This window comes from Dipodomys spectabilis, unplaced genomic scaffold, assembly GCF_019054845.1.
Source record: "Dipodomys spectabilis isolate Male_0828 unplaced genomic scaffold, ASM1905484v1 ptg000095l, whole genome shotgun sequence".
In the NCBI taxonomy this organism is placed as follows: Eukaryota; Metazoa; Chordata; class Mammalia; order Rodentia; family Heteromyidae; genus Dipodomys; species Dipodomys spectabilis.
Window position 1 is genome coordinate 857,116 of NW_024870772.1, and position 72,089 is coordinate 929,204.

At 40.0% G+C, this 72,089-nt stretch overlaps 1 protein-coding gene across 1 annotated transcript; it reads left to right on the top strand.

Moving 5' to 3' along the window:
- The first annotated feature begins 24,095 nt into the window (after positions 1 to 24,095).
- Positions 24,096 to 30,000, top strand: Kctd12 (potassium channel tetramerization domain containing 12). Its single transcript, XM_042685358.1, has one exon. It carries the CDS (start codon positions 24,267 to 24,269, stop codon positions 25,248 to 25,250), a length of 984 nt encoding a protein of 327 aa, XP_042541292.1. The 5' UTR covers positions 24,096 to 24,266; the 3' UTR covers positions 25,251 to 30,000.
- Positions 30,001 to 72,089: the final 42,089 nt, after the last annotated feature.

Genomic DNA, 72,089 nt, shown 5'->3' on the forward strand with positions numbered 1-72,089 from the left:
GATAAAGTTAATTGGAACTCAGCTTTCTTAATAACTTGTTTTTTCAGTAAGCCTCAGTTCACATGGTTCCCTTGTTTTAATAGTTGGCACAGTTATGAGCTCTTAGGAGGTGCTCAATACACTGGTGTGGAGAAGGAAAGTATTGCATCCCATCCATTCGATGTTGTGATCTATGAGCATCCGAAAGGCTTACTTTCCATCAAAACCTCAGTTGGGTCCTAAGACTTTTCGGAGGTAAGAAGAGGCAGCCCAACTTACTGTCCAGATGTTTTCACCGAATCTAAAGTGCTTGACCGCTCGCCTTCTCATCAACTATTATCACGTGTTACAACGCCTACAGTGGCTACAGCACTTCAGAGGCATCTTAAGGTTGTTGAGCTCCAGGTCCACTGTCAGTTGCAGTTTAGTTGACAGTGGCAGTTTAGTTGCAGGTTAGCAGCCACAAAACGCTGTGTTGATGCAAAGAAGACAGCAGGAAACATCTCATGAGGGTCAAGCATTGCTTCTCAGAAAAGATTATGAGCTTGAACCATTATAAATTGTTGAATGGTGTTGTCACTAGTAAAGGATGGAGCTAGGACAACATTTAATGACGTTAGTTATGCAAAGACCACAGGGATTTTGTATGACTTCTTAGAGAATTTGTACTTTATCATAAGCAATAGGCTGGCCTGCTTTCCTTCTTTCCTCCCTCCCTCTCTCCCTCTCTCTTTTCTCTTGAAATAGGATCTTTCTTTCCATTAGAGGTGGGATCTCTCTATATTACTTAGGCTGTTCTCAAACTCCTGGGCTCAAGTGCTCCTCCTATTTCAATCTACTGAGTGAGTGGCTGGGACTACAGGTATACACCACTGTGCCTGGAAGCCAAGGGGCTTTCAATGGGAGAGTAGTAAGGGCAGGTTAACTTTTAGAAAGATTATTTAGGTCACAATGTAGACATTTGGGTGGGATAGGTGAGTGGGTGGACTGTGTAATATTTGTGAGAACTTTTGTCAGAGATGCTAATTAAAAAAGAAAACCAAAAACTATTGAAGCAATCTAACTCTGAAATAATGATAGAATGGTATTCAACATGAGCAGATCTATGGTCTTCACTTTGGGGTTGGTAGAGATTTTGCTCCTCAAGGGTGATTTTGGCAATGCTGGTGGCAGTTTTGGTTGTCCCAAGTGGGAAGTAACAGCAGTGGGTCACAGAGGGGGGCGGTACTGCTGAGCATCCCACAATGCCCAGAACAGAGCTGGCAGTGAAGAACTTTGTGATCCAAAATATCTGCAGTGCTAAGGTTAAGAAACTCAGATGTTGATGGAGAGCAGAAAGAGGGGTAAGAGAATAAGGAGATGGGATAGAGCAGCTGTGGTGGCTGATGGAATGGCACAGGGGTAGCTGAGGCCCACTGGGGTGGCTAGAGGTGGACACAGGAGGTACCAGAGTAAATTGATACCCATTCAAGTTTAATACCTGGGCATCATGACAGGGGAAATATCTAGGAGAGAGGTAGGCATATGGTCAGGAATTTAGAAGAGATCTTTGATGGAGATGAAGACTTTGGAGCTTTGAGCAGATAGTTAGCTATAAATCTGGGTGTGTAAAAAGACAATCTCCATCTTCTTTATGATAGTAAATACTTTCTAAGTATCTAAGGGCTCCTGTGTACCTTTGACCTTTGTTGTAGTGGGTTTGGGCTGGGGGACTAGGCCTGCCTAATGGCCTAGGGGAAGTGTCACTTACAGGCCAATATATGCCCCTTGCTATTTTTTTTTTTTTTTGGGGTCCGGTCCTGGGGCCTGAACTCTGGGCCTGGGCGCTGTCCCTCAGCTCTTCAGCTCAAGGCTAGCACTCTACCGCTAGAGCCACAGCGCCACTTCCGGCTTTTTTCTTTTTGCTCATGTGGTGCTGAGGAATTGAACCCAGGGGCTCAGGCATGCAAGGCAAGCGCTCTACCACTGAGCCACCTTCCCAGCCCCGCCCCTTCCTATTTTTAAAGCTCTGATTTAGCATGCGTTCTATACAAAGCGGCAGGCTTTGGGAGGGAAGGCCGCTAAACTTGGTGGGAGCACGTAACAAACGTGTTTTCACCCCTTAGACAGTGCTGTAGCTGCTGTCCTGCAAGATACATGTCTTTTCTTTTCTTTCTTTTCAATCTTATTAGCCTGGTGTGGTAGTGCAGGCTTGTTATCCATGCCCTCAGGAAACAGAGAGGAAAATTATAAAGTCAAGGTCAGCTTGAATTAGATAGACTGTCAAAAGAGAAAGGAAAAACAAGAAGGAAGGATGGAAGGATGGAAAGAAGGGAGGAAGGGAGGAAGGAAGGAAAGGAGAAAGAAATAAAGAGGAAGAAAGAAACAAGGAAACCAAATTGAAGAGCTAAAAGAGAGGAGAACAAGGAGGAAGAAGATTAGAGCGAATTTTTTCAGGGGTCCCAAACAGGAAAGAATGATATAAACATGATTAATAGCGTGTTTCTCATTTGGACCTCATCAAATTTTTGTTTCAAAGGAAACAGATTTTTTTTTTCATGTACAAATTCATGCAGTGGTGCTGGAGAAAAAAACATATGGCATGTGCAATAAATTGTATTAGGGGAATTCTGTCCTGGCTTTGTTAGAATAATTGGTAATAGAAACTAGTCCTGCAGCTGGAAACAGCTATGAGACTGTGGAAAGGAAATGGCTTAGGAGTGTGGGCTGTCACGTAGGAATACGGACAGCAACTCCAAAGGAACTCAGCAAGGCCAAGTTCACTTCTACAGAAGGGTGTGCCATCACCCAAAAATCTGTCAGTCCAAGCACCTGAAATATAAATCCTGTAGTGGATTGAACTTCCTGTGCCACAGGAACCAACCTAGCCTTCCCAGGTTAGCACAGTCAGGTCAGTGCATTTTTCATAGACTCCTCCTCTAAGTTGTGCAGCTCTTGAGAACCACAAAGTAGTGAGACTGGGCCCTTGCCGGCAGGCTTTTTTTTTTTTTTAAATTTAAACTTTATCGTAAAGGCTATGTACAGAGGGGTTACAGTTACATAAGTCAGGTAATGAGTACATCTCTTTTGGAACAGTGTTAGCCACTCCCTCAATCTTTTCTCCTGATCTCCCTCCCCCCCCTACCAAGTTGTAAGGTTCATTTCCAACATAGCATCTGGTGAGTCTGCTGAGGTGTGGTCATTTCAGATCCTGGCGATGGCTGCCGGTTCAGCCTACCCTGCCGAGGGTCTATAACCTCCCCAGTATTGTTAGGTAGGCACACTGCTGTCCACTACTTCTCTCAGGCCCTTCTACACTGCTTTCCTTTCAGGTGTATGAGGACTGTGAGGTGTTCTGTCCCACCTGCTTTGGCTTCCTACAATTCCAGCTGTGGATTCCCCACTGGCTCCTCTTCTCTCAGATGCCCAGACTTCAGCCATCTTCCGCAGAGGCTGAGGCAGAGCCGGGTGGGCCCAGGAGGCCTGTTTCCACTGTTTCCCCTTGGCTTCCTATCAGAAGGAAGCTTGTTTAAGGCAGGGCAAGGGGGGACATGGAAAACGGATTCTGTTACTCTGTCATTCTCCAGTTCCTTCTGTTTTACTGCTGGTCATGTAGGTCAGTTATTTTATAGTGTTGATCATCTTACTTATTTTGCACATGGGGCTGGGTCACACGGTTCAAAACCACTCAGGAGACCCCAAAGTACTTAGCAGTTCAGACAGGAACATTCCCTCCTCTGGTGAGTGCTGTCTCGGGAGCAGCAGAGGAAGGGATGTAGAACAGAGCTCCTTGAATGTGGGAGAAGAGAATTCCATGCAGGGTTTGTTGAAGCAAAGACTCTAGGGGCACAAACCAGAATGTCTGATTTGTAGTCTGAGACAGACACGGGTAATTGGCATTTAGGTTTGCCAAGTATAGCAAATGAAAATAAAAGATGCACAAGTCAATATAAATTTCAGATACACAATAATATTGTTAGGATAAGTATGTCCCAATCCCAAATCTTGGATGCAACATACCTGTCCTATTTTTCTTTCTTGTCAGCCATGGGACTTGAATTTGGGCCACGGGCACTCTCCCTGAGCTCTTTGTGCTCAAGGCTAGTGCGCTACCATTTTGAGCCCCAGTTCCACTTCTGGTTTTCTCGTGGTTAATTAGAGATAAGAGTCTTCTGGACTTTGCTGCCCAGGCTGGCTTCAAGCTGCAACCCTCAGATCTCAGCTTCCCGAGTAGCTAGGATTACGAGCATAAGCTACCAGTGCCTGGCTTCCTTTTCTTTTTCTTAAGCCATGGAACATCACACTCGAGGGCTGCAGCCTGGGTTTGCTTTGGCCTCCATACACTTCCTCCTGAGGTTTGTACCTCACCGCCTGTTTTCACCTAAGCTCCACTCAAAGGCAAAAAAAGCTTTTTGTTCTCGTATTTCCATCTTGATTTCTGTGCTAAGAAAAAAAAAGAAAGAAAAAAAACCCACCTAGCTTTATATATTAAGTGTTTTAGTAGCCGTCTCCCCTCAAAAGCATTATCCCGGTGTGTAAGTTGAAGCCACCACAGACTGAGATGAGTAGGAGGTCAGACCTTCTCAAACTGAGGTCTTGGCAGCACCTGCTTCAGACATTCTTCCCACAGTCATCTTATTCGAACATCTGAACTGGAGAATTAACTGTGCAAAGGTTGGGTTTCACCATGATGTTTTCCTGCATATGTGCAATGTGCTTGGTCATATTCTTGCCTCTCCCCACTTGTCTTCTTCTCAAATACTCCTTGCCTCACTTTCAGGACTTAAATTTTGTTTTTGAAAAATCTAGATTCCACACACAGGAGAAAACATATGATATTTGCCCTTTTGAATCTGGCTTGTTTTGTTTTGTGTCAGTCCTGGGGCTTGAACTCAAGGCCTGGGCACTGTTCCTGAGCTTCTTTGGATCAAAGCTAGCTCTCTCCTACTTGAGCCACAGAACCACTTTCTGCCTTTTCTGAGTAGTTTTATTGGAGATGAGAGTCGTGACATACTTTCCTGCCCAGGCTGCCTTTGAACTGCAATCCTCAGATCTCAGCCTCCTGAGTAGGATTATAGGCGTGAGCCACCAGTGCCCGGCTGGCTTATTTTTAAAATGATCTCCAGTTCTATTCTTGCAGTTGATATATTTTGTTCTTTATGGAACCATAAATGTGTGTGTATAGATATAGATTTATATCATATTTTCTTTGTCCATTTATGTGTAGATGGGCACCCAGGCAAATTCCATGTCTTGGCTATTAGGAGTAGTGCCCAGAATTTCTCTGACTATCCTGAGTCTTGTGTTTCCATTTGGAATTTAGGACTTTAAAAAAAAACCTAAGTACTGTGAATAATATCATTGAAATTTTGATTAAAAGTTCATTGAAGCTGCAGGTCGCTTTCAGTAATATGGCCGTTACTTCTGCCAGACTATGAACATGAAAGATCATTCCATCTGAAGTGCTTCCTTCAACTTCTTTTTTTTCGGTCCAGCCATGGGGCCTGAACTCTGGGCCTAGGCGCTGTCCCTCAGCTCTTCAGCTCAAGGCTAGCGCTCTACCACTTGAGCCACAGCACCACTTCCAGCTTTTTCCTTTTTGCTTATGTGGTGCTAAGGAATCGAACCCAGGGCCTTATGCATGCAAGGCAAGCGCTCTACCACTGAGCCACCTTCCCAGCCCACTTCCTTCAACTTCTTTCTTCGGTGTTTTCTCTTTCACCTGCTTGGTAAAGTTTGTCTGACGGTCATCTGTTTTTGAGGTTATTATGAATGCAATCGTCTTTCTGGTCTCTTTCCTAGCACGTTTGCAATTAGCATATGGAAAAGCTACTGGTATTTACATGTGATTCAATATGCTAACATTTTGCTGGAAGTATCTATCAGAATTAAGAGTTTTCTGGTGATGTCTTTGAGTCTTTTAATTATAGTATCGTATCACCTGCAAGGCAGTATAATTAAAATTTTCCTTTTCTATCTGTATACATTTTATTCCTATATCTTGCCTTATTTTTCTAGCTAAAAATTCAAACCTTCTATGTATTAGACATGGAGTGCATGTGCTGTCTTATTTCTAATGATAGAGGAAATGCTTTTGGTTGTTCTCCATTTATTATGTTGGCTGCTAGTTTGTCATACATAGTCTTTATGATGTTAAAATATGATCCTTTTATCCCAATCTTCAAAGTTTCTGTCATGCAGGGATGTTAAATTCTGTCAAATACCTTTTCTACAGCCATTGAAATGATAGTAATTTTTATCCTCCATTCTTTGTGATATATTCTATTTGTTCTTTTATAAAGGTTAAACTATGCTTGCCTCACTAAAAATGAAAACAATTTGATCCACTTTGGGCATTTTAGTGGTTTACTGGAGAAAAGTCTCACGGCCTTTCCTGCCGAAGCTGGCTTCAAACTTCCATCCTCAGATCTCACGACAGTGACAGGACGAGATCACCGAGTGTGAGCACCCTTACACACCATGCTTGGTAATTTCATGGTAGGAGAAGCAGGTGTGAGCCACTGTGTCTGACTAAATAAGGTTTTAAAATACTGAAACTAATTTGCAATCATTATCCCTGTTCCTCCCACCATGAAATGACCAAGCATCGTATGTAAGGAAGCGCACACGGCCATCTCCTCCTGTCACTGCCAGTGGATCTTCCTTGCTAGTTTCTGGAACCAGTAAATGATTTGTTTCTGATCCCTCACCAACTTAACCGAGGGGCACTTGGACAAAATAGAATTTCATACAATTATAGACTGATTCTACTACTTTTAACACTCTGCCCTCTCCTGGACGTTCCTAGCAATGTTGACTTTGAAAAGAGTAGAGGGCAGCAGAACAAGCAGAAGAATGAGATGCATGGCCACGTGTCAGTGCATCAGATAACAATTTCATGCCTCTCTTCTATAGGCAGGCAATCTAGTGCATGAAATAAGCATGATGATTTGAGGGTGTGTGTTTTGGTATCTTACTGACTAATTGTTAGTTACTAATGGTTCTGCTGGGAATCATTTTGAGAAGAGGAGGGAAACTTCCACTGGTGTGTGTGTGTGTGTGTGTGTGTGTGTGTGTGTGTGTGTGTGTGTGCTTGTGTAACTAAACAAAAGGAGAAACCTGGGAAATAAGAACACAACCCTTATAGGTGCAATTTGCATTTCACTATTCTGCCTTTTATTATGAGGGCATAAAGAACAGATTATATCTACGTACTTGTACTTCTGCTGATGGTGTCAAGTTTCTGTTGGATTTGCATTTAACTTAGGAATTGAAGTGCCGTGTGTGTGTGTGTGTGTGTGTGTGTGTGTGTGTGTGTGTGTGTTGGTCATGGGACTTGAACTCTGGTCCTGGGTGCTGTCTGTCAGCACTTCAGCTCAAGGGTAGCACTCTACCACTTGAGCCACAGGGCCACTTCCGGCTTTTTCTGCTTACGTGGTGTTGCGGAATCGAACCCAGAGCCTCATGCACGCAAGGTAAGCACTCTACCACTGAACCGCCTTCGAAAGATTATTCATAATTTTCATAACTTAATTTCTACTCACCACTATCAAGGCCAACCAAATGATAAGCTATCTAATTTAAGCTAGTTTTTATTACAAAAAGTTTTAAATGCTCAGTGATTAACTTACTGCTTACCCAGCATGTGTTAGATACTTTGCCAAGCTCATGGCATCTGCCTCTGGGGGAAAAGGGGATTTCAGAGCAGATGTTTGTAGAAAGCTCCTGAAATAATCTTAATAAAATAAAGACTTGTTGTTTATGAAAGAAACATGCATTTGCTTAAATAAACTGGTTCTCTTAGATGCATAATTGTTCAATTAATTTCTAGGTCATCTGAGAAACAGACCTTCCAATTTTAACAAGCATAGGTCCTTGTAAAATGTCTGGTAAGTTAATGTATTGAGCTACTATATTTTAGTTTTTGGCCCATCCTGGGGCTTGAACTCAGGGTCTAAATACTGTCCCGGAACTTCTTTTGCTCAACACTTGTGCTCTACCACTTGAGCCACACAGTGCCACTGCTAACTTTTATTGAATAGTTTACTGGAAATAAGGAACTTTCCTACCCTAGACTGGCTGCAAACCTCAATTCTCAGATCTCAGCCTTCTGAGTAGCTAGGATTATAGGCATGAGCCACCAGTGCCCGGCCTCTATACATTTTATACTTGGAGACAATCAAACACAAAGTAGATTCAAGAATCTGTAACTGACACTGTTGACACTCATCTCAGGAATGGAAAATACTAGCGTTTTAAATACAGGAACTTTGTTTCAATAAATATGGCTGTCTTAGGTGCAGTTAAAGCTCTGAACACCAGGTGCCACTCTTTCTCCATCATGTATGGATCTGTGGCTCCAAAGCAAAAGCAACCTAGTCCATTAACTCTTGGCTTCTATTTAAACTACAATAAAATTGTAGACATCCAGTATTTTGAAAATGGCTGGCTCAGCACTCAGTACTTTATAGAAAGTAAAATTTATTTACATGATTATTTGTATTATATTTTTATTATCTTTAAGTAGTTGCACCAAGGGGTTACCATCCAACAAAGCAGTTTGCAGGTACAATGCATCTTGATCGATAGCACCCCTTAAAAAGTGGAATTTATAACTGCCTTCAATGGCACTACATTTTAGAAAACTAAAGATGATCAATACTTGCTTTTATTTCTTATTGATCTAAGAAAGCTAAGGGCTTCCAGTCTCATTCAAGTGATAATTAACACACCCATGATTTCTCCTTGAAAAGATGGAAATTGTAGTATCCAAATAATTTTATATGTGATAATAATATATACCATGTTCGAAGTGATTAGTTATTGCTTATGGCCCAAAGAATATGGTTATGGAGAAGGAATGTATAAGATGTATTTGCCGTCCCATGTTCAGGGCTTGGGAGGTGGTTGGAGGAGGGATTCCTGATAACCTGTCTGCAAGAATTTCAGCAGCATTGTGTTTATGGACACATAGGGAACATTTTCAAAGATGAGGAGCACAGAAACCACCTTCCTATTTATGTCCACTGGGACTTGGTGGGAATTTACTAAGCCGTCTGACTTTAAATCCAGCAACTGTAAATATGGAAACTCCCCAACGGGTTTAAAAAAATACAAGGCTAAAAATAATTAAAGGTTGAATATATTATGATTAAAAAATTGGAAGCAGTCAACAGAGCAAGTATACAAACTTAGGTATTGAGCAAAGTCTTGCATTTTCAGATCCGACAATCCAATGATGCGACTTCTGTTTGTGGAGGCTTGAAGTTTAGGGTGAAGTGGATGCTATAGTTTGTCTACCCTAGGGGCCCGTGTACTGGGGGCTTGGACTTCAATGCAACAATATTAAAAGGCAGTAGACCTTTAAATGATGGGTACAATGGGAAGCACTTTGGTTATTGGTGTAGCAGACTTGGAAGAAATGACTGTAGTTCTCCTGGGACCCCAATTATTTATCTAGAGAGTCATTGTATAGTAGGCAAAAGCTGTGGGTTCAATCACCATTACTACAACAAAACAAACAAAAAACAAGCAAGCAAACAAACACACAAACCAAAAACACACAGAGAAAGAGAGAGAAAGTGAATGAGAAGAGAGAGAGTGGCTATAATGCAAGTCTACCTGACAAGTTTACCCTTTGCTGCATGCACCTCATTTCCCTGGCCATGTTCTGAAGCAGTCCAGGCTGCCAGACCAGAGACAGAATGTGGGTCTGCATGATTTTGGACTTTCACTTTCCAAAACTAGGATCTCAATGAGCATCTTTGCTTTTAAAATAACTTTTTGTTGTTGTTATAGCAGTAGAAAACAAATGCAGTGGGTCTAGTGAGGAAGAGAGTAGCTTAGACATGTAAACAGAATGTGAACATGGAATTGCTTGTGGAATTATCATGTGAACATGACTCTGGCCTTGAAATTAAAGAGACACAATGGCTCTACTATCTGAATAGATGTGTAGCCGTAACTGACAATGACTTCACCTTCCTTCACCCCGTCTCCCACTCCTGTTATGCCAGAGCAACTGGCCACCCAGGACAGAGTTTTGTGACTATATGACAGTGTTTGGGGACAGGTGGATTGCCAGGTGCTGTCTGCCCTTCTCTTGGGCATCATGTGCGGCGAGATTGAATCCTACTCATTTCAGTTGGGTCAAGAAAAGGGCCTGAACAAAGCCAACACTTGGTCTTTTTTTTTTTACTATTGAATCTACTTTGGCCAGTTCAAGGCAAACTCTGATAACAGGAACAAATTCTGCTTTTTATTCTGTTTGGAAGTAGGAAATTAGTCTTAAGGCAGACAGAAATGGAAAGAATGGAAATGATCAAATTTAGCAATGGAACCTTTTTTACAAGAGGTACCTTTGAAGGTCGAAAGGGAATTTAAGTGAAAAGTGTATTCATTAACCCAGGGGAGCTGAAAAGTCTCTGCTTTCATGGTGGACTCGTACAGAGCTGTAGGATTCGGACATGTATTATTGTTACTAAAGGAGGCCAAAGGGCTACTTACATAGACAGAAAATGACCCTTCCATTTTCCCCTCTTGGATAGAAACCCCATTGTATACCCTGAAATCGTCTTGGAGGACAAAAGAATACTGCAGATGAATCTGATATATATTAAAGTGCTATTTTGAGAAAGTCTCACAGTGTCCTTATTTCCCTCCTTGTACAGCTTGGATTCATCCATTGTTTGTTTTTGGAGTTTTTTTGTGTGTTTTAAAATTTTTTATTTTATGCTTAAGATGCTGTACAGAGGGGTTACAGTTACATGAGTAAGGCAATGAGTACATTTCTTTTTTTTTTTTTTGGGTCCGGTCATGGGGCCTGAACTCTGGGCCTGGGCGCTGTCCCTCAGCTCTTCAGCTCAAGGCTAGCGCTCTACCACTTGAGCCACAGCGCCACTTCCGGCTTTTTTCTTTTTGCTTATGTGGTGCTGAGGAATCGAACCCAGGGCCTCAGGCTTGCAAGGCAAGCACTCTACCACTGAGCCACCTTCCCAGCTCATGAGTACATTTCTTGTTGAGCATTGTTACCCCCTCCTTTGTTTTTCTCCTACTATCTTTCCCTCTTCCCCCTCCCCCTGTCTTTCCCCCCAACTTGTAATGTTTATTTCTTGTATAGTGTCTTGTGAGCATCATTGTTGCAATGGGTCATCCTGTGTCCTTGTTTCAGTATTTTGTTATTCCCCTTCCCCTCCCCAATTAGATAAATGTATATATAAATTCAGGGTATCAAAATGAAGTACAGTGACAAGAGGAGATATACCATAGGAGGAAGAACATACAAAAGAAACAAAAAAAATTCATAGTGCATTAAAAACAACAACAAAGAAAAACCTCTTGTGTCTGTATCTTGGGGTTCATTTCACTTAGCATCATCTTATATGGTCATATGTACATAGCTTTTGAGCTTTTCTGCTCATCTGACAAGATTATCCTAGATGTATGCTAACTATTGCAAATAAGGGAAACCATGGGACCTATATTTCTTTGGGTCTGGCTTGGTTCACGCAATGATTTTTTCAAGTCTTTCCATTTCCTAACAAATGGGGCAGTGTCATTCTTTTTGATGGTAGCATAGAATTCATATATATATATATATATATATATATATATATGAATATCACATTTTCTTGATCCATTCATCTACTGAGGGGAATCTGGGTTGGTTCCATATCTTAGCTATGGGCTGCGATAAACATAGTTGTGCTGGTAGCTTTAGTATAGCTTTATTTGTGATGGGTTGGGTAAATGCCCAGAAGTGGGATTGCTGGGTCATAGGGGAGCTCTATGTGGAGGCTTTTGAGGAACCTTCATACTGCTTTCCAGAGTGGTTGAACAAGTTTACACTTCCACCAACAGTGCAGTATTTCTTGATTATAGCCATTCTAACTGGGGTGAGGTGGAATCTCAGTGTTGTTTTGATTTGTATTTCTTTTATGGCCAGAGAAGTTGAGCATTTCTTCATGTGTCTATTGGTCATCCTTATTTCATCCATTGTTTTAGTCACTGTTTGGTCTGTACCTCAACTCCGTCCATGGGCAAATCAAATGCTTTTCACCTGGCCATCTGAGCATAGCTGGAAGGAAGAGCAAGGACCTTGCCTGCTGGCAGCCCAGGAGGAAAGCAGTGCTGACTGCTTCCCTTGATTCACAGAACACTTAAAGACCTAACGTACTCCCGCATGTTTTCTTTCAGTGCTCTGATCAAGCATTCAAGGAACATTATTCAATCAGTGAAACTGCTGTCTAACTATAGAAGAAAAATTTATTGCTGAATAATTATTTAGCAGAACTAACTTAAAACTTTTAATAACAAGTAAGTGATTAAATCAACATCTTAAAGTTATACAACTAAAGCTGGTTTGAACATCGTCATTCATTATTTTGTCTATGGTGTTTTTTCCTTTATATGTGCTATAAAGGAATGATGTAACTGAGACCAGGTTTTATTTTTGTTGTTGTTTGGAGATAAAGATCTCACTAGGTAACCCTGTGGCCAAACTACCCTGGAACTTGCTATGTAGCCTAGCTTGACCTTAACTTGCAATCCTCCTCTCTTAGCCTCCAATGTGTTAGGATACAGGCATGAACCATCACATCTAGCTCCAGGTTATTTTCTTAATCAGACAAGCATGTTTTTTTCATTCGGTCAACATGAGTGCATATTATAGACAGATAAAAAATAGGGTTATTTATTATCATAAAGCTTTTCAATGTCTTCTTTCTCTGCTAAGGATTCAAATCCTGTTTACCTTAGAACCATCTGTATCTCCCATACCCAACACAGTGCTTTGCATGTGACATGCATTCGAATCATGGAGACAGCTACCTCAATGGACCAAAAGAGGTATCACTGAATACTTAGAGCAGTTAGTATCCACTTAGGGATTTTGAATAGTAAGAAAGGCAATGTTTTGGAAAAGAAAATCAGATTATTCAAATATGTACAAAGTTTGTGTGTGTGTGTGTGTGTGTGTGTGTGTGTGTGTGTGTGTGTGTGAGAGAGAGAGAGAGAGAGAGAGAGAGAGAGAGAGAGAGAGAGAGAGAGAGAGAGAGAGGTGAGACTTGGGGCTTGGGCACTGTCCCTGAGCTTTGGTTGCTCAAGTCTAGGGCTCTACCACTTTGAGTCACAGCACCATTTCCGGTTTTCTGCTAGTTAAATGGAGATAAGTTTCAGAAACTTTCCTTCTCTAGGCTAGCTTTGAACCCCAGTTCTCATTTCTCAGCCTCCTGAGCAGCTAGGATTACAGGTGTGAGCCACCAACACCTGTATAAAATTCTTTTTTTTTTTTTTTAATTTAATTTTATTTGTGAACATACTGTACAGAGGAGTTACAGTTACATGGGCAGGATAATGCGTACATTTCTTACCAAGCATTGCAGCCTCCTCCTTTGTTTATCCTTCACATCCCTTCCCAGCCTCCCCCCTCCCCCCCTAATCCCAATCCTTCTCCCCCCCGCCCCCCCCCCCCCCCCCGCATGTATAAAATTCTTAACCACGGGAAACTACTACATTGTCATTGAGAACTTTAAGGGCATCTGGTCTTATATTAAATAGGGAAAGATAAACATCTAGATGGTGGTAATATGACATACTGTCATCATGACCATTTCTGAGCTAAGGTTTTTATCTGTCTGTGGTATCTTTATACCTCTATGAATGAAATATTTGTAAACACATATGAACACAACATTGTAGTTTCTAAGGCTCAAGGGCTGGTGATTAGAAGGCTGGTGAAAATCTGAGTCCTTTTTAACCCTTAGCTTTTTTTTCCTCTTTCAATTAATAGACTTGATTTCTTAGAGCATTTTTAGATTTACAGGAAAACTGAGCAAAGAGCAAGGACTTCCTGTGTACTATCCTCTTCTTCCTTCCATTGCTCTGTATCAGTGTGGCACTTTGATGAGCTCCTTCTGGATGTGTTTTTATTAACCGAAGTCTGTATTACTAGGGTTCATGCCTAGTTATATGGGTTTTGCCAAATGAATAAAGACTATTTCATTTTTTACCAGCATAAGGGTTTTAACCACTGTTTGGTCTATACCTCAGCTCCATCCAGAAAAAGTGAACAGGTAGGAAGCTCTTATAGTTTAAAAATTCAATTTTTAAAATAAAATCAATTAAGGCAATGAAGTGATTTAAAATGTGTAGATTGATGCTAGTTCATTTAATAGGTTTTTACTCCCACTGTAACATACTTATAAATGTAGATTTATTAGTAAATGCTCACTTGTTATACTACTGTGGTTGGAATTTATTGAAATAAATGAATAAAATAGATGATTATAGAACCATGTGGAAATGTTTTATAATGAGGGTACTCCATGAACACTTAGTCAAAGATTTAACAACCAGAAAAATGCATGGTTTTTATTTTCCTTTTTTCAATCTGCTAATTGATGGGTAATGGACCACATAAGGCATGTTTGATCTACTACTTGCAAGATTCTGGGACATAGGGAGTAGATAAGATGAATTAGCTGTTGATAATGAGTCTAAGTTCTCTAACATTAGGACTGTCAAAGCAAGTTTTGATGCTTGAAAATGGGAGAGAAGATTAGGCAGGAACGGCCTATTTTTACATAAGCAGTTAGCAAGGAAAATTGTCTGAAATACACCTACCGTAGCTTCTGAACTGAACTCATGAGTCCCTTTTCTGCTGTTGCTCATAGAGGATTCTGCAGCTTAGCCCTTGGCAGGATTTGAACTCAGCACTTATGAAGCAAACCTTCCTGTAAATGTGCACTCTAGATGCTAAGCCTGAATGTCACCTTTTAATAACTTCTATGTGTTTGTCCTGCTTTTCCCCCTTGGTGTTGGGAACCTGCTGTAGTATGAAAGTTTGTGTCCATTTCCAATTCATATGTTGAAACCTAACCCCCAACACAAGGGATTGAGAGATGGGGTATTTGTGCAGCAATCAGGCTCCCCGTGGATGGGTTCATGCTTGTGTGGCTCTTCCATCCATGAGGAGACAGAGGGAACGCACTCTGAACCTGCAGTGGGCCTTCCTCAGGGACTTGCTTTTAGCTTCCCAGCCTTGCAAATGGTGAAATGCTCATTTCTCTTGGTTATAAGTCAGCCAGTTTATGGCATTTGGTTACAGTAGTGTGAGAACACTAAGGCAAGATTCCCTGCTGTCTGTAGTAGCACTTGCTTATAGGCCAGTTGATAAAATTCTAGGCAAAAAGAAAAATAAAATACTTACACCATCTTGCGTATGGTCTTTTAGCCTGTCTTTGCCTATTAATATAACAAGATTGTGACGTCAGGAAGCAGATACTAAATGTCAGGAATCACATGACTGTTATTATGTGTGTATGATTGCATGCTCAGCTTTGATGTTTTAAAATGAGGGATCTGTGTGTGGTGTGCGCGCATGTGCGTACGCACCATGATGTGGCTTTGCAAACTTGCAGCTGATGCAGATTCTCTATGCTGCACTATAGGTGACTTTATGACTTTACACTTACTCTTCCTGCAGCCTCTCTCTTCCATTTCTCTTTGTGGCAGAAAGCCATATAGATGAGTTTTGAATGTTAATGCTATATTTGTGAAATTAGCTAGCCTGCCAAGATCTGCATCACCTAAAATTATATTACCATAATCCCCACACTTTCATTTAAAAAAGTATATAATTGATGAAGACCTAAACAGAAACTTACTCCTAGCTCATTCACTTCAGTTCAGTTGGTCAATAATCTCTAAATGTTGCTATTTAAAAAAAATGTCCACCCAATTGATATGATTACCCAGTCTCCATTTCTCCTGTCTGAAAGCGAGTGAGCTTTCAAATGTCTTGCACAATTTATCTGATCTGCTCTGTCTACCTCGTCTTGCCACAATGCATGAAATTGGCAGTGCTGGAGGAAGCATGCTGTTTGCCATGACTTTCTTGAGGTGATTATCCATAGAGCTCTCTGATTCACAGTATGTAACTTCTCGCCCTGAGACTTTCACATGTGACACAAGGAACTGCCAATGGCCCCTGCTATTGCTAGTTGCTTACTTCTCTTGGGCCACAAACCTGTTAAACCATCCGTGACTTTTGGCAAGATCAGGCACATACTAAGTGTGCCATAAGCCTTAAAGGTTGTTCAATGCATGCGCAGAGGAGCTAGATTTCTCCTGCAGTTTGCAACTTTTCCAGTAAAGTTGGTTACACCCGTGAGGGACTTCTTTATCCGTGCAGTGTGCATGGGTGTTGTGGGTGTTCTTCCTCTTTTTTTGGGGGGGGGGGTCCGGTCATGGGGCCTGAACTCTGGGCCTGGGCACTGTCCCTCAGCTCTTCAGCTCAAGGCTAGCACTCTACCACTTGAGCCACAGTGCCACTTCTGGCTTTTTTCTTTTTTGCTTATGTGGTGCTGAGGAATCAAACCCAGGGCCTCATGCATGCAAGGCAAGCGCTCTACCACTGAGCCACCTTCCCAGCCCTGTTCTTCCTCTTATAGAGTCATTACTGCCTGGAGGCTTTGAAGAGACATCACGATGGTTTGGAAGGGCTTTTGTGCTCTTTAGGCTCAGCTCTTCATCATATCCTGGGCTGTGTCCCTGAACTGGGCATGAAGAGGTTACTGTATTCGGATTATAAGAACACCTGATGGTGTGGGGGGGGGAGAGGGGGAAGGATTGGGTGGGGGGGAGGGGGGAGGCTGGGAAGGGAGGTGAAGGGTAAACAAAGGAGGAGGCTGCAATGCTTGGTAAGAAATGTATGCATTATCCTGCCCATGTAATTGTAACCCCTCTGTACAGTATGTTCTCAAATAAAATAAAATTTAAAAAAAAAAGAACACCTGATGGGTAGATTATGTGTCAGACACTATGGAATGAAATGCTTTATATGACCTCATTTAATATCATAAGATGTTGATGAGGCTAGTATTTTTGCTGCATTTTCAGAGAGAAATACCAATTTTGTTCAGCATTTGAGGTGTTAAATAAAGCCAAAAGAAGAATATAGGATAACTGAGTTCCAACATGCATGTTTTTCCTATTTATACTTACTATAGAAAAATAGGTATATTTTCTTGAAGTAAGTCGTGTTAAGTAATATAAGTTTAAAGCTTAGCATGCTTTGAGCCCATTTCTGTATTGTGAAAATATTAGGGTTATTGCTATAGCTGAAAAGCAATGAGAGGAAAGATTCCCCCCTTAATTATATCAAACAAATGATCTTACAATTACATAAAATGTCAACCATTATAGTCTAGTCAGTGGCTTGGCTTCTTGTCCAAACCTCACGGTGAAATATGCAGACTTTCTGGAACCACATATTAAAATCCCTGTAGTTGAATCAGCCCTTCTTCTTTCTGAGTAACCCAAATTCAATACGATTCAGCATGTCAGGAGAACTCCAGGGGTAAGATCTTAAAAGCCCAATGTCAAAAGGTGATTACCCAATAATCATCACCTGAGCTTCACACTCATGAAGATTAGCCCTGTCCTAAGCTATTTTCAGGCATGTGGGTCTTCCCTGCAGTGAGCTATCCTGTTTTAGAGCCTTATTAAATGAGTTCAGCATCAAATTTGACATAAGCATAAAGTAACAGGACAATGCTCTTGTGTAAATGTCCTCTGAAAAAAAGTCCTAAGCAGATTTGTTGATCTGATGTGGCGGCCAAGGAGGGAGAAACGCATGCAAGATGCATCAGGAAACATCCTTGTGCACCCAGCACTGCATGCTGGTACGTAACAGACATCATTTGCATTCCTGGCTACCTAAAAGGTAGCCATAAGTTGCCTAACCTTTCTGAATAATTTTTCTTCATTTGTATCACAGCTTGCATAACTCTTCCCAAATTGGTAATAATTTAGCAAATCAGACCACATGGAAATTCTGAAAGGAGCAAAGGATCGGAATATAGTAACTCATGAATAGTTCACCTCCAAGTTTAATATCACAATCTGAAACCAAGGTGTTCAACTTATGAAACATCAGTGATGTTAATTATTAGCCTTGGCCAGAAATGCCAGAATCACTTGTTTGTGTGTGTGAGGTCTACCATTAAAAAAAAAAAATGTGTGTGTGTATGTGTGCTAGTATGTGGCTTGAACTCAGGACCTAGGTGCTATCCCTTAGCTATTTTTGCTCAATTTTTGTGCTCTACCACTTGAACCACAGCTCCACTTTCAGCTTTTTGGTGTGTAACTGGGGACATGGGTCTCACAGACTTCCCTGCCTGGGCTGGGTTCAAACTGCAATCTTCTGATCTCACCCTCCAGAGTAGTTAGTTGTACAGGCATCAGCTGCTGGCATCTGGCATCTACCTTTTTATTTTGGGTGAGTTAGACATTTAAAGCCACAAGTTAAATGCATTTCCTTAGTTTTCTGAGCCCCAGAGAACTGGTAGATACTGCTTGCATTTTGAACCCAGATCTCAGAAGTTTCCCAGACATACTTTATCCTTGTCATTGTTAATGAAATCAGAATAAAACCAAATAAATGTGCTATGAAGCTGGTGCTTTGCAAAAAAAAAAAATCATGCTTAGAAAGTCCATTGTTTATATATGACTGAGGTGGTCAGCGAAGAGGATGGCAGGGTGCCGGCTTTATCTATGAGCTCAAGTGTGTCCTTAGAGAATTTAGGTTGAGGCAAGATAATGCTATGGGTCCAGGGCAGAAGAAATAAGCGCCAAGGACTGCACTCCTTCCTAGCCCTCCGCTTGAGTGGTGGCTACTTTTTAAGATGCTTCCTTTTATTGTAGGGCTTAAGCATAAGGGCTTTAGAACATTTCTGCCTCCAACAGAGATAAATGGTGGTGTTACTTTGGCCAAGTTAAACATCTTTGCATCGGGTTCCTCTTCTGCAAAGTGGAAGAATTAAAGAAGTTGCTCCCCCTTTTCTTGCTCTTCCCACCTCCTCCTCCTCCCTGTCCTCCTCTTCTTCTTCTTCCTCCCCCGCCTCCTCCTTGAATTCACAGTGTTGTATTCTTGCTTAGACTTTTTGCTCAAAGCTGGTGCATTACTAACCTGAGCTATACCTCTTCTTCCTGCATAGACTTTTTTTTCTGCTCAGACCTTTTACTGAGATCCTCAGATCTCAAACTCCTGAATAGGAAGGTCTATAGAGGTGAGCCACCGGTGCTTGCTTTAGAAACTACTTCTCAATGTATTTGAAGTACTTAACCAAGCAAGAGGCTATAAAATGCATTTTTTTTTTGGGTCCGGTCATGGGGCCTGAACTCTGGGCCTGGGCGCTGTCCCTCAGCTCTTCAGCTCAAGGCTAACGCTCTACTACTTGAGCCAGAGAGCCACTTCCGGCTTTTTTGTTTTTGCTTATGTTGTAACAAGGAATCGAACCCAGGACCTCAGGCATGCAAGGCAAGTGCTCTACTACTGAGCCACCTTCCCAGCCCCCAAATGCAGTATTTTTAAAGCACAGATTACAGCCAGGCACCAGTGGCTAACCTCTACGAGCCTAGCTACTCAGAAGGCCAAGATCTGAGGATGTCAGTTCAAAGCCAGTCTGGACAGAAAAATCTGTTGTGACTCTTACCTCCAAGATCAATCAGCAAAAAGCAGGAAGTAGAGATACAGCCCAAGTGGTAGAGCACCAGCCTTGAGCAAAAATTATTTTAAAACTCCCATACACAACAATATTTACCCATATTGGGAAGATGATAAATGTACCAGACGTTTATTCAGGACAATTTCTGTTCTGCCTTTGGTCCCCTGCCCTGACAGCGCACATGTTAATGCTTCTGTCATTGATTTATTCATTATTTATTGAGCAGACTTGTCAGGAACCGTGATAAGTGGTGGAAAATACTGATTCTGACACTTGAATGGTGTTTTACAGCTTGCAGATTATTCTCACATATATGAAATTCATTCACTACTCAGAGGCATTCATTTCATTTCTCCCCTGTTATTCCCCGTTTAGTTTTATATTTCTTTTAATGTTCCATTCTCCTTCCCTTAAATCTTGGGTGTGTACTTACAATAGTTTCTAAGTGCTGGGGTGAGGGTGGGGGTGGAGAAAGCTGACAAACCCAGGTAGTATGTAGGAATTAAATTAGAAGTTGAGTCCAGACACATTTGCAGTGTCCTACACTTTAGGATCAAAAGATCAAGTTCTTTTAATGTATATTGTCTCTTATTTAGGAGAGTATGAAGAGTCACCTGAAAAGGAACAAGGCACATCTATATATCCATCACTAGAAACTAGGCTCAGTGGTTTTCCAGATCTTCCTGGATTCCAGTTAGTGTAGTTAACACAATGAACACGCCCAGTGTGGATCACTTGCTCCCAGCAAACACAGCTAGGTCCTCTGGTCCCAGCATCAAAATCCCTCAGTTGTATTTCTTCTTATATTTTGTAAAACTAAGATATGTGCAAGACACAGAACACTCCAAAACAACCAGAAAGTTACTGCTTTAGTATCAAATCAGTTTCACAATTATCTTTCATGGCACACCCTAGCTTTTACAAGGAAAGAACAGGAGCTTTTCCTGGAGTAGATTAGCTTGTGGTGGACAAAGAGTTAGAAACTGATGGTGGTGTGCAAGCATGCAGTACCTTTCACAGTTGCGTTTGTACTTAATCTGAAGGGTTCTGTGGAGGTTTCAGGATGCAGATGACCCCATACATGAACTTCAGCTGTGACACACACTAACTTCATTCCAGACCAGGCCCCTTTGCCTTGCTTACTTTTTGCCTAGAACACTCTTCCTCACAATGTGCCCTATGGTCCAGCTCAAATGTCTCTTTCCCCAACGAGTTCTTCCCCAGGCTCTGGATTTAAAGTCATATCGCCATGTGCATCTCTTTATTTTTAATGTGGCATTTACCACCATTTGAAAGGCACTTAATACACATATGTATTTACTGTCTCCCTTAAAAGACCTGAGCTCTAAGAGGGCAGTGATTATGTTTTTAACACATTGCCTGGACCCTACCAGGAGCCCTAAATAAATATTAGTGGAATGACCAACAGAGACTTGTGCCTATAGTACACCAGCTCAGTCCTAGGCACTGGAGATATAGCGATGCATCAAACAGACAGTGATCTTCGACCTTTTGGGGTTTTATAGTCTAATTCAGGGAAAAAGACATCAACAAATATGGAAGAGAAAGAGAAGCTCTGGAGTAGGGCTGCACTACACCTCACTAATGGAGAGATAAAGAAAGGGACTTAACAGGCCGGTGGCTCATGCTGTCCTCTCAGGAGGCTGAGATCCAGCCTGGGCAGGAAAGACTGAGACTCCGATTAACTATCAAAACAAAGCCAGAAGTGGAGCTGTGGTTCAAGTGGTAGACTGTTGGCCTTGAGAAAAATAAGTTCAAGGACACCACCCAGCCTCAGGACTGGCACAAAAACAAGAAAAGAAAAGAAACAGAAAGGGGACTTGAAGAAACCAGAAGGGAAACATGCTAACACGTAGAGAAGGTATGGGATGGAGGCTGGGGGAAGGAATGAGTCTTTTGAGCAAAGCGTGAAGGAGGGGAAAAGGTCTGTGGCTGGTTGAAGACACTTTCCCAGGCTTAACAAAATGGTGAGGTGTGCCAGAGACTAGTCCGGGGCAGCTTCAATCATCATGAGTCTTATAGGTTACAAGGGGCTGTGGTGAGCTAAGAAGCTATTGCATAGTCCTGAGTAGAGTGCTGTATCCACTTAAGTTGTAATAGGATTCCTGCAAAAAGACGAAGGTGGGAGCAGTTAGGCAACCAATGCAATAATCCAAGAAAGAGGTAATGATGGCTTGGTCCAGGATGATGAGAACTGTAAGTAATCTGGAAAGGTCTTGTAGACAGTGCTGATACAAAAAATATAATTATTTAAAAGTATGTGCAGCAGAAATGGTGGGACCAAGGGTGGACTAATTCAGCAGTGAAACCCACTGGACACCATGCTGGAAATGAACTATACCACTTGGGGAGAAGGGAATTTGGGAGGGTTAAAAAATGGGAGAGAAAGAGGGAGAGGGTGACACCATTCAAAAGGAAATGTACTCTGTATGTCACATTTACAGTAAAATTCTAAAAATAAATAAATTAAAAAAATAAAAATATGTGCAAAAGATGGGCACTGGTGGCTCATGCTTGTAATCCCAGCTTCTCAGGACCTGAGTTTAAGCTCCAGGCCTTCTAAAAAATAAGTGCAGAATTGACACAATTAGAAGTATTTCTTTGTCAGGCCCATGAGCCAATAAATAGCACATACTCCTAGAAACTCAGCATTTGAACTTGGGACTTGTGTGTCAGCTATTATTTATCCCCCAAAAACAATACAAAAAGAGAGTGAGGAAATATATTCAGTATCAAAATCTGCACTTGCAATTAAACAAACTAGTTTGGGGCTTGATCTTATTTCAGCTCACTGACATGAGTGCAATAATTGTTCAGCAGACATAAACATTTCAAAATGAAAATGACACTTATCCGTGAGGAGACTATAAAAGCTCACTGGGAAGTTACACAAAAGGGTAAACATAGTTATCAAGAACAAAGATCTTTCCTGATTTATCCTGATTGACAGCCTGAATTTCAAGTGGATCTTATAACTGTTCAGCAATCTGCCTCTGCCTTGGAAATTGTTGTCTTTCCTTCCTTGCTAGCAGGCACTGGTGGCACTAGTGTGCCGCATTAATTGGCCCAACGATTTTTCAACACTCTTCTCTATCTTGTCTTTTCTTTTCTTTTTCTTTTGGTGCTGGTGCTAGGGCTTGAACTCAGGACCTGGTAATGTCCGTTAGCTTCTTCGCTCAAGGTGGTGCTCTACCACTTGAGCCGTGGATAGCAGATCCACTTCCAGCCACTGGGGGTGGTTTTATGCTGTCAGCTTGAATTGAGGATACACTATGAATAAGTAAATGAATATTACCGAAGTTAGCGATCAGATAATCATTCGTAATATAAAATTTCACAATGTGTGCTGAGCATATGTTAGGGAGCCATCCAGATCCCCAAATCCACGTGGGAGACCAGGAAAGGCTTTCTGGCAGAGGAGTCCTCCGTGGGCCTCAATCTGACAGGTAAACGGGAATGTGCAGGGTGCAGCAGGAAATAGAGGACCGGATGGGATCTTGAAGAAGGCATCCGAATATACAAATATCCCTCTCTGAGACTGGAAAGGACTGCCTATAATCGAGGGGAGCTGGGAAGAACGGAATGGAAAGTCCAGCCAGGGCGCTTGAACCTTAGGAAGGATAAATAACGCCGGGGCTGGGAGCTGGTGCGTGGTTCACGGACGTCTGAAGGGAGCCTGTGGTCTTCCCGAATCCTTTACCTTCCGCCTGCCCCCGCAGGGAGGGGCTGCCCGGGCTGCCCTCGCGGAGACTCGCCGCCTCAAACCACACCTTTTGCCCACTGCTTCCTATTGTGAGGTCTCGGGACCAGAATCCACACCCAGAGAATGAGCTAGCGGAGAGCGCCCTAGGCCCGACACGGAGGATAGCGTTTTGATTCTAGGGACTTCGTTTTTTCCCTAGACGATCGCGGCAGCAACAAGAACATTTGGCAGCCTCGGGACTCCAGAGCCTCTCGGCCCCTCTAGGGTTTCTTGATTGGTTTAGAAAACTTTCCAGTACGGAGGGACCCGGTCCACTCACCGCAGCGCCAAAGCCAGGTCCCGGGCGCGGCGGCCGGCCCCGCATTTCCGCTCCGCCGGTGGCGGGGAGGGGGTGTACAGAAAGTTTACGTCCCCCTTCCTAGAGTGCCGGCGCTGAGCGGGGCTGGGGAGCCCAGGCCGCCCCTCCGTAACTCCACGATCTTGAGAGACAGCCTGTGGCAGAAGAGAGAGAAAGTTGGGCGGGAGCGCGGGGAGGGGACCAGCAGCGAGTGGGGGGGGGGGACCCAGGTCGCTCACTCCCCCCATCCCCCCGCCCCAGAGCGCCAGCCGGGGTGGAGCCAGCAGCCCCGAGCCGCGTCAGCGTTTAAGATGCAAATCGAGTCTGGGTTCCCTCCCCCTCTCCTCCCCCTCCCCCTCCTCCTCCTCCCTCCTCGCCCCCGCCCGGGGGGAGCCGGGCTCCGCTCCGCAGCTCCGGGCCGCCCACGCCTCCTGCGCGCCGCGGCGGGCGCCCGAGCGGGGCGGCTCTACTTAAGCGCGGTGCGGGCCGCGACCCGGCACTCGCCTGGAGCACGCGGGCGAGGCGGGTGCGTGGCACGGGGCTCGCGGGGGGCGCCCGGCGGTGGCGGTGGAGGCAGCAGCGGCGGCGGCGGCGGCAGCGGCGCGCTCACACCGCGTAGCTCTCGGCTGGCTGCCGCGGCCGGGGTGCAGGGCTGAGCGAGCGTCCCGGCGCCGCGGCTCCTGAGCGCGGCCAGCGCCGTGCGTCCCCGCCGCCGGCTCAACCCGAGCACTTCTTGGCCATGGCTCTGGCGGACAGCACTCGAGGATTACCCAACGGGGGCGGCGGCGGGGGCGGCAGCGGCTCCTCGTCGTCCTCCGCGGAGCCGCCGCTCTTCCCCGACATCGTGGAGCTGAACGTGGGGGGCCAGGTGTATGTGACCCGGCGCTGCACCGTGGTGTCGGTGCCCGAGTCCCTGCTCTGGCGGATGTTCACGCAGCAGCAGCCGCAGGAGCTGGCCCGGGACAGCAAAGGCCGCTTCTTTCTGGACCGGGACGGCTTCCTCTTCCGCTACATCCTGGATTACCTGCGGGACTTGCAGCTCGTGCTGCCCGATTACTTCCCGGAGCGCAGCCGGCTGCAGCGCGAGGCCGAGTACTTCGAGCTGCCCGAGCTGGTGCGCCGCCTCGGGGCGCCCCAGCAACCCGGCCCCGGGCCGCCGCCGCCGCACTCCCGGCGCGGGGTGCACAAGGAGGGCTCCCTGGGCGACGAGCTGCTGCCGCTGGGCTACGGGGAGCCGGAGCCGCAGGAGGGCGCCTCGGCCGGAGCGCCGTCCCCCACGCTGGAGCTGGCCAGCCGCAGCCCGTCCGGGGGCGCGGCGGGCCCGCTGCTCACGCCGTCCCAGTCCTTGGACGGCAGCCGGCGATCGGGCTACATCACCATCGGCTACCGCGGCTCCTACACCATCGGGCGGGACGCGCAGGCGGACGCCAAGTTCCGGCGGGTGGCGCGCATCACCGTGTGCGGCAAGACCTCGCTGGCCAAGGAGGTGTTCGGGGACACCCTGAACGAGAGCCGGGACCCCGATCGGCCCCCCGAGCGCTACACCTCGCGCTATTACCTCAAGTTCAACTTCCTGGAGCAGGCCTTCGACAAGCTGTCCGAATCGGGCTTCCACATGGTGGCGTGCAGCTCCACGGGCACCTGCGCCTTCGCAGGCAGCACCGACCAGAGCGAGGACAAGATCTGGACCAGCTACACCGAGTACGTCTTCTGCAGGGAGTAGTGAGCGCCCCGGGTCCCCACGCCGCTCCCGCGCCCACTGCCCCGGCTCCACGCGGGGGAGAGGATGATCGATCCCCAGCCCCTGCCCCCTCTCCCCGGTTTCCCCCGTTCCCCGCCCCCCCCCCCCCATCCCCTCACTAGTTCCTCCAGAACCGTCAGCTCCCCTTCTTCAGACTGCAGCCACACATCCTCTGGGCTTCTTCGTCCGTGGACCCGGCTAACTAACCAAGAGTATTGGAACGTGGCCCTCCACCCACGCGCCCTCCACCCCGCGGGGCCGGGGTACTTCCGCGTGGATCCAAGCGGGCAGCGTGGGCGCAAAAGCACCAAGCACCTGGCAAGGACTGAATTGTTCAGAGCCTGATTAGTGTACAGAAGATTCTCTTCTGAAGTCCTTTGGACTCCTTTCAGGTTTAAGAGATCAGAACTGATAACACTGAGGCGGGGAGGGGGTGGTGAGGGGCTTAGGAGGTGGTTAACCTTTCTGATCTTCATTCAAGGAGAGTTTTCGCAGACTGATTGGAAGACTGATGCTTGAATTAAGACCCCCGTGGAGGGCAGTGCAGTCAGTGACTGTAAAGTTTCGAAAAGTTACAGTATTGGACTAGAGCCAGCACTGTGAACGATCTTATCCTTTTTTTCCAGCCTGGAATAAAGCTTTGTCTGTAGCTTAAACTTGCTACTCCCTCCTGTCCAGGGAGGTCTGGGTTGCATTGATTAATACGGCAGCCTTGGAGGTCCAGAGAGAGAAAGGATGCTGCTGTCTCCCAAGGAGCGAGGCGGCCCAGATCGCCAGGGGCCGCCAGAAGTCACCTGGCAGTGATTTCAATGGAGCTGGGTAGTAGTGCACGTCGTTTGGTGGGCAGTAGGATGGTACAGCCAATTAGATCTAGGACTTGGTTGGGGCGGGGCGGGAGGGAGAAGAGGAGGGAGGAAAGATGGGGAGGGAACAGTAGACATAACCCATGTATTATTTGGAAGTTGAAAGTGTGTACCATCCATTTGAGTACATGAGCATTTAAATAGCAAAGTTACTGCAAATTTGCATTTTAATCAATATTAGTGACAGATCCCAGTTAAAAAACAGTTTTGAGTCCCTAAACTTTTCTTGTGACTACTTATATAACCCAACCAAAGCATTACTCAGTCAGATTTTAGTTTTTCAACTTTTACTTTATTGGCTATAAATCCTGATTTTAGAATCTGTTAGGTAAGCAGAGTTAGTTCAATTTTGGTTCTTTAGAAGGAAAATCTTACTGAAAAATCCTTATTGTCTTCAAGCCCAGCAAATCCTTACTGCTGAGCCGACCTAAAACAAACAACTCCTCCCACACCCCCGCCGCCCATAAAAGCTAACAATGTCATTTCCTTCATGCAGTTTGACGTTAAAATGGATAGAGCTACATAGAAATTTAACCACGGAGGGCTGCCCGTCTATCTATCTATATGTAAAATGGAACATTTTTTAAATGAAGGCAAAATAAGTACTTAAATGTGAGCAGAGCAATAAAATGGTGTTTTAGGGAAAAGCAACAGAAATAGGAGACCTGGTTGCCTTATGCCTTTACTCTCGTGTGGAATGAACTCCCAGTGTGTACCCTATGTTCACCATAAGTGATGAGGAATGGCCGATTCCTCATGCTTCTTTCTGTGAGGCATCCTTGGGAATTCTGCGATGACGGAGAAGCCTTTCTATCTCTTCGTTTGTTTTTGCATCTTTCTCTGAAATATGTTTTTAAAGAATTTGTAAGAGTCGTCTTCAGTGTTTAAATTAGTGCTATTTTCTCGTTCGTTTTTAAAACAAATCTTGTACTGTATCTTGCTATGTCCATGACAGATTTTAGGAAGTGGGACAGTTTCATTCATAGACTCATGTGATCTAAGCTGTATATACCATATATAAACATTTTACATGAATCATTTAGTTTTTTAAGTCACTCACTAATACTATAACATTTCCTATATAACCTCCCTCTGAAAACTTGCATTGGCTGGTGTGTATATTAAGCTTTTGGTGAGTTTCATATATCCTTGTCTATGGTGAATTTGGGCCAGGAAAAATACATAATTGTAATCCTGAGTTTGCTTTATACTTTTTTCCCCCTGGAGTATTGTATACTAATAATAGGGCCATTAACTGTCTTATCTAAAATCAAGGCACCTGCATTTTTATTCCGCTAGTATTTTTTCATTTTAGTTGGGAAGAAAAGTTTAAGCTCTTTATTTCAGTTATTTTTTTAGAAAAGTTAGCTTTATGTACAAACACTGTAATTTTAAGGGAAATAAATGCAGAATTCCAGGAGGGTTGTGTTCCTTTAACTTACAAGTCAAGCCTGAAATGATTTAGTATTCTTGTTCACCGGCCTAGAGTGAGTGTCACATAGGGTGTCTCTCCTATGGCATTTTGTTAGATTGCTCAATGAAAAAGCAAATGATTGTCTTTAGGACAGATCAGAAACATTGACAAATGGCAAGACTTCCCTCCTCAAATCTGCACATGTCCAAGAGTTAGGAGGCTAAAATTTTGTCTCTGCTACTCGTGTTATGAATTGTATTTTGTGTAACTTTGAGCCTAACTATTCTATCCTGTAATAGTCATCTTTCTACTCCTCCAACCTCTGCCCTTTCCTTCCTGCATCCCATAGATTCCTTTAAAGAATCTAATGTTTGGGGCAGCATAAACTGACTTCTTTTTACAAATGATTGTTCTTTCTGCTCTTGAAGTGAACACATCAGAACTTCCTACTTTAAACCCCACATAATGACAAGGCAACTCCTTTTCCATGGAGAACAGAGTATAACTGAATTAAGTTCCCTTGGCCTGGGCCTTTTGGATCCCTTCCTTTCCATGTGCATTTAAGGTCTACAGAATGAACTGGAGTGTTGGTGATCATCTGGGAGCTTGGATAGGATGCTTAATAGGGTCCCATTGAATGAGCTCCCCCTAAAGCACCATTCAAATATCATGGCAGAATGTGGAAACTATGCAGATGAGTATGACTGCTTTAATCTGACTCAGAGAAGCAAGCATTTGCATACGTTGCGCCAATTACCAATTTGATGTTCATAAATATAACTGAGTGATGTTAGACAGTTAGTTTTGTAGACAGAATCATTGACTGTGGTGATAAAAAAAGAGCTATCATGTTCCATGTTTTTGCATCAAGTATTTAACCTATGTTTGGTACATGACTATGAATCACATTCTAATTTTTTAAATAATGTTGAAAGTATTCCTTGAAGTATAAGACTAAAGAATTTTCCCTAACAATACTATTTTTATTTTTGTGTTTCTTATTTGGATTTTAAAAAAACAGCAGTGAATACTTATAATACTAGATAAAATTGTCTTAGGAAATTCATAATGTGCAAATATCAAATGGGCAGTGCTTGTTGCATATTACAGTTTTTATTGGAATTTTCCATGGAATGTTACTAAATTAAAGCCATCTAAGATGAAGCTTTGAAAATTTTTCTACTCTTCAAATTATGGTAAATTCCAGCCTAATATTAAAATCATTTTGTATTCTTACAAAAAGTGGTAAATTGTAATGCAGACATTTAGCAAAGCTTTGACTGGGGTTGTTGAACTCCTTAGGAATTTCTTCTGTAATATAAATAGCAAGTACTTTACACAATTGACTTAAGTTTTTAAAACCTTAAACTGAGTATTTTTATTGTAAACCTATTGGAGTGACTATTCTGTTTGGGTTTTTCTTCTCTTGTTTTTCCTTATTAAGAATCATTTCAAACCTGAAGTTTAAAAAGATTATCCAATGCTGTCTCTTGAGAAATGACTTTCCCAAGACCCTTATACCTGAAACAGGTTTTTCTTATAGCCAGAAACAAGTTATGTTGTAGCCAACTTTTCTTTTTAAATTTTGGGACAGTAAATATGTTGAAGTATTAAAGGAAAATAAATATATTAAAACTTGAGGATTTAGATTCTTTACTGGAGTCTCTAAAACTTAGACTGAAGAAATTCAAGCACATATCTACATTAGATTATAACCTTTCATGGTAAGAAGAAGGACTAGTTGACCAAGATTCCTTGCCACTTAAATACTCTGTGATTTTTTTTTTTCCAAGCCAAATTTTTATTTTAAAAATCCTAAATGTGTTTTGAAATATGTAGACATTAATTGTAATATAAATAATTGTACAACTGTCTTTGTGAATTTATAGTCAGGTACATTTTGCTACAAATATTGAATATGAATAATGCAAAGTAACTAATTACCACCATTACTAACCATCGAATGACAAAGGGTTAAGGCATTTATAATGGATGTGAATTTTTAACGTGTAAATTATATGTTGTTTAAATTTTTCTGGGCATCTGAAAAATTTTTATTTGTTAAATAATGTAAGATTCCCACAGCACTATCTGGGATTCTGAAACTTGCAAATGTTATTTGCTAAGTGATAGATATCACTGAGCCATTTTCTCAAAACACAAAGATAGAGGAAAGATATCAGACATTTCTAGTGAAACACAAAGGCAAGAAGATACTCCCTATTATAAACAAAAAACATGGTGATGAAGTCTTTTCATAGGTGCCTAAACAGTGAGAATTCCTTTAGCCATATAAATGCTCTAGTTTTGCTCTCCCTGTTCACAACTGGTTGTACAAGAGAAATATTCAATACTGTTTCCCTCCCTGTGTGTGAAGTAATGAATCATTGATTATGTGACTCATTATGTATTCTATTAAACACTAAAAAAATAAAACATCACTCCTTTAATAATTCCTCTGGTCTCCTTGCTATGGTTTGGTGGAAATGCTGGTCTAATTTCAATTAAAAGAGTTATCTAAATACTGGGAATGCTTTCCAAATTGTTGTGGGACTAATGATGAACATTATCTCTTGACCAAATAATTGGCCAGCTGGACTAGGCATGAATAGGTCCTTTCCCAAGAGTTTATTATCAAGAACACATAAAGCAATTTACAGTCATTGTGGAAGAAACATCCTGCACAAATCTTTCCTTTGACCTCAGGCTTTGCAGCCATTATCAAGAATATGGGTGAATATAGGCACACTGGGAATATAACTAAAAGTGACCTCATAAAGTGTTGAAGGACACCAAAACAGAAGCTGTCAGGTAAACTCCTAATTAAAAATACGCTTCATGAAGTTTAGCTCTAAGGAGCATTTGGACAGTTTCTACCTTTTTGCTATAGGAGTTCTACTGCATGATCTTCAGTCTGTAGTTCCTTGTTTACAAAGAGAACACTGGTACTGAGGTTGGGAAATCACAGAAACCAGAGACTGCTGGGTTATGGCACAGGAAGCTGGCCGTTGGTCCAGTAGAATGAGCCAGACATCGCCCTTCCTCTTTTCTTTTGCCTGTACTTCCTCCGGATAGCTTTTGTTTTGTGCATATGAGAACACATATTTATATTTTGAAATGTCCCTCTTAGTCCCTAGTTTTCCCTATAGTCCTGCTGTGTCTTTATAGACTTTATATACACATGTATACATATTCCCCCTTTCTCTACTCAGTAGGAATTATGACTAGTTTATGCTTTACCCTCTTGTTTTAACCATATGCCTAAGACTTGCAATACATGTACATGTATCAATGAGCTATCCACTACTTGTTTTTGTTTTTGTTTTTGTCGGTTGTGGGGCTTGAACTCTGGGCCAGGGCGCTCTCCCTCAGTTTTTCAGCTCAAGTGCTAGTGCTCTAGTCTACTACATTTTATTTGATAGCTCCATGACATTTTGCATGATAGACCATTGCTTAAATGTACTATCATTTGTTTTATCAGTCATTTGTTTTACCTTTATGAATAGGTACTTAGGTCTCCAGGGTTTTTCAGTTCTATATCAAAGAATACTGTATTGAAAGTCCTTTTATTTATATGTCTATATACCTGAATCTAGCTTTGGGAGGGGAGAAGGGATACTAGGGTCTGAACTCAGGGTTTTATGTTTGTTAGGCAGGTACTCTACCACTTGAGTCATACCCCAGTCCCAGTATTTTTGTATGAAGTAATGTTAAGACAGAAATCATCTAGGTATATATATTCCTTCTTCAGAGACTTTGGAAAAACTGAAGTCTTAGCCTTATAATTGTTTTAAAATACGATTTTTGATTTTAGGATGGTACAGATAAAAATATACTTTCACTAGAAATCATTCCTTGAATTTTGCTTTCTTTTTTCCTTTGGCAGCAGTGAGACCCTGACACATTTTGCTAGGCAAGTGCTCCGTCACTTGAGCCACATCCCATCCTTTTAATTTTAGTTATTGTTTGGATAGGTTTTGGTATTCTCCTGCAGCCCCAAAGCTGGCATGGACTCAAGTTCTCCTGCCCACAGCCCCTCTAGCCATCCTACTCAGTGTTAAACTCGCATCTTCCCCTGACCTGGTGGTATGCAGTAGCATGTACTGTCTCGAGATTCAGGACAGTGTATGAGCCATGGCGCCCAGTAAGTCATTGGATGACTCTATGGTTGAGTCTGCACTGCACTGAGAGACTGAGCTATGACATTTGGTAAGTCAGAAAGATTCAGTGAATTTTTGTATATACTTGCATACCACCCAACATATTCACTTATAAGTTTATAAGCTAAATCTAGCTTCCACATATAAAGGAAAATATGTGTCCCTTGCAAGGGAGAACTCAAATAGTGTAATTATTTAGAAAGATGGAGTCAAAGTTCAATGCACAGAAATGGCAGGACAAAGGGTGAACAAATGCAGCAGGAGTACTCACTAGACACTATGTTGAAAACAAAACACGTGGGTGGGGATGGGAGGAAAAATTTGGAGAGAGCGAGAGAAGGGGTGATACTGCGCAAAGAGAAATGTACTCATTACCTGCATGTAACTACAACCCCTCTGTACATCATCTTTAAGTATAAATAAAAAATACACTAGGAAGCAGGTATTTGAAAGAGGCGAGGTGAGGTTAAGGGGACGGGTAGATGAATGAAGAGGAAAAGACGGGAAGAATTCAATGTATAGCCTACAAAATTCAGAAGAGTGTGGAAAGGAGTGGGTAGGGGAGGGGTGGGCGAAAATGTTCAGAGGATGATACTGATCAAGAGCCATTGTATTCAGAAATTTTGTTAAATGTCAACTCATTAGTACAACTACTTAAAGTTGATAAAAAAGCTAAAAAATGTTTTTTTGACTCACCATATTTTCAATTTACAATGGGTTTATTGGGACATTACCTCCTCCGTAGGTGGAGGAGGATATGTAATGGAATGCATTTAGAAGTTCTAGAAGGTGGTGATAGTGATGGTATGAAGTAACTTTCAGTCATTTGTATGTAAGTATGAAATTTTACATAGCTTTCATATTGAAGACAAGACTTCTCTATTTCTAACTTCTTTCCTTTTTTTTCTTTGTTGGTTGTGGGGCTTAACTCAGGGTCTGGGTGCTGAGCTTTTTTTGCTTAAGGCTAGCACTCTACTAATTTGATCCACAGCTCGACTTCTAGTTTTCTGTTGGTTAATTGTATATAAGAATCTCATAGGGACTTTTCTGTTCTAGCTGGCTTTACACTGTGATCCTCAAATCTTAGCCTCTTGAGAAGCTAGGATTACAGAGTAAGCCACCTGTGCCTTGCTCTTCTTTCCATTTTTATCTGAGATGTTTTCCATGAGCTGGCACCAATACTTGGTTTTTAGGAATGTATGAAGTCTAGAGGAGCCATCATACATTCCTTATTACCTTCACAGAGAGTAACATGGCCAACTAGCCAATAAAATGGTTTTTTGTAATTATTAGAACTTATAGAAATTCATTGGAGTTCTTTGTAATAGCATCTGACAACATTTCACAAGTTATTTAACATTTAGTCCCCATGAATTTTTTATGTTTCATTTTCCTTTTTGGGTGGATAAAGGAAAAATAGAATAAAAAATCAGAACATGCTGTAATTTTTTCATATGCAGAAAGATAAAAGCAATGGAAACAGTTTCTTGCTCTTCCTTACTCTGTCTTCTTTGGCAAGCATTGAATACAACCCTAGCATTTTGAATAAAACCAGGGAAACAAAACTAAGGATTTTGCTTCATTTGTAACTTGGGTTGCTTGCCTCTATATAGTGATTTTAGCTGGCCCTTCACTCATTTTGACAACCATTTGCCCACTTATTTATAAACGGGGAGAAAAGCTTATTTTATTTTTGCTCCAGGTTTTAACACAGTGTATATAGCATGTCATAGATCATTAATAAAAACTTGTTGAATAAATTAATAACTGTTTGTGCTAATTCATTTCTTTTATCCGTTAGGGAAAAAAACTTAAAATTTGCCAATCTGTAACACATCACACTAACAAAAGTCAATAAGCCCTCTTTACACATTATGAATTATATGCAATTTATATATTATTTATGTAATGTATAAGTTATATATAATAAATATATTTTCAGTTATAATTGTTCAAATATGATATATTTGAGTAATATATGAGCTACACACATATATATTTTAGCAATATATATGTATATTTTTGAGCAATCCTAACTATAGTTTCATAAATGCTTAAAAAGGTCTGTCCTTTTTACCTGATTTGAAAGTAACAGAGATTAAAAGGGGACCTGATTTATTTATTTTTCTCAATAGTTAGGTAAAAGCTGTTCCCAAGCCCCATGTGAATTTCTGGCTAATGTGGAAAATGCTTGACAGACATTATGTGATGGAAGTCAAGTTCACTGACAGCCACATTCTAACTTTTCCTCTGGGGCTATTATTTGGTACAATTTTGCAAATCTTAACTGGGACATTTCAAGAGGCGCCTCTAAGAGTTGTAGGAAAGAAATCTGACCTCTCTGAAATGCAAGAGTATCCTGTTCCAAATGTTCTCTGGTGAGAGCTGTGGGTTTTTTTTAAAAAAATGACAGTTGCAAGGACTTTTAAAAATTGATCTGTACAATGATGTTCTGACTTTACAATAGTGAAAGTGTGTTGGTTTTTTTTTTCTCTGCTTAGAACTATGTACCTTCAGAGTACAAGGTCTTTCCATAAATTGCTGTCAGGTACAGAGTTAAAAGCTTTGCTCCCTAGTTTTAAACAGTGAATTAAAAAGCTGGATGCTAGTGGCTCACACCAGTAATCCTAGCTACTCAGGAGGGTGAGATATGTGGATTGTAGTTCAAAGCCAGCTGGGAGAGACAAATCTGAGAGACTTATCTCCAAATTATCACCAAAAACCTAGAAGTAAAGCTATGACTCCAAGTGGTAAAGCACAAGCTAGCCTTGAGCTAAAAAGCCCAGGGACAGTGCCTAGGCCCTGAATTCAAGCTGGATAACCCAAAAAAGAAAAAGAAAAAAAAAGAAAAGGAAAGCAAACTGCAAACTATACTTTTGGGTGTTTTGGCACCCAATGGTTGGAAAGAGCTTACTTTAGCCTTGAATGTTTTCTTTCTTTTTTCTTTTTTTTTGATGTGGGCTAGTATGGGGTTTGAACTCAAGGCCTTATACTTGTGTTCTACTGCTTGATTCATACCCTATTCCTTTTGCCTTACTTATTTTTCAGATGGGTTCTAACTTTTTTCCACCATAATAATCACACATTTTTAAATTTTAAATTGTTATTATAGAGGGATTGCAGTTATTTAAACCAGGTAATGAGTATATTTCTTTTTGGACAGGGTCACCCTACACATTTCATGATGAGCTATGAGGAAATCTTTCTGTGTGTGTGTGTGTTTGTGTGTGTGTGTGTGTGTGTGTGTGTGTGTCTATTGTTATTGTACTATCCTTCAATGAATATGTTATCTTTTCAAACAAAATAAGGTTTATTTGTTGAGACAATTTTTCACTTTCCAGATATAAAATCATTCTGGTTTTATCAACCCCTCTGTACTTTGTGTACTGTTCAAGATGACCAGAGGCTGTTTGGACACCATTCTTTAGGGCTGTTGAAAGGGGAATAGGTGAAGATTGAGGTGGCTGTGCACTGATTAATGGGAACATATAAAAAATAACTATGGAAAAACAATGCTTGTTAAATATAAGAATATTAATACAGCTACACAAAACACTGTGCTTCAAGACAATCGTTTTGAGAGACTTAACATTTATTTCTGTAAGACTACAGGAAATCAGTTTAAGGTGATGTTTAGCAGAAAGGAAGAGTTACTTGTTGATATTAGAAAAATCAATTTCTGGTGGGGTGACGTTGATCATGGTACTTTGTACTCACAAATCAACATGTTGAATGGAAACCCCTTTAACCAACTACTCTAAGACAGTAAAAAAAATAATTAAAAAAACTTCAGGTGAGATATAAGGGTGAAGTTCACACAGCAATATGAATCTACATTTTTCTATAGAACTATATACTTCAAATAGTACAAAGGGTAAACCTTAGGTTACATGTATTTTCCTATAAGAACAAGAGTAGGGTTTTAATGATAATAGCACAAAGAATGCAGAAAATTATAAAAAGAGTAATTCTTGTGTAAACATTCTCCCACAAAAGGTTGACTTTGAAATGACCTCAGTGGTAATGAGGAAGTATGCAGAGTCACCTCCCTAGTTGTACTCTGCCAGTAACATAATGCTCAAACCTAACAGCAATTCATCATTTGGGAGAGTTATAAATCATACAACAAATGAGTCTACTAACTTTCAGTAACCTAATTTCTGAAAAATTGAGAATATGTGTACATGTCAGTATTTGCTTAAATTTGCATTATATGAATTTTCTATTTTTGGTGCTTCGTCCCTCTCCATTAGCTCAAATAATTAAGACTTGGTACTCAATTTGAATTGAAATGAAATTCCACCCAATTTGGATTTTCAAAGGGCTTTGCAAGACACTGTAACTCCCATTTCACAAGTCAGAGGAAGGAAGGAACAATTGGTTATTGGGTAAAAATTGATATTTAGGCTCAGAAACCAAGTTAGCATTTCTAATGTTAAGAAAGGTCTTAGTCTATGTTCTTTCCATTCTCATTGTTTTATAAATTAATTTTGTTTTTTTTTTTAAGGATTTATAGCATGAGACTAGTATTTTTTGAAACAAAGGTAAATGATGCAGAAATCACAGCTGGAGTATTTTAAAATATATATTATAGTAATTAACACATAATGATTATACATACTTATGGGGTATGGTATTTACACATGTATTCATGTATAATGACCCTATCAGGATAATGGGCAAATCAGTTCAAACAGTCATCATTTCTCTGAGTTGGAAGCATTCAAAGTATTGTCTACCAGCCATTTCAGATATACAGTTTATTGCTGTCAACTGTTATTACCCTACTGAGGTATAGAACAAATTATTCCTTCTACTCAGTCATATTCTCTCCATCTTCTCCTCTGCACCCACAATAGTATTTTAAAGGAAATTTTAGAATATATAGCTTCAGCATGGACTGAAAGTTTTATCTGGAAGATGTAGAGATTGCTCCCAAGGTTCATCAGCCATGGGAGGAGGATTAAGGATGGTTTTGCTGTCATAACAACGTCTCAGCTGCTTTGAGATTGGCATCCTTTGTGAAGCTGACTCACAGCTAAAGATTGCCAGCTCAGGAGAGAGAAGATACTTTAGAGTAAAGGAATGTAAACTTGGATAAAGATTGAAACTGGGAAATATATGTTTATCCATATGTATTTTTATGTGTTTCTGTTTATACATATATATTTATGTAAAAGAACCAACCCCAATTGAAAAAGTGTGAGAGATTTTGACATACAAATAGAGTTCTCAAAAGGATAGAAGGGGAAATCTTTCCTGTTTTCATGTGGCAATGTCTGGTGATGTTTGATTGTCACACTTGGAGACAGGCATTACTGTCATCTTGTAGACCAGAGATGATATACACACATGCACACATACACACACACACACACTCAGAGTGAAGGCACCCACATCTGCAACTATCTGGGACCCTTTCAAGGGAGTGAGTGAGTAGCTGGTGGTAAGAATCTGTCCCGATTTCATTTGTCACTGGCAGGGCCTGCTAGCAAGTTAATATTCTTTATTATTATTTTACATGCAACTTCCTTCCTAGCTTATGATTCCTGTCCGGACTATGTATTATTACCCATTAGTCATTTTTCTTGGCTTGGTCTATAATGCTTCAAAGGAGGGCTGGTGTGTCTCGGTAATTTTGCTTGCAATTTGATTTGTGTTCTCTAGAATCTCAATTCGGTTTCATCAGCACATTTCACCATACAGCAGCTGTGCCTCTGGATGCGATCATTTACATACCTTAGCAGCCCAGAGCTAAGCACCAGGAACCTAAAATCCGGCCAGATATTTCCCCAGAGCCTCGATTTTTGAAATAAGCACTGTCTTCTGATTTGTAAATGTTGGTTTCAGTGACAATATGCTGTGCATACTTAAAAAAACAAACAAACTGGTCTCCTGGTAACTCAGGAGGTGACATACTTTGCCCTGTAGTGTAGTCAGAAAAACATGTTTGTCTGATTTCTGCATCAGATAACAATATTATCCTTTCCCACTATAAATATCTCCGTTATCTCACAAACATGAGGAAATCAGTTTGGGCTTGGCTGGAATTTACTGGGATTGAATTTAGGGCTTTGTGCGTATGCTGTACCACTTGTTTTCATTTCATTGTGTTTTGAGATAGTGTCTCAGTAAAGATGCCTGGGCTGGCATCAAATTCCTGATCTTCCTGCCTCCATCTTCTGAGTAGCTGGGATTACTGCCATTCACTACCATGGATGATTGGCAATCAGATTCTTAATTGTCAAGGATTGCTTGAAGGCAGATACTTCTATCAGGCATAAATGTCCTTGTGACAGAGCCTCGTTATAAGCATCTGGCCATCATGTAGCCATAGCATGAAGAAGGCCTGTCAGGCTGTGTAAAACTCAGGTTTCTTTTCATCAACTTTTAGTGTATCTTCAAATTCTTGAATTTAGTTTGTTTGATAGAGGAAAAAAATGTTCCCCATCCCTAAGGCTCTACATCCTAATTCTTGGAATCTGAGACCATGTGACAAAGTTACCTTTGCAGATAGATGCTCATCAAATTGAGAATTTTGAGATGAGAAGATAATTCTGGATTACCTAGGTGAGCTTTAAATGCGATCACAAAAATGTCCTTCAAGAGAGACACACAGGGGGATTTGACAGAGCAGGAGAAAGCCAGGACTGTGAGGCCAGACTATGAGACAGAATTTGGAGAAATGTGGCCATAAATCAAAGAATACAGAAGTCATTAAATGCTGTAAGAAGAAATGAAATCCAAGCCCTGCCAATACCTTACTCTCAGCATAGCTGAACCCATTCTTGACATCTGATGTTAGGATTATATGAAAATTCATTTCTAATGTTTAAGCCATCATGTTTGTGGTAATTTGTTATAGCAGTCACAGGAACTAAGTTCATCTTTATTCCATTGTTCTTGGGCAGGCAACTTATAGAATTCATGGTTCTAATAGGCCAATGTTATTTTCTTCTAGAAATGTCCATTTAATTTTTTTTAGCAGATGTCTCATTGACAATCCATGTATCATGATTCTTCTCTCCTTGGGAAAGTGGGGATCAATAGGATAGATGAATTGTCCCCAAACATAAACCAAAACACACAAATAAGTAGCCTAGAAGACTCAGTATTTCAGGAAAGAGAGAGAATATCCTCTGCTCCATAACAAATATTTATCATTTCCCATTTTTTCTTTTTTCTTCTCCCACGAGAAATCACTGTACTCTACTACCACAAAATAGTGTGCTACAAGGTACTATAGATTGGAATGACAATGGCTATTGGAGTGAATGATGAACTATTGAGGTTCTGGGCTGAAGTAGGATCATCCTTACTCCGTTCAATTGATAGCCGAATACTGGCAGTCATCAGCCAGCTTCCTCGGCCACCATTGAGCTGTGCCTCTCTGGGGTCAGCTTGTGAGTTATATGACACTGTACCATAGGTGTCACTGAAGATAATGGGGACCCCTGTGAGAACTACACAAGTTGTAGTGCTCAGTGAAATATTCTGGAAAAGCTAATAGAGTTTGAGGTTCAGCCAAAGGTCTCCGATATATGAAAGAAAAGATTTTTTTCTGGCGATTAAAAATTGTTCTTCAAAAAAGTAGTTCATGATTTTTTTTCCTGTTAAAAAGCCAAAAAAAACCACTTTTTATAATCATTGACTTCCTCATCCAAAGCAATTACTGCTTCCTATAGAGGACAGTCAGAATTTTATAATTAAATTGGAGAAACTGAAATGTGTTTTATCCCCCCCACAGAAAATTTCAATGTTTGCTGTGTGTGGCTATGTGTTTGCCAAAACATATCAAAAAGCAAGTGGGTTTTTTTTGAGACTTATTATTTCCCAATAAAAACTGTGAATTCTTAAAAACAGTGAATTCTTAAACGTTGACTAATTCTGTTTTCTCAAATATCTTCCTGATAGAAATGAGAGAACTCATCAAAGATAGTTTGGGGGTTGTTTGTAGAAGAAATCTACATAAACCTTGTTTTATTTGTGGACAAGTTCCTAGGAGTTTGCAGTTTTCACTTTTTTTTTGTTTTTGTTTTTTTCTTTTTGCTTATGTTGTGCTGAGGAATCGAACCCAGGGCCTCATGCATGCAAGGCAAGCACTCTACCACTGAGCCACCTTCCCAGCCTAAATTAACTTTTTTTTTTTTTTTGTCAGCTGTGGGTCTTGAACTCTGGGCCTGGGCACTGTTCCTCAGCTCTTCAGCTCAAGGCGAGCACTCTACCACTTGAGCTACAGTGCCACTTCTGGTTTTCTGGTGGTTTATTGGGGATAGCAGTCTCATGTCTTTCCTGCCTGGGCTGGCTTTGAACCACGATCCTCAGATCTCAGCCTCCTGAGTAGCTAGGATTACAGGCGTGAGCCACCAGTGCCTGGCAGTTTTCACGTTTTTATTTTCCCTTGGGTTAGTTATCTCAAGGCACCGTGGTACATATTGATTGAGGTAAATAAAACAATAATACAATGCAGTGGTGGCTAAAGCGAGTCAGATATCAGATAGAAAGAAGTGGATCACTTGATAAGGGGGACCCTCACAAACCTCTGACAAAGCCTAGAATGTTGTATCTTACCATTGGGAAAAGCATTGTACAGGGTACGCAGCCTTTGTCTGAATGGCTGAGAAATGGTTCATATTTTAAAGGTTTTTTTTTTGTTTTGTTTTGTTTTGTTTTGGTCGTGGGGCCTGAACTCTGGGTCAGGGCGCTGTCCTTCAACTCTTCAGCTCAAGGCTAGCACTCTACCACTTGAGCCACAGTGCCACTTCTGGCTTTTTCTGCTTATGTGGTGCTGAGGAATCAAACCCAGGGCCTCATGCATGCAAGGCAAGCACTCTACCACTGAGCCACCTTCCCAGCCCCTTTTATAATTTTGGGATGTTTGCGTATACCTAATTAGTTGCATAAAGGATGGGACCAAGTCTTAGTATGAACTTGATTTATGTTTCAAATATATGTTCTACATGTAACCTAAAGTTGATTTTATATAGTAGTTAAAAAATACAGCTTAATTTATTTTTAAAATTTTTATTTTTCAGGCAATACTAGAGTTTGGAATTCAGGGCCTCTCAGGCACTCTGCAACTCCACACCAACTCCTTTTGGTTTTAGTTTATTTTCAGATAGGGTCTAGTACTCTTTGCCCTAATGCTGACATCAGACCATGAGCCCCCTACTTATGCTTCCTGTATAGCTGGGATGGCTGGAATAAACCACTGCCACTGGCTTGTTGATTGGGTTTTCACTAACTTTTGCCCTGGCTGGCCTTGATTTGTGATATATCTAATCTTGACTCCTAAATTAGAATTACAGGCATGGACTACCAAACCCAACTCTATACTACTATTAACCCATCACATGAAGTTAAGGTGTGAAATTTTCTACCTGCAGTATTGTGTTGGTGCTCAAAAAGTTTTAGATGTTGGATTTTGGGATAATCTTCTTGTACATATATAACTATTTTTTTATTGATTGATTGATTGTCAGTACTGGGGCTTGAACTCAGGGCCTGGGAACTGTCTCTTAGATTTTTCACTCAGGACCAGTGCTCTACCACTTGAACCATAGCTCCCCTTGTAGCTTTTTCTGTACTTTTCTGTCTGGGCTGGCTTCAGACTGGAATACTCAGATCAGTCTCTTTTTTTTTTTCCCCAGGAATTAATAAAATTTTATTTTAAAACTGTCTTTAAACAGTTGTACAAAGAAGATGCCATTTAACAAAGTACTTTATGAACACAATGCATCTTGATCCATGTCACCCCTTTGAACATTCTTTTTTTTATTGTGAAAATACTGTACAGAGGATTTACAATTACATGGGCAAGATAATGAGTACATTTCTTATCAAGCATTGTAGCTTCCTCCTTTGTTTCCCCTTCCCATCCTTTCCCATCCTCCTCCCGCCCCCCCACCCAATCCTCCCCCCCACCATGCGAGTTGTAAAGTTCGTTTTCGACATAATGACTTGTACATCTATGCCTCCATCAGAATGAATGACATTGCCCCATTTGTTAAGAAATGGAAAGGCTTGGAAAAAATTATGTTAAGTGAAGTAAGCCAGGCCCAAAGAAACATAGGCCCCATAGTTTCCCTTATTTGCAATATCTAGTATATGTCTGAGTCAAGCAGAAAAGGTCAGATAAGGTGATGTTAAGGAAATGAGCCCTAAGATATGTATTCAAATGTTGTTTTCCTTAATGCAATTGTTTCTAACACATTTATAAGATTATTTCTTTGTTGCTTTGTATGTCCCTCCCCCACGGTATAACCCCTGCTTTCACTGTATTTGAGGTTGGTATAATTTGTGAAGGGGACAGGAAAAAACAAATCGTTTAAGTAGGGATACAGGTAGACCCATTGCAACAATGAGATGTACAAGTCGTTATGTCGAAAACGAACTTTACAGATCAGTCTCTTCAGTAGTTAGGATTACAGTTGTGAGCCATCCGCCCTGGATTTATATGTAACTTTTATTAATAAAAGAAATTTTTGGCAATGAGAGGCTAAAGAACAACTACAAGCTTCTCTGAAAGAACAATCTGAGTATTGAGCCATGAGACTTTTTGTGACTACTGCATCCACAGGCCCTCCTAACCCCTACGCTTTGTGAGAATCTCAGTCTGTAAGAATCAGCCTGCTAGAGCTGAGTTTCTTCTCTTATTGTTAGCCTGAGAAAGTGCTATAATGTTGAAAACACAGGATTTTGACACAGGAGACGTTGTTTTGAATGCTGACACGAAAACTTATTAAATCTGAGACCTTGGCAAGTCGTTTATCGTCTTTGTGCTTCGGGTTTCTCACTATAAAATCAAAGTGCTTTCTAGTTCTATTTGAGCATAAAATAACATATAGACCTGTACCTAAAAGAGATTTGTACATTGTAGGAACCCATTTTGCCCCCTAAAACACACCTTGCTGTTGAGCCAGGCAGTGGGTCAGCTTTTATCTGTGGCACTATATATTCTCAAGGTTTCCTGGAGATATTTGATAAAATCAGCAAGATAATTAAGGATTCCATCTATGGACAAGCTTTCATATAGTACATTTCTTTTTTTTCTTTTTTTTTTATTGTGAGAATATTGTACAGAGGAGTTACAATAACATGGGCAAGATAACGAGTACATTTCTTATCAAGCATTGTTGCCTCTTCTTTGTTTCCCCTTCCCATCCCTTCCCATACTCTCCCCACTTCCCCCCCACCTGATCCTCCCCCCCCCACCAATGTTGTAAAGTTCGTTTTTTGACATAACGACTTGTACATCTCATTGTTGCAATGGGTCTACCTGTATCCCTAGTTAAACGATTTGTTTTTTCCCTTTCCCTCCACAAATTATACCGACATCAAATACAGTGATTGGCGTCTTTTCCTTCTTTTCACATCCTTCTTTCTCGGCAAGAGAACACAACTGAACTAGAAGAGAGGTGAGGCTGAGTTGGTTTTCAAACTACTAACCTGGACTGAGGTTAGTATGAAGTTAGCTCTTGGATAAAACTATCAACAGGGGCCCCAGGCAAGTGCAGAATTTTATGTTGGCAGCAACTTTCCAGTGGGTCTTCATTTCTGAAGCCCACTCTTACTCCTTTTTATTTTCTATGCCTGCCTCTGAGCTACTTTATCTTGCTGTGTGTACCTGTCTACAGACCAAGGATCTTCAAATCCCCTTTCCTGAGAGGGAGTGTGTGAATTAAGCTTATGCTTCTCAAGACTTCCCCTTTGCCAAAAAGGATGGTGTTATCACATTTGGCAGGAAAAGCAACGAGAAAAAAAGGCCTTCTTCAATTGTTTTCCTTCTCTTCTCTCAGTGCTGTGTAAGTCCCTTTCCAGGATTTGCCAGTGGAGCAGAGGATTTAAATATAGGTCACAAACAGACATGATTTATTGGACTTGCCTAGAAATAAAACAAAACAAAACATAAAAAAATTGAAGAATTAGCTGAAAAAAACAAACTCAGTGGATTTAACACTCAAATCTAAATTCAGGTTTCTCTGGCAGGAGATTTGCAACATTCCACCAAGGTAGCAATTGGCTGATGACAAATAACAGCCCCTAGAAGAATAGGAAATCCTCTACAGCTCACTTCTGCTATGCTAATTGCTCATATTTGCTTGGAGGCTGTTGGATTTGCCACACCCATGAACTCTTAGCATTGCTACCTGCCCCCCTCACCCCCCCACCCAGCACCTCTCCTGGACTTACCCTCCCACTTCCTGCTCTGGCAGCTACCCACACAATTGTGTTTCTCCAACAGAGACCATGAGCTCTGTAAAAACAAGAACGGACTTACCATAGCAAACCCTTCATATTCAAAACCTCAATCCTCATTTCAGAAGTGCCAGTTCTGTTTTTTTTTTTTTTTCTTTTGCAAACTGAACAATCTTATTTTGGAAACTGAAACTATAATTAGGCCATTGCAGTGGTAACAGTATTATAGAATCATTTGAAAAGCAGAAAGGAAGATTAAAATTAAAAGGATGGAAAAGATAAACCAGAAAAATTCTAGCCAGAAGTAAGTGAATGCATGCATATGAATTTGTTGAAAGAATAGAATTTAAGGCAAAAAGTATTTTTGGAAATAAAGATAATGTTCAATTCTAAGGAGTGATGTGACAGTCTTGGGTGTACCTAATAATACATCTACAGAATATACAAAGCAACATGAGAGAACTATGAACAACAATAAACAAATCTATAACCACAGTGGAAGGTTTTTAATACACCTCTCTTAATAACAACAAACTCAATAAAGAGTAGAAATTTGAACTATGTGTTAACATATTTGATCCAATGATCAAATGTAATTAAATTAGAAATCATTAAAAAATGATAACCAGAAAAACATCAGAATATTCAGAGATTAGGAAGGACATAAATTACTCTGGATCATTATAGAAGCAATAGAAGCTAATCACCTGACAAGTTAGCCTTCAATTTGCATATTTCAGAAAACTTTACGATAATACACTTAGCTGAATTCCCAGAAGAGCATTAACTCCTTATAACTCACGATGAAATTAAAAGAACCTTCTGAATCCAAATAACTTCACCAAAAAGCTCTGAAGAGAGGGTATACTAAGTATAATTTATTCATGGATTTATTACATATAATTTGACCAAATGTAGTTAAAAATAATAAAAAAAATAAAAGAAATTTCAAAAAAAATTTGTGCAGAGATGTTCTCATTCCATCCTGAGTTATCATCAGTTGTGTTAAAATCATTGTGTAATCTGTTGTTTCTTTTTCTTTTAAAAGTTTTATTTTCCCCCAGTAGTTGGACAAAAGGTTAAAATTCCATAAGTTTATGAGTACAATGCATCTTTAATCACTGTCACCCCATCCATTCTTTTTTCTGCCTAGTGTTTCTTTGCTCTTCATTTTGTGAAAAAAAATTACCTTGGCTACAAGTGTGGCTTAGTGGTAGAGTGCTTGCCTAGCATGCGTGAAGCTCTGGGTTAGATTCCTTAGTACCATATACACAGAAAAAGCCGGAAGTGGCCCTGTGGCTCAAGTGGTAGAGTGCTAGCCTTGAGCAAAAAGAAGCTCAGGCCCTGAGTTCAAGCCTCAGGACTGGCACACAAAATAATTGCCTCCTAAAGAGCATAGAATGCCCAGAAAGCAAAGGTAAAAAGTAAATGGGCTTAAAATGGGTGTTAAAGTGAAAATTTCAGATTTGTGAACGATGCATATCTTTGCTGGAGGTTGGATGGTACAATGGGGGAAAAATGGAATCAAGCATTCACAGCATAGTACTGAACTCTTCAGACAGAGCATGATTGGTTTTTCCTCAACAGCTGTCTCCTGGGAACCATATACCTACCCAAACCAAGGGTTTACTCTGTCTGCAATCAGTATGAAAAAGAGATTAAAAAAAAAAAGAACATCCAAAAAACTAAAGATATGCAAAGACTCCCTTCTCAACTCCCTTCTCAGTATTTCATATTTATCTATCTAATAATGTATAGGTGTATTACATACATTATCTATCTGCCTGCCTGCCTTTCTGTCTGTCTTTCTGTCATCTATTTAGTGCCAATTCTGGGGCTCAGATCCTAGGTGCTATCCCAGAGCACTTTTGCTCAAATTTGAGCCACAGCTCCACATCTAGCTTTTTGGTGGTTAACTGGAGATAAAGGTCTCATGACTTTTCTGTCTGGGCTGGCTTTGAACCATGATCCTCAGATCTCAGTTTCCCGAGTAGCTAAGATTACAGGCATGGGCTATTGGTGCCTAGCTTTAGACTTACATACTTTTCCTTCTTTTGTCCGGGGACCTGGGTGATTTTACTTATTAGTATACACCTATCTAGAACATGGAAGAAGAACTGGCTCATAGTGGGCCCTCAATAAATATTTATGGTTCTATAAATAAATGTGAATAATGGAAACATCCTAGTGGGAGGAAGAAAGCAGAAAGAGGAAGCAACTAGAACCAGAAGAAAGGAAGTCAAAGGTGAAACTTCTGAGCACTAACATGCAAAGGAAGGGAAGGGCAGATGGATGGAGGAGAAAAGTCAAACGAGAGTTAGTAGTTTGGGGGTATTTTTGGATGGAAAGTACAGAACTGATAACAGAATGGCTTAAACTATAGTGGCCTACTATCTACCAGAAGTCTGGGGGTGGATGCTTCTAGGATTTGGTAATTCAGCCTTTTCTCTATGTCAGGGCTCGACTTAACTCGATGATTTTCCTGGTTTTTCCCTCCTCTTACAAAAAAGCTATCACAGAGTCAAACATTAAAACCTAAGTGCAAAGGGAGGAGCTGAGTGGCAGGAGGAGCTATTCCTTGTCGTACAGTTCAGTACTTGGCTCTAAGTACCAACCCAAACCTAACAGGGTCTTAACTTTTTGCTTGGGCTAGTCTAGACTCCACCTCTTATTTATTCTTCCTGCCTTAGTTGTGATGACAGGCATGTGTCACAACAGCTTTTTCTATTAAAATGGGCTCCAGGTTCCTGGCTTACTACATTTAACAACCTTACTACATTTAATATCCTTCAAAGTTTTTGGAGGTTGCTGTAAATAAAAAGATGTTTTTTAAAGCCAAATGCTATTCTAGAGTAGATTATCACTACATTTTATATAGGTGTGTCTAAAATTGGTAACCATGTACAGTGTCATATCAAGCAAGCCAAGTATTTCAAGTTGGAAAGTTATGTGGTAATTACCATGGAACATTCTGCAACAAATAATTATTTTGCCCTTCACTGGGCGCGTCTATCCAGTGAACTCTGGAGAGGCTCTTATATTGGCCGAAAGCATTTGAAGTGGTGTTTAAAATCATTTATTCCTCAATGGGATTTTCCTACACCTAACCTGATTTAGTCTCTATTTTGTATTGAGCCAGTAAAACTAAACAAAGCTATACATTGGCTTTGAATAGAAATGATGCTTAGATCTGTGAAAAAAATCATTGATCCCAAATGTTACCTTCAGACCTTACTCACTTTCTCAGAACAGGGAAAAGGCAATCGTACAACTTTTGCTGAATGACAAAAGATTTTCAATAGCTAGTAAATTGAACTACAGCTCTGAGAGTGTCTGATTTTTTTTTTTCCATCTCTTCCCTCAGGCTCAGTTCGAGCTCATGGAAATTTTCTGGCCTGTGGATTTGCTTTAGTGTGACAGTCATGGAGCTAGATTTCTACTCTTGCATAATAATGTGTTTGGGATTTGGATTTAATCTCTGGGGAATTAGACAGGAGACTAGAATGAAGTTAATTTGCCTTTTTGGTATGTATATATATAGATAGCTCCTATGAAATTTTGAGTTACCTAATAGCCTCTTAGGTGTCATTCTTTCAAATATAAGCTTATTTGCAATTAATATAAGCAAAATTTAAATAGTTAAGTGATTTTTCTCTTCTGTATTTCTGCAAAAGATGTCCCTCCCTCCCTCCTTCTCCCTTCTTCTCCCTTCCTCTCCCTCCCTCTCCCTCCCTCTGTCTCCCTCTCCCCCTCTTTCTTTCTTTCCCTCTTTCTTTCTTTCTTTCTTTCTTTCTTTCTTTCTTTCTTTCTTTCTTTCTTTCTTTCTTTCTTTCTTTCTTTCTTTCTTTCTTTCTTTCTTCTCTTTCTTTCTTTCTTTCTTTCTTTCTTTCTTTCTTTCTTTCTTTCTTTCTTTCTTTCTTTCTTACTTTCTTTCTTTCTTTCTCTCTCTCTCTCTTTCTCTCTCTCTCTGTCTCTCTCTCTCTCCTTCCTCTTTCTTTCTTGTGCCAGTCCTGGGGCTTGAACTCAGGCTCTGGATACTGCCCCTGAGCTTTTTGGCTCAAGGATAGCACTCTACCATTTGATTTTTAATAGTTTATTGGAGATAAAATCTCACAGACTTTCCAGCCCAGGCTGACTTTGAACCATCCTTATATTTTCAGCTTCCTGAGATCTGAGGATTGCCGGCTCAAAGCCAACCTAGGCAGGAAAGTCTGTGAGACTCTTATCTGCAATTAACAACCTGAAATCCAGAAGTGGCTCTGTGGCTCAAGTGCTAGAGCACTCCCCTTGAGCTGAAGAACTCAAGGACAGAGCCCAGGTCTAGAGTTCAAGACCCACAACTGACCAAAACAAAACAAAACAAAACAGCTTTTTTCAGAAATTGGCTCATAGGAGCTAATTATTAAATGTTTACAACATTTTCCAACAAGTTTGGATTTTGTTGATAGCCTGAATTAATCACTTTGAGGTAATTTATGTTATGGAACTCAGAAACACTAAGTCAGATTTTTTTTCCCTTCTTCTCTCAACCACTTCCCAGGAACCGGTTGATAGACATTTATTGGTAGACCAGTTGCTTTTCAGACTTTATTTTTTTAAGTCTATAGAATTTTAACCTGTCAGGCTAAAGTTCAATATACTATATTTGAGATTAGAATAAAAGGCTAGGTATCAGGTATTACTTATTCTATCAGCAGATGCCTGTGAAATGTTATAATTTACCCAAACATAGTTCGTTAATGCATGACAGACAAATTGAAAGTGAGGAGAAAGAAAACCACAAATAGAAGCCCGTGTTATATTAAATATAGAAAAAGACAACAGAGATAAGAAAACAGAAAGCCAAAGGGGAATACAAGACAGGAAAAAAGACTGCTAAATAAAGTTGACACTAAAATTGAATTTGAGATGCATAAAGAGGTTAAAAAAGGCGTCAACATGAAACAGTTTTGAAAATGGTTAACATTGCCAACTTGGTGAAGTAATGTCTTCTATCCAAGGTGACATTTCCTGGATGGAAAATGCCAGTCAAACCACCAGCCTCTGAAAAACAATACATCTTGCCCTTGATGTTTTGTTAACCATTTAGAGAAGGGCATTCTGGGTAGGTGACCATGTTATTTATTCTCCAAACTGTAATTTTGGTGAGCGAAAGGGAGCATTTTTAATTGCTGTTCCTAGATAGCAATGTAAAGTAGAATTTTGTCACACTGAAATGAACCTATCTACAATCACAGATTATTATACTATTGGCCATCAAATTTCTGATCTAATAGGTTCAAAGAACTTGATTGGTTGAAAAGAATAAAGTAAATATTCCTAGTCTATTGTGTGTAGGCAAATATTTTCTCACTATAAGAGAAAAATGTGATTCATAATATAGCTGATTAAACAAAGAAAAAAGAACTTAGGTTCAAGTAATCACAGCACTGTCTGGAATCTGATTCTGAACTTAGTGGGATCCTGCATAACAGTTCTTGTTGTGACTCAATAATGGAAAGTAGAAGCTTGGAAGCTCTTCCACCTCCAGCTGTTTATCAAGTCCTTTTCTCCATTCTGTTTCGGGTAATGTTTCTAGACTATGTTGCTGTGCCGCATAATGGTTAAACTCCCACAGCATTTGAGTTAGACAGCACCAGTGACCACATGGCTGCTTTTGTCTATGTTTTCCCACGCTGTTATAAATTCATACAATATATGTATAAAATATATACACTTTATAATATATTAAAATATTATGTATGAGAAAAGGTGTTCTAATATAACTATTTCTGATATGATGCAGTCACATATCTTATTTCACTACCATCTATCATCTATTATTTATGTATCTATTTTTCAAGCTATTTACTTTAAGGACTTTTTGCCTCATGTACTGTGTGGTGAGTCGCAAGTAAAATTTTTAGAGCTTGAAATTTCAAATCTCAAGTAAGAGTTGATGTTATAGTCTTGGGTCCTAGTTCCATGACGTAGCAGGCAGAATTTTTATGCTGAGAATTCCTTCTTCATGAGAATTCATTTATTTTTTAGAACCTTCGACTTATTGAATAAGGATCATCCACATTAAGAAGGGCAATCTTTTTCTCATCACTGATTTAAATATCACACATGACTAAATAAAAAATACATTTGTAACAATTGGCATCTGACTAAATCCAAGTTGATGAATAAAATTAGCTCTTAGAGGATCTTTTACAAATATTTTCTGTGGGTCAGGGGAACTTTACTCTCTGTACTTTGCTCCAGTTAGAAGGATTTGTGTCTAACATTATGACTCTAAATGTGCATTTTTAACCATTGAGAGCTTACATCATTTTGTCTTATATCCAAAAATCTCTTTATTCAGGAGCATTCATTGAAGATTTCCTAAAGTTATAAGCATGGTATTCTATTCTGAGGTGGCAGAAAAAAATAAATGATCAACCAATAGATTTATTAGCTATGTAATAGTATTATCTGCGTATTAAGTGGGAGAAACATATAATCCATACTTTGTAATTTAATATATTAAATGTATTTTAAGTAACATTAGAATAAAACGTGGAACAGAAATAAGTAAAATGAAATGTGACAATAGGTGGAAGTGGAGGGCACAATGATGAGGGGCTCAGCCGTGCCGTGGTCAGGTAGGGTTGGAGAAGGCTTCCAGTAGGCTACATAGGCTATAGAGTTTGAGGAGGAGTCAAAATTAATCTATCAGGAGTAGAGGGTGGAGCAGGTATAAGGAACTGTACAGGGTAAAGGACAATATAGCCAGCAGATAAGAAGCACAAAGCCCCTAAAATCTTGATTTATGTTCCTGGGAAACAGTGACTTGCATTTCTCTTCCCTTCCTTCCTCTTCCTCTTCCTTCTTCCCTTCATTATTCTCTTTTTTCCCCTCTCCTCTCACTTTTCTTCTCTCTCCTCCCTTCCTCTGCTCCCTCCCTTCCTCTTTGTATCGTATCCCATCACCACAGCAATCCCAGCCACAGAGGGAGTCTTATATATTCTATGCTCTTTATTAAAATCATTGAATAAATAAGTCAAATGAATGAGTAATCAGAAAGAAACAATTTGTCTTGATAACCAGGTTTTCCCAAAAGTCTAGCTGGTGACATTATAGATAGAGATGGAGATAATAGATCAGACCTAGTATAATACCTCCTGTTCTTTCAAATACATTTCCCTTTGATGATGGCATTTTCAATTATTAATGTTGCCCCTTCCCCCTTTCTGCATGGGTAATCAAGTTATAACTATGAACAAGGTAGATTGAGGAAGAGCCTGAGACTGTGTTGAAATGGAAGCCCAGGCCATGGATGTTGCAATTGACCACAGGGGAACAGCTGTCACAAACAGCCCCTGCTGGCAGCCAGCAATTAGGAAGGAGTGGTCTTGGAGTTCAGTTTGAACAGAATCAATGGGCCATCTGGAGGGCTGAAAGACGAGGCTGTGAATTGTGATGAAGAAAGAGGGTGCACACAGTACATGTGCGAGTGTAGGCTGTAATGTGTTAGAAATGTTTCAGGTCATGAATATTTTCATAAAAGAGAGTTAATATAGAACAGTAATGTAGAGTCCAGTATCTTAACTTAGTCATTAGAAATTTTTCATAACTACCAATAACTTGCTTATCTTACTGTAACTTTATAGTGAAGAATGGTCTGGTTCATGTGAGGTTGAAAGCTCTTCTCATACTTGTATTTTTTTCAACCTCTAAGCTTGGCATGACTTGATGATTTATTAATGTTTCTTTTGCTTTTTTGAGCCAAAATTTCTTCATCAGTAAAAGAAGAAAATGACTACATCATAAAATGTGTCCATCAGCTGTGGTCGTGTAGGTAATCAATAAAATTTTATACAAATACAAGAAATCATCATGCAATCATTCAATCCATGTGTTTAGAGCACCTATTCTAGACTCTATGCTAGTCTACGTTAATTGCTGGGACAAAAGACAGATGATAGCTCTGTTTCTTTGATGGAGGTGAAGACAATTGGAAGACTCTTGTGAACTTTAATTACCTCTTGCGAGTGGAGGATTTCTACTCCACACAGAATGGAAGGGAATGGTATCTTTTGAGACTGTGTCACAGGATAGCCTTGAGAACCAACTGTTAATAGTGTTCAAATATAAAATGTCCTATTCAGCTGTGATTCTACTGAAATACCAAACGGGGAGAGAAAAGAAATTCAAAGTTAAGAATAAGGATGGAGAAATAAGAGAAAAGAGTCTACAATTGATAGGGAGGGTAATAAAAAAGTGAGAAGTAACACTGGGGAAATATTTTCCGATTTTACCTAATTTACTATGTGTTACACCCATAGGTCAAATTCCACTAGTATTTCTTACAAAATTTGGATTCATCGTATATATCTATGGAAACATCACAATGAAACCACCCTCATGCAACTCATGTATGCAAATTAAACAAAAAGAAAAGCAGAGTAAAAAGCCCCTCTGATTCTCATAGTCAAATTGTGAGTATACATTGCAATCCAATTCTAAAATTGATCTTTGTCTTTTGGAAAGTGACTTGTTCTATAAAAATATTTTGTGCTCGAACTTTATCCTGACTCTCTCTTCAGTGCCTCCAGTCACAAAGTTTTTTGCTGAGGGCTTGTGAAAAAACAATTCCTGTTGCAGAAGAACAATTTTACCTACCTACCTCTCACTGCTGTTCCCCACTTCGCCCCATCCCCAAGCGCAAATTTCTAGGTGTGCACAGGAACACATGTTTGGACTAAGCTTTGACACTCAAACTTCACATTTCTAAAGATTCCTGCTAGGTGATGTAATCTTTCGTTATTGAGTGAAGTCAGACAAGAATAAATGAATCTAGCTAATAGTATGCAGTCCTTTTAAAAAGAATATGAAAACTTTCTTCTGGAATTTTTGTGGTTCTTTTCGTTGTATTTTGGTTAAAGATCTATTCTTGTTCCAAGACTGAAAGAAGGGATAGCTACTTCTACATACTATGTAAAATGTTTAAAGACAAAATTATTTGATTATGTTTTACTTTGACATGTAGAACAGCTGTTTTTGTTTTGGTGCAGGTCTTGGGGCTTGAACTGGTACTGTCTTTGAGTAGTTTTTTGTTTTTGTTTTTTTTGTTCAAAGCTCATGTTCTACCACTTGAACCATCACTCCACTTCTGACTTAAAAAATAATTTATTGGAGATGAGAGTCTCATGGACTTTCCTGCCCCATCTGCTTCAAACTACAATCTTGATTCTGATTTCAACCTCCTGAGTAGCTAGGATTATAGGCTTGAGACACACTCCGCTGACTGAGAAGCTGTCGTTTTAATCAATTATATAAATTAGCATGACATAGAATTTGGAGCTTTCATAAAAGTAAAAACTGTGTGGAAATCATTTTTGCTGATATTTATCAATCTATCTTTTCTTTTGGCTTCCAACACACTGAATATCCTATTTTCTAGACATTTTCTTGCTTTAAACTTGATTCCGCTTTGATTCACTCATAGATCTCAACTTTTTTTTTTTGTGCCAAAATAAAACCTTTGATATTTACGGCATGTTTTAATGGTCTGTCTTCTTCTGGAATGACTAATTGGAATAAAATGCCCAGTTATACTCACACTATTTTATGACAGATTTTCTCTGAGCATGAAGAATTTCTTTTAGCAAAAATTTGGAAGAACAGAGACACTAGGGCAAAAGAATTACAACAAATGGATTATCTACAGAGGAGCAGCTTATCTTAAATTTATGCTGCAACCAAGAATAACAGTAGATAAACCCTTCTTAGATGGTCACCTTAGGGAAGAAAAGGACAAATGAATGCTTACTGCTTTCTATCTCTTCTTACATATCTCACCAGAACAAGATTTTCCTAGTCAAAGCAACATTGCTAAATTTATCTTCAGAGCAACTGCTGTTTAATCAAATTGTTGCAAGATTTTTCTCCAGAGTTCTAAAAAGAAAAATTACTCAGAATGATAGATTTTTATTATTTTTCCATTTGAATAATTCCAGGAATATTTCATAAAATATTTTGGTCAGCAAGCACTTGACGAAGACTTGGAGATTAGATTGTCAAATTAAGACAGAGAGGAGAGTTTGGGTCTGGGAAGACTTTAACTGTTGTTCTGTCAAGTCACAGCATTTCTCTGTTATTTATTTAGAAAATAGGACTTGGATCAGTGTAGTTTTGCTTATGTTCTGCTTTCTCATTTTAAAATGTGAAGATGATCTTTTATGGACAGAGTTGAAAGCATCTAATTAATTCCTGAGACATGAAGTAGAGAGATGTTATACATTTTTAAAATGTTGCATACATAATCATTCTTTCTTTAATGTGTTTTTCTCAGTTAAAAATATACATACCCTTACCATTTGTTTTTTGCTCCTAATTTTCTCCAGTATTTTAAGCTGATAGAAGAAAAGTATATATTTCTTAAAAAAATTTCAATGTGAGAAAAATAATCCATAGTTTATGCTAATTAGAAATAAGCTGATTTTTGGTACCTCTGACATGGGGATTTGGAAGAGCAAAATAAAATAGTTCTTTGTATGTATACATATATGTTTATGCTTACCATGATTTTTCATAGCTCATAATTTATAATTTCAAAATTAAAACTCATCTTAAACATCAATATCAAAAATTCACTCTGTTAAGTCACCCAATTATTAAATAAACCATTGCTGCACATTTTAGAATTTTTTGTAGTTTCAATTAGTGGCCTTGACATTTGCATATAATATATAAAAGTAGGGTAAGTAAAAGTTGAAAGGGATAATAAACCTAACCATGCATTTGTTTATTTTTATTGTAAAGCAGTAAATTATAGTATATTGGGGATAAAAATGATGTGAACACTTATAAAAATAATATGGAGCAATTATATCAAGATAAATTCACAGATTATTTACCTCAAATTCTTACAATTTTTAGTGGTAAGATCATTTGAAATTTACTTTCAGTAACTTTGTAGTGGATAATATAATGAATTTTTCAACACACTTGTAATATATTTCAACAACACCCCTTCCCAGTGTATTACTACTCTAGTGATATGTGTGTGTGTGTGCTATACCTGGGCTTAAACTCAGAGCCTTGTACTCTTGCTTGTCTTTTTATGCTCAAGGCTGGTCCTGTACCACTTGAGCCATATCTACTCTTCTAGGTTTTTGCTGGTTAGTTAGAAATATGTCTTTCTGGGATTTGTCTGGATGGATTCAAACCTCAATCCCTATGCCTTAGCCTCTTGAGTAGCTAGGATTATTGGTGTGATTTAATGGCACCTCCTTTAATAGGTATCCCCTGAATCCATTTTCCTACCATGCTTGTATCAATTCTAGGATGGATTCTGTTTCAACTCAAGCCATAGTAACATATGGCTTGACTGGTACTGTTACTAGAGGAGATTTATGTTCTATAACTTTCATTGCCAAAGTTAAATTTGTGTGAGGGAGGATTTACTAGAAAATTTAAGCCAAGAAATTTTCTTATCTCTCTTTTGTAAATCTTAAAATTAGAGCAATTCACTATAACTCAAGTTTCTTTTTCTCTGTGCTGCTTCATCATAAATGAGCCAGTGCCCACAATTCTAAGAGAAATTCTACTCTGTCACCTAGCTTTAGTCCTGTGGACCCTCAGCATGTGTTGGATCTTGGGTGTCCTTGACCATTGTATGACTGAAACAAGGCAGTGGTTCATATATAACCCTTCGAATGGAAATTCTTCATCTACTCCTTCCATACTTTTCCTCTATACTTTATCTGCCCCATATTTTTATCATCAAAACTGTACCCATGGGCTGGGAAGGTGGCTCAGTGGTAGAGTGCTTGCCTTGCATGCATGAGGACCTGGGTTCGATTCCTCAGCACCACATAAGCAAAAGGAAAAAAGCCGGAAGTGGCGCTGTGACTCAAGTGGTAGAGCGCTAGTCTTGAGATGAAGAGCTGAGGGACAGCACCTAGGCCCAGAGTTCAGGCCCCATGACTGGACCCCCCCCAAAAAACTGTACCCGTATATTTGCTCACTGGATATACATTGTCTATATCTCCCTCTGTCTTATTGGCTCTCCAGATCCTTGGCTACTCTGCCTTCTCTTTTATCATCTACCATCTACCTTTATTTCCCACCTACTTAGAGTTTATATTTTATCATTCCAGTCTTCTTTTGTCAATATAAGCTCTTCCCCTAAACCTATGATATTGTGAAACAATCCCAAACCTAAATGTATCTTCCAGCTTTTCATACTTAAATCTTAGACATTAGAAAACATCTTCACTAAGTAGATTAGTATCAATAGTGTTTTACTGGGTTTGACTTGCCATCAGTTCAGTGTTAATCTGGGCAAAGAGCAAGACAGTTTCAAAAACCAAATAAGTACAGTACTATTTGTGGTTTTTTTTTTCCTATTTTATTCTTTGTTTTATTCCCTTTTGTCACTGCTTTTGATTTCTGTACCCTTTGTCTTGTATATAAGTTTATCTGACTTGGAAAAGGAAAGGAGAAACACAGAAATGGTGAGTCAAAGGGTAAACCAATTCAGCAATGATAATCATTAGACACTATGGTGGAAATGAACTATGCAACTTGGTGGGGGTGGGGAGGGAGTGATCAGGAGGCAAAAAACTGGGAGAAAATGAGGGAGAGAAGAGACACTGTTCAAAGAAAAATGCATTCATCTGACTTGTATAACTGTAAACGCTCTGTACATCACCTTTACAATAAAAAAAGAAAGAATAAAAGCAAAATAAATGCATAAAAAACAAAAAAAACCCCAAACTCAAAACCAAATTGGTATAGTCTTCATGCATTGTAGTAGGTTTATAAATGCTGTTTGTACATGTAAACTGTTTATCATATATTTATTATGAATATTTTCTACTTGGTAATTTTCAATTTTTTTATTCTAATGAAAAATACATCAGCATTTTCCTTTGTGATGAATGTTTCACTCTTTTTTCAGTTTCAAAATTCTACCCTTAATAGATAAGAGACAGGTTCCTTTACTTTGTAATATTTATTTATTTATGAATTTTTTTCCCAGTCTTCCTCTTTATGGATTCTTAAAAACAAATCTGTATTTAATATAAATAGCACTTATTTTCATAAGGGTTGTGCACTAAAAGTTAAAATAATTGTTTTCCCTCATTGTTTTCCAAGTGTAAATTGCTGAATCTTTGTATCAGTCTCTGATCATTTTGGAGCCTCATACATCAGGTGGCAGGTCCTCACATATACTAGGAGATACTGCAGGTCTCTTTCTTCATCCTTAATGGCTTGGTGCTCTGAAATCCATCTGTAGTGTTTTCTTTTTTAAATTTATTTTTATTGTCAAAATACCATACAGAGGGGTTACAATTACATGGGCAAGATAATGAGTACGTTTCTTATCTCCGCCCTCCCTCCCCCACACCAAAGTTGTAAAGTTCATTTTTCAACATAATGTCTTGTACATATCATTGTTGCAATGGTTTTCTATACATGGCATGGATGAATAGTATGCTTTCAAAGCCAGTTATGTAAATTCTCCTAAACTCTCCATTTTAAAAATTTCCTCAGCTATCCATGTGCATTTTACTTCTATACAAATGTTGAGGTTGTTTTGGGAAGTTTATTTCCCCAAATTAAATATACAAGCTACTGGTAATTTGGAAAGAATCAAAGGATTACATTTTGATATTCTCACTCAGGAGAACTTGTTTAATACCTTAGGACAAGAAGTTGAGGTAGGTGGGACAAGATGGCAGATTAGAATCTTCCTATATGTGACACTGTGAATAAAAAGATTTAGGAGAAGAAAGATGATACTATGTTCTGAAGATGAGAAGAAGACCACTGAAAACCATGGGTCAGCTGAAAAACATGGGAAAAAAAGTAGCTTCAATTCTAGTTCCCAGAGAACAGGGAGACTGGGACCACAATCACTGTCTAGATTACAATACTTAGCAAAGGTAACTTTCATAGCTTTCAAGGAGAAATGAAGACTCATCATGATATAGAAAATGGAAAGGAATTCATGATCACTAAGCTATTATTGCAGGGATAAAAGGAATCCTACTTGCCGAAGGAGATAAATGTTACCATGAGAAATACAGGAAATAATCCATTTCATTAAACAAATTAATAAGAAAATGAAGATTAGGAAAAAGATATTACAAAAGCAACAAAACGTCAGGAACAATTACATACCTTTGAGTAATAACTCTGAATGTTAATAGTTTCAATTCACCAATCAAAAGATATAGTTTGGTGGATTAGATTATAAAAAAAGACACAGCCATTTGTTGCCTGTAAGAAATGTATTCACAGAAAAACACAAGCACAGACATAAGGTGGAAGAATGGAAGAAGACATTTCAAACAAATGGAACCCCAAAACAAGCAATTGGAGCTTAAAACCAGCTACTCTGGTGTATTTCTTCCCTTTTTCAGCAGTACCATGATTTGAACTCATGGCCTTCTGTTGACAAGGCAAGCTCTCTATATCCCAGCTCTTTTGGCTTTAGTTATTTTTTCATAAAAGATCTCATACTTTTTGTCTGGGCAGTCCTACACCACAATCTTCCTACTGGTGCCTCTCATATGGGTGCAAATGGTTATATCCAGCTTGTCTGTTAAAATGAAGCCTCTCTAACTTTTTGGTTGGTATTGAACTCCAATTTCTACCTCCTGAGTAACTGGTATCATATGTGTGAGACACAGCAGTAGGCCTCACACTCAGTTTCATAAAACAAACAAATAGAAACAGATAGGCATGAACATAATCGTAGTAAGTGCGTTCATTCTTACCAATATATAGTTCATGGAAATCACATTTCTCTCAACAACTCATTTAACTGTCTCCAAACTAGATCATATCTTAGAATATAAAGCAAGCCTTAACAAAATGATGAAGATTGAAATATCTTTCTATGGTTTATGAGTCACAGTGGAATAAAATTAGAAATCAACAAGAGAGTAGATTCTGTTTAGCAAGACAGTAGAGTTAGCATGAGCAAAGGATACAGCTTAGCTCTGGGTCTCAGAGTGTGCATAGGGACCTTTGGCATTGGTTGTTTACCACAGGACTGATTCAAGAACTTACCAGCTCCTTCTTCTTGGAGTATTAGTTTGAAGTACAGGTACAGTGTGTGAGAGGTGGGGGAAACTTCAGGACAGCAGTAGCAAGTCATCAAAGATGAAGCGACAGAGATGAGCTTGTAGATGGCTTTGCCCATACTCTTACCTAATGGAACAGAGTGGTTAATTTGTGAAATGGGTTCAGTGGAAGTTGGAATAAATGTAAAATGTTCATATTCCTTTATCAGCTATAATATTTTATAACATTTTTGCCTTTACTCCCTTTATAAAAGGGAAGATATTTTTAAGCCGAAGAATTAACTCAGTTTGTCACAAGTGAACTTTACTTTGTGGATGTTTTAGGTGTGGCCTCCTTTCCTCTCTCTTTTACATGCTAATTTTTGGATTTCAGTACATTCCAGGAAAATAAACTAATTTTAGTATTAACCTAATCAAAATACAGGAAGGCAGATCTGCTGTAATAACATAATATGCTATTATCCAAAGCTTAATTTATTTGTATCCTGCTTGAGGCAAATTTAATATGTTAAAAGATAGTTAGTTCCATTAAAAAATCAATTGGAGGATAGTCATTTGCTTTGCAAAGTTTTCATCATATATTTTCTGTTAAAAAATAACCAATTTCCTCTAGGGCATTTTAAAATCTGATTTAGTATCCTTAACCAGATTTTACAAACACATTTATCCTGATTAATAATCCTGATTAATAGAGATAAATGTACTTTATTTTAAAAGCTTACATTTAAAAATATCAGTAGAGGTACTGAGCTGAGAGTTCTGGCTTTGGCAGCTCAAGAGGCCATTTTGTTATTTTTTAAAAATAGTTTTAATTGAGATTAAGTGATTAACATAAATTTCACAGTATTGTAGGATAGTGATACTTAGTTAAAGTCACCAACACATTTTAACCTTAACAAGGCAAACCGCAAGCTAAGCAAAAGGTGACAGGGTGTCATAGATGCCAAATATGAGAATGTAATTTAGGCTTCATTAAATAGAAGTCAGGGTCCAGAAGATGAGTGACAAGTGCTCCCCGAGACCACATCCGGCTTTTCTTGTCCTTGTAATAAAGGGTTCTGGCACTCATAGAGTGGCTGGTATTGGGACAGCGACAGGACAGGAAGGAAGGTCACTTGTCTTGAAGAAGAAGAGATGGATTGGCACCTGAAGAAGAAGGCTCATTTTATTTACTGCCATTTCTGGCTTAGAATCAAGGGTGGGTCATACAAGGAGACAGTTCCTCTTTTTCACAGAACATCTAGGGGCTTTCTGGAGACTCTTTCAGATGGCATTATGCTAGACTTGAGGTTTCCAAGTCTTCTTCACTGAGTGATCAGCCAAAATTTACCTGCCAGTGAGTTATGTAGTTATCATTGCTTTATTCATGCAATATATTACTTATGGTTATAGCCCTTTTGTCAGGATAGTAGTAACAACTCATTTTACTCTTATTTAAACAGTCCTATGAGTTAGTTTTCATCTGCATCATAATAGATGTCCATAATAAGGTGGACATAGAAGTGTTATTTGTGAGAGCAACATATATATATATGTATATGTATGTATGCATAAATACATATCTATTTATAAATATGTTTATAAATATAAATACTTATATATGTAAATTTATATATATATTCATGTATATATATATCTTAAAAAATTACATTATGCTGCTAGTGGCTCACACCTGTAATCTTAGCTACTTAGGAGGCTGAGAACTGAGGTCACGTTTCAAAGCCATCCTGGCAGGAAAGTCTGTGAGACTCTTATCTCCAAATAACCACCAGAAAATCTGAAGTGGTGCTGTGGCTCAAGTGGTAGAGGGTTCGCTCACCTTGAGCTGAAGAGCTCAGGGACAGTGCCTAGGCCAGAGTTCAAGCCCCATGACCACCACAAACAACAAAAAAAAAAAAAGAAAAAGAAAAAGGAAAAGAAATTACATTATGCTTGAATTATGTGTATTATCAGCAAGCTGTCATCTGAATGTACCTTGTATCTTTATTATGACAATTTAAAGTGTTTCTTATCTGGCAAGGCTTTCTGATTCACACAGGGATATATCTGTATGTATGTATGTATCTATCTATCTATATGCATATCCTGGGCCTTGAACTCAGGGCCTGGGCAAGACTAGTGCTCTATCATAGCTCCACTTCTGACTCTTTCCTGGTTAACTGGAGATACATTTCTCACAGACTTTCCTGCCTGGGCTGACTTTGAACAACAATCTTCAGATCTGTTTCCTGAGTAGCTAGTATTACAGTCATGAGCCACCAATACCTGGCTTATATATGTTTGTTTTACTAGAAAACAAATTAAAATGATGTTTTGTGTCTTTTTCTGGCTTAAATAATTTTGAAATAGTAATTTGTATAACCTACATTCTCAGCCCAATTTCCTCCCATTTGTACATTAGGATGGGTTTTAAGGAAAAATGGCTTCACTCTTTTCATAATTCTTGTGATTACTTCAATTACAAGATCTTATGCTGGACTACAGTGGTAGGAAGAACTGTTTTTCCTCCAAGTTGGAAGAGTAACCTCAATATTGGAAACTATATGGATTATTAAACACACAGTGGTGTTTTCTATATCTGTGGCTCACAAATTTAAAAGCCTCATCTAGTCTCAGACAGCTGGAGCATCCCATAACTGCCTTCCCAGTGTTTACGTTACTTGTTCCTGAAGCAGAAAATGGGACATGTTCTGTATCTCCCCAAGCATTTTCCTTCAAGCACTAGTTCATTTCCTGACTTTCAAAGGCCAATAAAATGTATCTTTCTTCTGGAGTAGAACACAAGTTTTTCTTCAGTCTTCTATGGATATGATTTACGAAAAGGACCATTTAGTCAGGATGACTATGATTTTTCATATGATACTTAGAAGACAACATGTTTCCAGAACATGGACTGATTTTTATATAGAAAACTACAATTATCACTCACCTAGTCCAAGTTTCAGTTTTTCTTTTCCAGTAAAATGATTAAATAGTTTTAGATAGAAGAAACACTGGAAGAAATGCTATCCTTACATCTACAGATGTGAACAATGTATTTAATCCAATGAGTAGTTTGATCATTTAAAGAATAAGAACACAAGATGACAGTGGGAAATACTCTTGGAAACACAGCTCACAAGCAGCCTATCCCTTTCCAGTTTTATTGTACATAAAGCTGGAGCACGTTCTCAATCAAAAGCAGACAGAGGCAGAAGAATGACTGGGCAGGGAGCTTTGTGAGCATCCTTAGAGATTGGAAAATCTGGCCAAGTTGATTAACTGGCAAGGTAGAGAGATACAGAGATCAACTGCAATGGGAAGACAGATGCCCTAATCCAGTGACATTTGTGTTAGGGGACTGAGGAGCATCAAGAAGAGGCCACTGATCAAGTGGCTTTGTGGAACCTGCATCATCAGCAAGTGGCTGAAGCTCAGATCGGCACTGATTGCCAGGAGATGGAATGGGGAGGAGCTGGAAGAAAGGGATCCCCAGATGTTTCCCGGACTCAGCTTGTGCAGGAAGACATAGAAGGGTGCACGCAGAGTACAAGCACACCTTGGACTTAGGTTTACCCAGGAAAAATAAACGAGGCATCAAGAGCTGTGGGCAAGCCTGCGTGCTGAAGACAGAAGTCTTCAGAGCGATGCACAGTCTGTGTCAGTCAGGAGTGCTTTTGGCTGCACATGCTGAAAACTTGAACAGACCGTCTTAATTGTAAGAGGCTTATATTTTATGTAGAATTTTAAACAAATCTGTGGATGGTTCTGTTGCTGGTGCTGATTCAGGGAAGTTGATTTGGTTCTTTGGGGTTTCCTTTTATGGCTATAGAAAGGCTATTGTAGCCCAGCAGGAAGAAAGAAATCACCTCCAGCTAAACAATGTCATATGCCATTTCAGGCTGGAAGAGTAATTGAGGAAGATGCTGGAAGCAGTGTCTGACACAACATTCTTGTCTACTAACTAATCTTTATAACATCTCTTGAGAAGAGTTCTGACCTCCTGTATTTGAAAATAAAGGAGAGATGCAATATAGTTATAATATATAACTATAATATATTACATCTATATGTAATATAGATGTAATATAGTAATATGTAATGTAATGTAGTTCATGAAACTGTTTTCTGAGCATTAATGAAATGAATGATGTTGCTTTTTAATAATGGTGGTGATGATGATATCAACAACAGATAAGACATGGTTTTATTTGTGTCTAGCTGATTTCAGTGCTGTATCTGCATTAGTCTGTTTTCTGATACTGTAATGAAATACTTGAGGGTGGGTACTTAAAGAGAAAAGAGGTTTATTTAGCTCACAGATCTGGAGATGTAAGACTATGGAGCTGGCATCAGCTCAGCTCTGGTAAGGACTGCATGGAAGATGATATCACAATGGTGGGAGCCTCTGTGAGAGGGAGAGATCCTATGATGATACATAAAACCAGAGAGAGGAGACACGCCAATGATGGGGGTTTCCTGAAGGCCCTACCCTCTCTTAACATCATTAACATCACTGACTGGTGACTAAGCTTCTAACACATGAATCAGTGGAGGAAAAGCATGTTTGAATGCAAACCAAAGCCAAAATATACATTATTTTAAAACATCTTTTCCACAGGTTGGCTGTGGAGGCTCATGCTTGTAATCTTAGCTACTTCACAATTCGAGATTAGTAGCATTGAAGTTTGAAGCCAGCTTGGGCAAAAAGCTGGCAAGGCGCCATCTCCATAAACAAGCCAGGCACGGGGGCTGACACTATGATGTCTGCTACATGGAGTTTTAAGTAGGAACATTGTGGTCAGAGGAAGGCTCTGGGCAAAAAAGTTCAAAAAATTAAATAGACCGTTTAGCTTATTACCTAGAGCAAAAGGGGTCTAAAAAGGGTGGCTCAAATGGCAGAGTGCTTTTAGCAAGTATGAGGCCCTGAGATCAAGCCCCAGTACCACCAAAACAAAACAAAACTTAAGAACAAAACTAGAGATAGACACGATTATTATCCCTTCCATTTTCACACTTGGAGTAGTGGATTCATCCAATTCAATGATTAAATGACCTGTCTAATATCAGCTCTCATCTCCAGTCCCTTCATGAATGCTCTGCTCTGCTCGCCTCCCTACCTTACTGTTTGTTTTTTTGATGTGTATCCTGATGATTATTTAATTACAGTCTTGCAGAGACTAAAACCTATGAGATATGGACATGCATGCCAATGTCAGCAAAGGCTATTACCACAGGGAAGCAGCATCTGCATGAGTGAAGTGGAAGGATGAGGTGCTGCAAGTCAAGCCAGAGATGCTTACTCCGTTTCATCTGTCTTCAAAAGCCCAACTCAAGGAGAAGTCATCAGGGAAAGCAGGAGGCATGGCTCATGACTAATTTCGAAAGTAGACTTGAGAATTGTTCTAGCTTATGTATAACTTTAAGTGTAATTCATTTTGTCACCTGTCAGAGCCAAGTTGAATTGCTTCTTGCTGGTATTCTTATTCTGCATTAATGGCTTGAACATCCAGAATAAACATTTTTTTTAATATTCAAGAAAAAATGCTCAAATCAATCACCTCCTCATATAACAAAATAGAGTAAAAGCCTGTTGGATGTGAGTGTGTGTATGCTTGTAAAAAGCAAATCACTAACCTGGTTGGATGCAAATAAAAGGAAAATGATTAAACACTGAATGAAAATACAAAAGAATAAAGAAATAGTAACCATAAAATTCTCCAGCATGATGAGCTATCATTGGAGATAAAGCAAATTATCTGGGAATGAGAAGTAGGCTCCCGACCTCATTTGGCCTTTGATTGCATGGCACTTTTAATGTGCTTTTAATGTGCCATTCCACTTTGATCACATTGGCATTTGCCCTGCACTGTGGCTTAGTGCTTTCAAAAAGGACAGTTTCATGTCATAGGTCCATAGTTTTGCTGAGCATTTGGAATCAGAAAATAGGGTCTTTTCCAGAATGGATTTATCTCAGAGACCAATTCCTCCACATCAGTAGAGACGAGTCACAGGCTATTTGAATCAGTATCTAAATCGCCATGTTGGTTAGGATTCTATTGCACTAAATGTTGTTACGGTATATGTAGAATCAAAGCTTCTCTTGTTTTGCATACTAGATCTTGGAAGCTGTGTTAATTTTTTCCAGGCCTATCCATGAAGAGCATGGCTTTTTTCACCCAAGCTTACCAACCAGCTGGAGGTCCTAACCTCTGTGTGTGTGGTTGGGGTGGGGGGAGCCTTTTTCTTCTTATCTCCTTCAATGCAGAATGATCTAAGGTATCTGCCACACATATGACTGGTTACATATTCGCCGTCTTACCTACTTCCCCCTAAGTGAAGTATCAGTTCTTCATCTTTTACTCAGACAACATGTCTGTCTATTCTAAGGTTTATCACAGCCATCACCATCTTCAAAGAATCCCCTTTGATTGTTTCAAGTTAGGCAGCCCTTCCACTAATATCATATACGACCTGCTATGGTAGTATTATATTTCCAATACTCTAGTGGTGGACTATAATGTCTAATACTACATTTTCCATCTTCTGTTAAGATGACCTTTTAGACACTCTCCCACTGAGCCTGTGAACAGTGTCAGGTTGGGCAATGGCCTGGCCATCTTCAGACTTGCTAAGTTTACTGCAGGATACATAGGCAATTTTCAACAAATGTTTATTGAATGTATGAAAGCAGTTATAAAGAAAACTCCTGAAATATCCATGCTGCAATGTATGGGGTTATTCTAGCTCTGAGTGGGCTGAATGGCTTGAATTCTAGGACTGTGTACCCTGATAGTGGCAGTCCCATTCAGGAAGCCTCTATGCCATATAATCAATCAAAGGCCCAGGACTGGAGGTTGCTAATGCACTTTGGCTAGTGGCAGCTGTTGATAACTGAGAGATTTTTATTTGATTTGTTGTCCTTAGGAACAATAATATATGTCTACTAGCATTGTTAGTTGAGACCCAGTGTTATTTTGTCTTGCTTTCATTTTTGATACGTTATTTTCTCTAGTTATTATAGTCCAGTATCTGTTTATGCAGTATGTTGTATTTTGCAACTCATACGTCCAACAAATTGGAAAATTTAATACCAGAGAAGCTTAAAGGTTGTAAATTTTTTACTAGTGTCTAGACTCAGACTTATAGGTTTTATGTGTTATATAGTTTGTCATCAGAGAATCTAAGCCAAAGCCAAACACGAACTGTTTGTTGAGTCTATTGTGTGCAAAGTCCCGTGGCAGGCACAGACAGGTGAGGAACCAGTGGGAGAGTCAAGGCAGAAGTATTTGAAAAGCTATGGGCAAATGAAGGTTCCGTGTCAAAACATGGGGAGCCATGCTGCAAAATAAGAGCAGACCTTGAGCTGGGAAGGTCAACGGAGGCTTGGAAGGGGAGAGACTCTGTTGGGGTTTTGAGAAATGAGGGAATGTGTTGTTAGGCAGAGGGAAGGAGAGCGAGCATTGCACTTTTTGAGCACGGGATGAGGGAGCACACTGGCCTGGAAACCAGATTGGGCCAGTGTCTCGAAAAATTTAGTGAGGGACACCGCTAAGCCAGACAGGAAAAATTTTATTTATTTACTTTTGTCGGTCATGGGGCTTGAACTCTGGGCCTGGGCGCTCTCCCTTAGCTCTTCAGCTCAAGGCTAGTGCTCTACCACTTGAGCCACAGCACCACTTCTGGTTTATTGGAGGTAAGAGTCTTATGGACTTTTCCTGCCCGGGCTGGCTTTGGACCATGATCCTCGATCTCAGCCTCCTGAGTAGTTAGGATTACAGGCATGAGCCACCGGTGCCTGGCAAGACAGGAAAAATTTTGACAGACATTCTAGTAGTATGATTACTAAAAGCAGTTTCCTGGGTAGTACTCATAATTGAATGCAGCTAGGAGTTTTCCCAGCTAAAACACAGATTCTAGTTCTCTTGGTGGGGTGAAGGACCAGCAGATCCTGCATTCATACTATGCACCTTGTTCTTTGGTCCTCACATTGAATAGCAAGAGATGGAAGACTGAGTGAAAAACTGTGAAGATCTAATTGGAAAAAGAAGAGTTAATGACATTCTGATTATATAACTGACTATTTTGGGGTTTTACATAGCACTTGGGAGGAGGCGTAGCAGGAGAATTACAGTTTCCAAAGGTGCATGAGAGTCAACCAGGGAGCCGTAGACCATGTCTGCTGCTCTGGGTGATGATGCAGGCTCATGGAACCATCCCGGACAGCTACAAGCAAACCTGGGTTGATTTTTCCTAAAATACAGTTATAAAATACATCTATTGGCAATCAGAAAATCAAAAGATCCAGAGAAATCACTTATTTAAATGAAATCTTTGATAGTTGTTTCTGTTAAGGCATTTTATTTTTCAGCGAGAAACTCTATTTTGCTTGTAGTAGGGGGCTTGACACTGGTGCTGCCTGGGATAGACCAGTGGTTTATAACCTTGACTTCTTTTGGAGGTTAAAAAGCACTGCTTTATTCCAGACACTCTTTAGATCAGAATGCCTGGGCCTGGTATCTCAGGGTTATGGATTTTTAAAGGTTTCCAGAAATTGCCAATGTATATTCAAGGTTGAGATACACGGAGTGGACTGATTAGATTGTTCAACATTAAATGAAAGTACAGGGCCTGGGTTTTCTTTTTTAAAAGTAAATGTACTGTGTCTTAAGGTGTTGAACAGAGGGGTTATCATTTCATAAGTCACGTAATGGGTACATTTCTTTTTGGCAATGCTATCCTCCTTCCTTCACTTTCCGCTTCCTGTCCCTGTCCACAAGGTGCATAGGTCATTTTCCACATGGTATATACTGAATACCATGATTGCATTTGTTCACTCTTCCTCCCTTCATTTGTACACCTCATCTTTGTCCCACCCAAAAAGGAAAAAAAGCAAAAGCAAAGAACAACAACATCAACAACAACCAACAACCCTCCCCCCATGTTTCTGTTTCCTTGAATTCATTTCAATAAATAATATTTTAAATGTTCAGAGGAGTTACACCTTTGGATTCCTCCCCTAAGAGTATCCTCTTTTAGTCTGACTGTTTGTGTGTGAATGCCCAGAGTCCGTTATCATGTCCTGTTGTATTTTAGATCTAGTTTCTACATATGAGAGAAAACATATACTGTTCATCTCTCTGAGCTTGGCTTGCCTCCTTTAACATGATTTGTTCTAGGTCCATCTATTTCCCTGTGAATGACATATTATTCTTTCTAAATTTCCATTATGTGTGTACCACATATTTGTTTTTACTTTTTAAAAAGGATATTTTATTGTTTCGGTCATGTACAGAGGGGTTACAGTTACGTAAGTAAGATAATGAAAACATTTCTTTTTGAGCGGTGTTACCTACTCCTTTGTTTTCTCCCACCCACACCACCACTTTCATTCCCTCCCTGGCTTCAAAGTTCATTTCCAACATAGTGTCTAGTGAGTATCACTGACACTGTGTTGGTTCAACCTTTGTCCCACCGTTTCTGTGATTCCCCTTCCATTCTCCAAATCAGATAAACTTATACAAGATAACGGGTACTGAAATCAGAAATGGTGACCACAGGGAATAAACCAGAGGAGAAAAACAAATGAAAGACAAAAGAAATAACTGCAAACAGTACACTATTAAAAAAAGAAAAATAAGAGAAACAAAACGACCACAAAAATCCCCTCTAGTTTCCATACTGTGAGGATCATTTCAATTAGCATTATTTTATGTATATACCCCATTTTTAAACACACTCATCTATTGCAGGGCATCTGGGCTGTTTCTGTAACTTGGCTACTGTGAAAAGTACAGCATAAAGCATGGATGTGCAGGTGTCTTCACTATATCCTGACTTGGAATATTCTGGATAAAGGGCTTAGGGGTTTTAATGAACAGATCCCAAGGGTTTGGCAAGATCAAAACCCATCATTTGTGTTTAGAGTCAGCCTATGAATCAAGAAGCCAATAACTTGGATCTACCTGTAAGATGTTCTAGGTGTTCACTGGAGAATTGCAAATGGATGGGGGTGGAGCCAGTGGTACGCTGGAAGTATGGAGGATTGTAACTAGGGCAGCAGGCAAGGTAACTAGAGACAAGGATGTGGGAGCAGTTGCTAGCGAGAGGCAACAGCATCCTGCCAGATGGTGCCTGACATCTCCATGGCGTAGAACTGAGTTAAACAGACTGAGCTCGTTCTTGCAGCACAGGGTCTTCAATTACCATGCCAGGAAGGTAGTTCAGAGCACAGAGCCCCTCAGTGTGGACAGCATTGGTGACTGTTGAGACAGGGATTTTTTGTAGACAACATGCAGATCAAGTATCCTAATTGAGAACAAAGAAAGGGGTTTCCAGGGATTCTCAAAGCATATGAAGGAATAAGGTGTGTGTGTGTGGGGGGTGGTGGTGGTGAGACAGCATACTCAAACAGCACATGCTTTCCAGTCCACCATGATGATACTGAGGTCAAATCCACATGATGATGCTCACGCATACAGTCATTCATAAAACTTTGGTACCCAGATCTTTGTCACATGCTTAGATCAAATGTGTGGTGATGGTATAGGGCCTTGGCCAAAGATATTTCTTAGATTTTTAATGGACTTCCTCTTGGAATATGTTAAGCAGATTGACACTGAGCCTAACACAAGTCTTTTCAAATACGATGAAATAAACTAGATTCAGAACTCTTGCTTTTTAGTTATAAGCATCTTATTTCTCATAAGAAATCCTACACTTACAAGAAAAAAGTTGTTCTTATTTTTCAAGGAGCTATGGTAGCAAACATTTATAAATATTTCCACCTCCTGCTACCGTTACTTCTGAAATGAACTTGTGGGCCTAGCCTGAATTTCAGACTGTACCTGCATGGTAGTAGTGATGATTAGCTGGGCTCCATTGAAATAATAGAGATGCAGTTGCTATGGAGCAGATGTAAGGCATTGCTTCTCTTCTGGGGTACTGAGGATAACAAACAAGCAGAATGATAAAGAAAAGCACTTTCCAGGCTGTGGAAGAGTCAGACAAACATAAATTATCTGCTCTCAGTCTGAGACTGAAACAGGCACACAGGAGACAATTCTTAGTCTTGGCAAAAGGCCCTGGCTTATATTATATTTTTCTCACTGATTCATTTGAGCGTTCCTAACATAGGGACCTAGATCTGACATCTTTTGGGGCCAAGGGAAAATAGGGGAGATTTTGCTTTTGTGAGATGAGTGTGCCTAGGAGCTGGGGTGCAACTGTCTACCTCATACCTGCCTTCTTCTGTGGTGGTGTGAAAGGATGCAGGGAATAGAGGCAAGATCACAATCACAGATTTCCTGGAGACTGGGAATGGAACAGTTAGGGAGACACTGGGAGACACTGGTTTGATTTAAAAAGAAAATGAAGTCTGGGAGGAAAACTAGGTAAGGACTTGTTAAAACATTATCCTGTAGCTAAACTATGAAAGGTGAGTTTGGTTGTGAGGACTCTGTTTTCTCTTCCCAAGAAGAAACCTCTCATCATTGGAAAGAATGATTATTTAGCGAAGCGATTCAAAGATTGGACTCAATTGCTTTTTAAAGAGACTAGTTCTTCTGCCATGTGGGCCCAGGCAAAGCCAGACTGCCAAGGACATCTGTTGTGACAACTCTTCTACTTTTATTAAGATGTTCCCGAGGCTCCTTATTAAAATATGTTCCTCGGATGTGGTGTGAATGACTAGTAGGAGCTGTGTTCTCTCTCCAGTGAAGACTTCATGTTGTTTTTTTTTTTTTTAAACAGAAATAAAATTTTAGGCCATGGATTAATTCAGTGTGTGACTATATGGGCTTTTGGCTGTGTTGGCTTACCATTCGTATGAATTGAAAAAAAACTGCCCAAAGATCATGTAGGAGGAAGTACAGCAATCCATGCTCACGGTTTCAGTTCAAGGGTCTGTGTGGGTATAACTCACTGTTTACTTTCCCTTATGGTGCCAAGCCTGAGCTTCTTTTTCACTTGCTGCTCATCAGATGCCCTCTGATGGGGTGGGAACTTTCTGATTAATGAGTCCAGCAATTCTTCTCTTCTTGCAGTGAGGGAATGGGGTTCTGAGACTCCTGAAGGGATTCGTTTGAGTCTCCAGGGGTGTGTAAACTCTTTCAGTACGTTTTGCTAGCTTTTCAAACAGGCGGATTGATAGCTTCCATTCACTTCTCAAAAGGCTCTCCAACTCCCTCTGTACCTTCCTTCTGCTCCCTTAGGCATCAGGTAAGAGGTGGAAGAGAGGCCCCAAGGTCTCTGGGGTCTCCCTGGCACCCGGCTCACGTGGGTCACAGTCAGGTCCTGCTTACCAACAAGCAGCCATTCGTTAATGTTCTTTGGCAGTTTTTGTTGTTGTTGTTGAATGTAGACTCAGCATTAACATGGTGAGCCTCTTAATTGAGCCTCACAGCAGCCCTGGGAGTCCTAAGATTGATTTCTGAATTATTCAGCACTCTTGCAATTGCAAGTTGGTTTAAATAGAAGAGAAAATTTATTGGCTCATATAATAAGGATGCATTGGAGGAAGACATGGATTTCAAGAATGATTCAGCCAACATCCTGAGGAGTCACTTGCACTCTCAAAGACAAAGATGGCTGTCAGGGCTTCAGGACTGCTAGTTTAATAGTTATGATGGAAAAGTTTACTTCTTTGGTTCTCCTCCCTCCTTCTTTCCCTCCCTCTCTCCCTCCTTCTTACCTCCCTTCTCTTCCTCTCTCCCTCTCTCAATGTTCTTTTTTTTTTTTAATTTAATTTAATTTTATTTGTGAACATACTGTACAGAGGAGTTACAGTTACATGGGCAGGATAATGCGTACATTTCTTACCAAGCATTGCAGCCTCCTCCTTTGTTTACCCTTCACATCCCTTCCCAGCCTCCCCCCTCCCCCCCAATCCCAATCCTTCTCTTCCCCCCCTTCCCTACCCTTCCACCCCCCCCCCCCACACTAACGTTGTAAAGCTCGTTTTGGACATGACAACTTGTCTCTCAATGTTCTTATTCCCTCCCTCACTCCCTCCTTCATTCTCTCTCTTCCTCTCTCCCTCATTCCCTCCCTCCCTCTCTCCTTCCCTTCCTTCCTTCCTTCCTTCCTTCCTTCCTTCCTTCCTTCCTTTCTTCGTTCCTTCCTTCCTTCCTTCCTTCCTTCCT

Coding starts and splice junctions, on each gene's coding strand:
- Kctd12 (XM_042685358.1), top strand. CDS start 24,267: ATGGCTCTGGCGGACAGCACTCGAGGATTACCCAACGGGGGCGGCGGC.